Source organism: Mercenaria mercenaria, chromosome 2 (assembly GCF_021730395.1).
Source record: "Mercenaria mercenaria strain notata chromosome 2, MADL_Memer_1, whole genome shotgun sequence".
Classification (NCBI taxonomy): domain Eukaryota; kingdom Metazoa; phylum Mollusca; class Bivalvia; order Venerida; family Veneridae; genus Mercenaria; species Mercenaria mercenaria.
In genome coordinates, this window is record NC_069362.1 from 99,841,709 (window position 1) to 99,908,728 (window position 67,020).

Consider the following 67,020-nt stretch of genomic DNA (forward strand, 5'->3'; position numbering starts at 1 on the left):
ACGGCACACCGCTAAATTTCTACGACCTCATTTAAAATCTCCATTTGTTACCGAACTGTATTTTATATAGCTGAAAACGTTTTGTATGTTGGGTAAATTAAAATCCTTACACACGAAAGCTTTTCCAGATATACTGGCATGAGCCTTTCTCAATTTTATTTAACAGGTTTCGCTTCATTTCACTAAAGGGCCGCTTGACTGAAAAAAAAGACAGATAAAAACTTCTTCTCAACCGTTTGCTGGATGTCTACTTGGTGATAAACACCCTTGCACGTTTGTTCAAATTATTCAGCTTGTCAACTTTAAGGGGTCACGACAGCTTAAAGAAGAAACAAGAACATTTAAATTGTTCCTTCTTATAAGCAACTTGAAGGACGTCCAGCAAACTTAGTCAAAATCATCCTTGTATGAACATTTCTTAAATTTGTTAAAAGACTTGAATGTGTAGTGGCCACAGAGCTGAATTAAAACAAAAACTATAAATGACTTCGTATGAACCGCATAAAGAATATTGGACCTTTATGAAATATGTTGAATTGGTTCATCGTTTACTGCACTTAGGGGTCACCAGCAACTGAAACAGTAAATATTTTCTTTAAAATATTTAATTTAATGTTTTTCAAAAGTAACCTTCTATTCCTAAGTTATAACTTTGTCATCAGTCATCTGTTTAGAAAGTGGCTGTTACGGGATTTGTAGACATGCCCTTTGTCAAATTTTCGTCATCAGATTCCTCTTTGCATGAATCGTTTGAAATAACAGTGTCTTTTTCATTTATAGCAAAACTCACTAATCTCTCATACATTATCTATTATATTAACGCTATTATTGACAGGAAATGCCGAGTATATATATTTGCCTAGCAGTGATAGTTTTAATTGCTTGTGCAAAACAAGCTAGAAGTGCAGAAGTGAAATATTCTACTTGTGTGTTCAACATAGCGGACAAAATCGTGGATTAAGTCTGATAATAAATGTACACGAGGATGACATGAACCTATCTCCCCGCACAAGGTTATTCAGTTGTTAGTAACAAGTGTGATTATAATACTAATCAGGTGACTTTCCAGCTGAGGATTGTGTTGACCCTCTCGTCATTATTCAGATATAATACTGTCATGCCATTCTGATACTGCCTAGAAATTAAACTCTTTTCATTGTACTACATCCTTATGCCGCTAACGATTAATTTGAGCCGAGCCATGAGAAAACCAACATAGTGGCTTTGCGACCAGCATGGATCCAGACCAGCCTGTACATCCGCGCAGTCTGGTCAGGATCCATGCTGTTCGCTAACAGTGTCTCTAATACCAATAGGCTTTGAAAGCGAACAGCATGGATCCTGACCAGACTGCGCGGATGCGCAGGCTGGTCTGGATCCATGCTGGTCGCAAAGCCACTATGTTGGTTTTCTCATGGCACGGCTCATTTGTTCATACATGTAATTCGTTATTATACCTTTCACTTCACTGTGTTACATTTAAAAGTGTTTATTAGGCATGTATTTTATTTCAAAGTTCGCATGTAAAATGTATTATATAATTATTACAAATTACAATAATATAAGTTGTATGTAACTATTTACTTCAGATCCAAGTGCAGTTAGTATATTATGTATATCCAACAAACATCAATAAATATGGAGTTGGCCATTTTTGTTTCTGTTCTGTTCTTTTATTCATCACTTGTATCCCGGTTCTGTGTCGTAACCGTTAATATTCACCAATGTCACCTAATTAATTTGAAAATGTTTTCAACTCTGGTCAGTAGGTAGACATTTAACATGCTACTATGCGTTACATTAGAGTAATGGTTTATTTCAACGTGAAATTATAACAAAAACAAATTACAGAATGCAGTTTGTCCTTTCGTTTAATCTTAAAGTAAAAAAGTGCTACTCTAGCGGAGCGTCAATCATTTTGCTTGACGACGTAACGTATTTGCGTTCTAAACGTTGACGATAAACACTTGTATGTTGAAGTTTCATGTCGCATCCAGCTTTTCGTCATATTTAAACATTTAAATATCTACTTGTACTTCAGGAAAAGAGTAGATATAACTATTGCCTACTTTGAATATATTTTCTGATATATTCTTTTCCTTCAAAGCTAGAATGAACGCCTTGAAGCCAAACAAATATGGATTTACTTATGTTTAGAGTAAAACTATGGCTCAGGTTTTGTCAGCATTTGACCGTATTCAGATCTAACACTCACATAAAGACTTCTATCGTTTTTATAAGTATGTGTATTTTTTCAAATTTGAATAACGTGTGTATTATAGCTGGATATAGACGATTAATCGCTATCATTTTCAACTTTATCGTGAAACAAAGCGGCTGATATGAATGAACTAAAGTATAAAATATGAGAAATCGGTGCCGTTTGCACTTTTACGCAAAATTTAGAACCCGGATCCTTCGAAATGATCGCTCAGGGTCTGTTTTAAAACGGCATGATCAAAAAAATATTTAAAACATATACAATAATATGAATAAACGGGAATGGTAGTGATAACAATGAGCTTTCGCGTTTTGATAATCAGTTACTAAATTCATTTTTTATTTTAGTCATATTTGATGGTTTTTTGTTTCACACATAAAATAATACAAGCATATCTTTCTACCACAGAAAAAAAACAACATTTAGGTCGGGCTAAAAGTTATCTCAACTTCGGTATATACAGCCATTCCCACAATGTTAACTTTCATCTTTTTAATTGAACCATGTTAAACCATGTTTAATAAATATGTGGAATTAGATTTTAGAATAATTCCCGTTTTGAAAAGTTCAAATACAACTGACCCTTAGAAAACATTCTCTTGTCTAATCAAATCAAAAGTTACCCCCACCCCTCATATCGTAGCGAATGACACACTGATTGGAGCGTTCGTCCGTCAATCGAGCGGTCATAGGGTTGGTGTCTGGTATAGTCATTCTCTCTGTGACCATTTTTTGTCAATGAAACAGTTGTAATATATTGTTGGAAAAAAGCATAGTGCTTTGTAAAAAAAGTGTTGACGAAATAGGGCGTAACACCCCAAAATAAAAAATAATTTTTCACGGCTAAGTTGGTTGGAATATGCACAATCAAAAGGACAACTTTCCCACTTCACGGAACGCTATAGCTAGTCGGGTTCGAACTAACATCTTCGGATTCCGGGGAAAGTTGTATTTAACTATTTATGAATTAGCTGAAACGGAATGAAACCAATTAATAATGCAATGGGCCGTTTAATAATGAATGCAAATAACTCCAACAAACAGACAATGTGAACTTGGTTGAAAAACGCGGACAAAAGACGTAACGTTTTAACTGTGCTAAAGGTTGAGTCACGGACACTTACAGAATTAAATGGGTGGGGTACATATTGTTCGACATGAAAATTTGTGGAAAATGCACACATTTTTTAAATCTAATGACATGTGTACATTGTTAGGACCTTATTTATTTTGTGTTTATAATGAATTTTATCAATAATACAAATATTTATATACTTTATCACCTTAAAAAGAAGCTGTTCTTATGTGATGCGGAACAAGAACTCCATTGCCTTGCATAAATTCCAAACAATTTGATTCCCTTGCCAAGACATTCATTAACAGTGTCCTAGAGTTAAAAGTGTAAATCAGTTGAATTTTTACATATGAAACAGTTCTTTCAAGCATACTATAAATAAAATATTCAGCCATTTTTTGTTTTAGAAAAAGCAGTTTTTAGTGGAGGTATGGTGGGCAAGGAGGGTCATATTGAAAACTGTAAAATTATGTCCCTTTTCTATTTTTTTTAAATTCTTTATTCTAATATTTACTGAGTAACTGTCTAGGCTTGAAAAATATTGTTTGTTTTTCTACGAGGTACAGCAATTTGTAATTAGTTTGAGTTTTGTTTTAACTTCCTATTGCGTTTTTCATTTTACAACATAAACAAAATATTTAACTCAGGTTGATTCCATCTGGAATGAGTCTTGAGAGCGATTAATCAAAGTTGTAAGACCTTGTTTCAAGAATTAAGAAATTAGTATCAACTTAAAATGCAAGAATTTTTTTCAACGATGATTATCAAGCCAGCAAAATTGCAGAGGCTTATTGTACTCAATTTATCATTTTTTGAGTAAAAATATACACACTCAATTTAATACTGTTATAAACTTTTTTATTTATTTTTTCAAATGTATTTTGTGTAAATCATGATTTGTTTTATCTGTTTGAATGAAAATTGATCTACCATTCTAGTTGTTGAATGGTAGAATCAAGGAATTGCATTTTACGATTTTGAACATAATTGTCCAGTAAACCTGAGTACACCTCCCTCAAATTTATTATATTTTTACTGTGAATCTACCGATTTTTATCATTTCTCATTCTGCCATTTTGTTTCCAAGAAATTGCTCAATAATGTGCCGAAAACTGCATTTAAAAATAACAACCGGTAACGGAACTACATAAGCAGTAACATTATTTATTGAAAGCCCCTCATAAGTGATAGCATTAGAAGAAACAAGTTTTCTACAGGTCCTCAAGTTAAATTCTTTTGTGCGGAGCTGCAGCAGCTGTCATGTGAACGCGAGTCACGAGGGACCTGAAATATGTTTAACAATGTAAGAACAATCTTAATACTTGTCATATTTGAAAAATTATGATTGTTAAAATAGTTAAACCTTTCAATCAATATACCTTGCATGCCAAAAACGAGAGGAAATGTTTGTCTAGTCAAAGCCTTTCCATAAAGAAGTTAAATGAAATAATTCAATTACATAAATAAGTTCAAAGAACAACTGTCCTATCTTAGGATGATGAGAAACAGCTCACATATATGAAGTAGCAAGTTAAAATATAGGCTAAAATTTGTAAGTAAAAATAAATTGCATGTGATGTTATCACCGGACAGCAATATCAACTGTCTATAAGTTCCCAACAGAGAATATCAGCTTCTTTTGAAAATATATAATGTCAGGCAGACAAAAAAACTAGAAGATGTTTATGTCACAAAAACATATTACACTGCGCATACCAATAGCGGCGGACTCTGCGAAATCTGCTATATCGGCGGTCTCTTTGCGTCGGCACCGGCTATTCTTTGGGATAAACTATGTCCGGGTCGGTAAAGGAGGCGAAAAATCGAGCTGTCACCCATATTAATAGGAATGCTGCTCAAAGATAAGTAGAGCACGGAACATTAGAATGTCTTTTCTACATCTTGTAGTGTTTACTTTTAAATTATCAGCGATTTTGCCCGCAAACTCGATAAAATTAGTTGATGGTGTACTAACATGGAACACTAGCCCGACCTTTTCCACAGTCTTCAGCGAGTTCTTTCTTTGGTATCATACATATCAAGCGCACTATTTGTATTTATTTTTCAATATTCTTGCAAAAAATACTGACTAATATGCCGAAATGTAAATGGAACTACAGATGTATTCAAAACCTCTTACTTCCGGTTTTGTCGGGGCACCGGTGGTCTCTCTGCACACTAGTTTTTGATGCACAGGCAGGCTCATTGCATTACGTAACGGCAATCTTAGATTTTCGCGTAGACAATAAGCGCGGAGAGTAGCTTCCCTTACCAAAATGGCGAAAATTGTAAACAAAATTGTTTTGAAGTTGGAAAATTGTCTGTAACATTTTTTTGTTGTAAAGAAACCACGCCGGAGTTTTAGACTGCTAAGAAGACCATTCGTATTGCGAAGGCAAATGCACGTCATTGTATCCTGGTAAAATAATAATAGAAAACCGAAAAAGAAATAGGCCTAAAGGCTAAACTGGTCAGAAGTCTGAAAAATACATATACTGGCTGCACCTCCGATCAGCGGTCACCTGGCTTAAGCGGCTAAATTGTCTGCTTCCCTTGGCTGGCTGCTTAAGACAGGTTAGACTGTATTCAAAATCTCTTACTTTCTGTTTTGTCGGGGCACCGGTGGTCTCTCTGCACACCAGTTTTTGATGCACAGGCAGGCTCATTGCATTACACACAGGCTTTATGCTAATGACTATTTTGGGTGTCTTTTTATAACTGTTAACCTTTACGTCTTATTTCAAAACGTCAAAAACCAAGCTTAAAATGAATTGTTAATCCGGACACGATATTTCTATTTGTAGCTAATGCAGCTATTTTTGTGCGGAAAGCAAAACATGCCGTCGCTATGCACAACTAGGTTTGGTACTGATTACCCCTGTGAAGTTTCGTCAAAATCCAGCCAGCAGTTTGACCTGTGAAATCTGGACAAGCCGATGGACTGCGAAGGCAATAACAATATGTCTCTCACGCCTATGAGGAACATAATAAATGCAATTTAAAGCTATTCATGTACTTCATTCAGCAGTTCACTGACATTTCTTAAAATCTAGTAATTAAATAACAAAACTTCTTCATGACTATTTCATACTATTTCTTGTGTTGCTTAAGCTATCACTTATATATAATATCACAGTTACAGTAGATGATCTGCCTGTTGAAAATATGAAATAGATTTTAATTTTGAAATTTCAAATTTCAATTAGCAGACAATTTTATGTTAAATTTATATAATTATATAATAAACAGAGTACATATTGCCTATGCATACATTTGAGCTATATCAACATATGATTGCTTACACCAAGTGGATGCTAATGGCATGTGAAACTAATATAGATTTAGGAAGAAAATTTATACTGACTGCATGCAATCATACTATCAATATTGATGACTAATGACCAAACCGTTCTTTACTGGCTGACACCTATTTCAGTCAGAATAAGTTCTGTCGGATAATGACAACCAAAACAAAACAAAACGTGTCACCTTATGACAATGAATAATAATTTTATGAACTATGACCACTCATATTAAGAACATACCTGAAACAACATCTAGTACTGTACCCCTGTACCATTTTTTTTCTCTTTTATTCACATACTGTTCATAGGTGTATAATTTCTCTACCAACAAACTTCACTGTTTTTTCCGTCTGGCCCTGCCTTTACATTTGTCATCCTGTCAATTTATTTTTAATCTATTTTATTCAATTCACAACAGGCCATATTTCAAAAATATAAGAAAGAGCTTTTATATTTGAATATAGTCACAATGTACATTGTAACATTATTATACATTATTTTTTATTTCAGATTTTGATAGTCAACAACCTTTATGTAAGAAATGTACATTCTACATTACATAAACAATTTCAATAGTTTATATTCATAAACTTAAATGTTCATGACAAATTAAAACCATCTCATATTATGCATTGAATTAATCTCAGTTCTCAGATTTAAAGCACCTGCCTCATGAAAAATTCAATGGAAAAAAATGTAATTTTTGTCGTAATGGCAACATAGCTTTCTACGAGACATGTTCCAGTAAAAATGATGTAACTTAGGTACAATAATAATAATAATAATAAACAAACAAAACTTGAATGCATAATGCAAAATATACACAACAAATAACAAAGTGTTAATACCTTTGATACTTGAGGGTTGTTAGTTGTTTCAGGGGGGGTGTTTCTTATGCTAATCCTTAAATTGTCTGAACTGGTACTAAGTGTAATCTTATTGCTGGAGTTGCTCTGTAAATTGTATGTTGTGCGAGAAACTTTACTGCCAGCTGTAGATACTTGATGAACGTTGAACTACAATGCACATAATCAGGTTTTGTTATATAATATTCTTGCATGTAATTTGTAACTGGTACAATAACAATGATAAGACATAACTGCAATGTAAATCTGGTATACTAATAATAATAATAATAATATATAATGAAGAACATACAAACAAATGACACAAAGTGGTTATACCTTTGATATGTGAGGGTTGTTGGTTGTTTTATGGAGTTGTGTATGATCCTCATTCCTTAAATTGTCTGAACTGGTACTAAGTGTAGTTGCTCTGTAATTTGGCGTTTCTTTTAGGAACTTTACTCCCAGCTGTAGATACTTGAACATCAAACTACAATGCACATAAAAACAATGCCATATTCCAATGTGTTTCATTGGAAGTTCATGGCAGGAATACCATCACTAAAATCTCCCCTTCCTAAGGCGAGCCTCTTTTCTTCTGCCCCTGATCCTTGCCATTTTTTCTCTCAAGGTCCACCCCACCAGCAGCTTATATCATCTTCTAGTATAGAAAATGTTCCATCTCGCTTTGATGGTATATCCATTGTACTTAGCTGCTCATTTAGACCAGAAGCTCCACCATCGCTTGCCATGTTCACCAAACCGCACGAACATCTAAATCATACAATCCATTTTAAGTATTTGGCTTCTTGGTGATAGAAATTCCTTTAGGCAACCTTTACATTGAAATATAATCACACTGAATAACCCATTTTGACAATTTTCTGACTTTACAGTAATGCCACTATCAACTTTACACCCTAAATTACATGCAGCACAATACTGGCATGTATGCGCGGAATAATATTTTGGTGAATCGGTTTCATGCTTCCGGGTGCCGTAGTAAATTTGTAAAAATACACAGATTTGTTCGCATCTATGTTTATAGCTGGGAATGGATTATATATATATGTTATTGTTGAAGCAGGAGAATTTGAATTTTATGATATTAGCTTTCAGGTACTTTTAGATCACGCGTAACTTGCTTTCGCTTTCTTGTTTACATTTTTTATGAATGAAACAATGGCTTCCGTCGCAAAATGAAACGCATTGTGCTGAATTCAATTTGTTGTTTAAGAATAATAGCCATTTTTAAATCAAAAACTCTCCTATACTGTAGAATATGATTAGAATATAATAAGTATATTACTAATTGTTACAAATATTACCTGGCACGGTGCAAAGCACATTCTGTGGCCTTTTGTTTTATGACTTTTTTAGGTAATGAGCAGTAATATCTAAAAAGTAAGTCATACAAAATGAAGTTTATACTTGTATCATTAGAAAATCATAGTATTGTTTTGGAAAATTGGCTATAAATCGGGGAAGAACTCAGTCTCATAAATTAGACTTATTGTACAGTTGGCCGTGACGTGTCCTAAAACTTCCCAACTTTCATGGCATAGTAGCGTAAAAACAAACTTGATAGTCAAGGAGTTTTATAAAAAAAAAATCCATTCGAAGACATTTCAGGAACATTTTCAGAAAATTTTAAAAAATATCTATGAAAGAAAGAGAACGAGCAGTAAAATGTTTAAAAAGAAGTATTATTTTTTCATTACGCTTTTTTTTTGACAATAAAAACCGGACAGAAATCGTTAAATGACTTTCAAAATTAGAATACGCGTAAAATGACATTTATGTTGTAGTAAACATTTTTTGTGAGAACTTATTTGTCCCTTAAATACAAACAGTTCTTTGTAAAATTTTGATGCACGTGAAAATGGGGGTAGGGGAAAAGTTAAGTAAATATAGGAAAAACGATCCCCGATTATTTTTTTCGCTCATTTTACAGTTAAATAAATTTATGTGATAACTTTGTTTTTAAATAATCTATGGTTCAGTTTTTACACTCTACTTTGTCATTCCACTCGAAAACAACAATTTCGTAGAAAAGTTTTGGCATGATTTTTGCATAAAGAAAGCATTCCTTCGGCAAATAGTCGGAGTGCATATTTGAAACTTACGTCACCGTATAGGTGTCATACTTTTTTGAATTTAATGGACGCCCCGAAACTAAATAAATCGCCCTGAAAACGGCAACACCACAGCCAAATAGGGATGTGCTTAAACGTGATTTTTCGACGCCATTTACGTAAAACGTGCGCATTTGATCTTTTAAATAATTGTACATCGTATGAAGATCAGTTTTTTGTTATTATTTAATCATGTTATCAATCATGTTATTTGTTTTTGAAATTCCCGCTCATTACGCCTTCTTTACCTTAACTTATTATCTTGTGTTAAATGCATGATCATGAGTATACATGCATCTCATAGTCCAAAATCCCACAGTTATACGGAATACCTGGAAATGAATCGAACTGGCTGAGTTGACTGCGGACGGGAGCAGCACGGGTAAGTGATATTAATGTCTTTCTATTAGCACCTCAATAATATATTCACGACAACCTTAAAAAAATTGTGCGTAAAATGGAGCGCTGTACGCGTATCTTAAAATCCGGAGCTTCAAGACCTATATCATTTTTGTTACATCTAAACAACCGCGCTTTCCATTGTTTATATTAGCTCAAATTCTATCCTCCCGCAAACATAGTAGTCACGGTATAATTCCTGCTTGTCTATTTGGTGACTACTTAATGGCATACTTGGCCATGCATATGGCAGAGGGACACGGAAATTGTCTGGATCTCGCTGCTGATGATGGTGGATCAGTTGATATTGGGTTCAAGTCAGAAGTATCAAGTGTGGTTTTCACTTTATCATCAGTGTACAATCATCTGTTCGTGACAGACGTGCTGAAATATAATTTAAAAAGCAAAATCAAGTAGGTTTTTACAATCGCAGGAACGAAAAAATGCACTAACATTTTCGTTGAATGTTGATGAAATCTAGAACGCTTCTGTAAGAAAAGTAACAAAAGAAAAAAAACACTTCTTTTCTTTAATAATAGAATAATACTTGATGCGATATCATGAATATCCGAAATAGATAATATTTAGACGAGTGAAAGGCGTATGAATATTTGTCCGTATTTCCTCAGTCTGAAAAAAAAAACTCCGTAATACACATCATTTTCTAATATCTCCCACAAAACTTTCGCTTTTAGACTTGATCGACCTATATGATAAGAAGATATAATGTGCAAATATGATTTTACCGGAAAGATTACTGCTTATTGAAAAGGTTGGAAATTGACATTTGCACATCCTATCCGCCGTAAAAATGCATTTTGGTCTAATTTGTCAGGTCGTCATTAACAAATGAAGGCACGGATAAAATACATATGTTCATGCATGTAAACAGAAAGCTGGACTGCCTTTGATAGAACTTTTACATTTAATACAAAGTGAAGACAAACAGATTTATTTTTATCTTGTTGACAAATCCTCCGAAATTGCTGGTTTGAATCGAAGAAATTATTATTATTATTATTATTATTATTATACCAGATTTATATAGCGCCCTTTTCATGACCAATTTCACGTTCAAAGGCGCTTTACATAGTTCAAATGCAGCCACACAGGGCGCATAATTCATCCTCTACTAGTACAGACAGAGCGATCTGACCAGAGGGACAGAGTGAGACAAAGCCCCCACGACAGAGAGATCAGAAATCGTCGTCATGTCTTCCCATACTTTTGAACAGTATTTGCAAACGACACGAACAGCTTCGCCGCAGTGAACATCGTTCATCTCAATAATTAGAACTCTAAAGGCTCATCTGTTGAAAGGTATGTCGTAACTGATTTTTTGGAGATGTAATTTGTAAACCCTCTTGAGCATAGCTCTTTTTGACTGCCATTTATCGAAACTTACATTTTTTTTATTCCGATAGGCTATGACTGTATTTTTCTGAGATACGCTACAAAATATACGTTCACTCGTAAATATATAACTCCATATGTATATTCTTATACGTGAATGTCGCGTGAATATGTAGCTACACGCTTACATGCTTTACTGACAACGCTAATTACAAACCACAAAAATCTACTTTAGAGTTGACCTGTTTTCTGTCTTTAGCCAAAGTTTACCACAGGAACTGCGTTACAACGCGCTTTTATGCCGGTTCTCTGTACACTTTATTTTTGGTTTAAGTGACGTTGACAAGAAATACGGTTAAAATTATCTGTAATTAGTTGCTCCTGCATTTTAAAAGGTCATAATGAGTTTGCTTGTATCGCGCTACTGCAGTTTTAGGTACGAACAAAAGATATAATAATATATTGTTGAATCCTATTTTAAGTAATGTTTTGTGAACATATTAAAATTTAGAATGTTTGATTCACATAGTAGAAAGTATTATTCAATTCCTTTGTGGTATAGGTACAAGTTTGGGTGTAAGTGTTTCTATCATTAGCTTATCTATAACAAAATGATACTCAAAACGAATTATACTCAATGAAAAATAGTCTGTATGATATTCAGGAAAGTGCAGAAAAACATACCACTTTACACTTTTAAAAACAAGGATAAATATTTAACAGGGAATGCCATGTTCCAAAATCACAGCCTCTCCAAAACGGAACTCACAGCACGTAAATGTAAACACTATCAACACACACACGCACGCAAGCGCAAACGCACACACAAACACACAAACACACACACACACATACCCACACACATACACTAGCATACAAAGCAAACACACGAGGACAAAACAAACAAATAAAAAAACACAGTAGAGCAGTCAATGGTAAAAACACCACTTGAGAGCTTAAACCGGTTAATGGTGCGCACAAAACCTCACTCCTACCCCAACATGTCCTAAAAACACGGAACAGTGTAAATAAAAGTAATCCCCGCCAGGTAAATCTCTAACACAAACCATGGAAACAAAAAAGCATGGCATTCTCCTGTATAATTATATAAAAAGCAAAAATTTGAACCAAAATGGTATGTACTCAATGACTTCAAGAAGACAGAGCACCAAGAAAAACACCCTTAAGGGCCGGAAATCGAAAGAGTTCGGTCCTGGTGAGATTTAAAAACTGCTAATCGCATTCCTCTTCCTTTTCCGCAGGACAAGCAAAGAGAGTAGCGTATTGTCCAACTGTAAACGGGTTAAACACTAAACATGCGGTATGTCTTAAAACCGAATTAATTCAGAAAAATATACCTCATAAGATATAGCCTGAGGTACATTCTCATCCAAATTGGGGAAAATTGTAATATCAAAATTAAGATCATGTCTCTTGTCATAAAGTTTGGTATGTATAATATTGACATAAATAGAGAGAAACTTGTCTAACCCTTCCAATTATTTGTACTACATAACCTGAGTTACAATGCACTTTTATGCTGTTTCTCTGTACACTTTTTTTCTTGTTTAATGACTTTGCCAAGAAGAATTTCAGCAAATGACCTTGAAACAAGTATGTTAAAATACACTGTAATCAGTTGCACCTGATTTGGTGGGCCGGTGGTAACACGCTTGACTGCAAACCCCAGAGGCCCGTGGTTCGAAACTGGTATAATAATAATAAATAATAAAAATAAAAATTTTTTAAAAAATTTATAATTTTGCATGTGGCTCCCAAAATTTTTTTTGGGTATGAATGTAAAAAAATGTTTAATTTTTTTGTTAAACCCAATTTTTCCAGTTAATTTTTGTTGAACATAATCAATGTTGAAATTTGGGAACCGACCCTTAAAAAGTTTTTCCCCCCCCCCCCCTCGCGAAGCGAGGAAAAATCGGGAAGCGGAACCCCACTACGGTAACTTGGGAGGGTATCCAAACAACCCCTTTACTACCCAAATAAAAAAATAGGGGAAGTTCCGGTTTAGACCATGGGCGTGCGGACGACCCCGATAAATTTTCGGGATTTCCCGGCCCCTTCAAAAATGTTAAAAAAGCGCCGTCCGACTTTAGGCGAAACGAAAATATCCGCCAAAAAATGTCTGCGCCCCGAAAAAATATTTCAAAGTAAGCTTTTTAAATTTTTTTTGCGTCAGAAGTAAATCACCCGGGTTTTAAACGTTCTACACTGATTTTAATTTGGGGTGATAAAACTTGTTTATTCTTTACGAGTAGCTTTTTTAAAACGGGGGACATTTTGAACATTTTTATTTTTTAGGGGGAAGTGGTTTACACTTACACTGGCGCCGACATTTTAAAAAATTTGGGGAAACAAAAGCATTCAAACGGGGTTCTTCCCGGGGGGAATTTGAGAAAAATAGATTTCCCCCTTTGTGTCGCTTTTCAGATTGTATTTTTAAATTTCCCTTTTCCGGGTATTTTTAGTTTTTTTTGGGCCCTTCTCTTTTTTCTGCCTATATTAAATTTTTTAAAAATTTTGAAAATGCGGGATTTTACTTGCGGGCAGGGACTGTTAAGGGAATTTTTTTAAACTTTTATTTAGAAGTTTTTGGACGGCACCCCAGTCAGCGTGCAGGGTTTGGGGACCTGTTAAACTTTTTAAAGAAACGTGAGTATTGTTTTATAGTATTGTAAACAAACACCCCACCCAAAAAAAGCATAAAACCCATTTTTTAAATTTTTATTTTTTCCCATCAATTTAAAATTTGGGGGTTTTAAAGGTTTAAAATTATTTCTTAAGGGCTCCGGCATGAAATACAAAAAAAATTTAAAGTTGAGCTTATGTTTTCCCCGATAAGCGTGCTTCGGCCAAAATAATATGGGGAATCGGGGGGGTTTAAATAGAAAAAAATATAGTTTTTAAACGGGTTTGGAAACATTCCCGGGATGGGGCTTTCGAAATAAAAACAAACTTTTTTTGAAAAAATTGTAAAGTTTTTTCTTTAAAAAATTGGGTTCATCTGTTCATATGACCCCAAATTTAAAATAAAAAAAAATTTGGGTTTTGTTTTTAGTTTTGGTAGAATTATTTCCCCTTTTCAGATTTTTATGACCAAAATTTTTTTGGTGTCCAAAAAATTATGTGTTAATGCTTTACATAATGCATTGGCGTTTGTTTCGTTTTTTCCCACACTCTTTGGGACACCATCCCAATTTGTCAACAGTCGGGATAGCGTTGATAAGCGAAACTTGGCGAAAGAAGTTTTTCCCGGTCGACCCTTTCTTTGGAATATATGAAAATTCTTTTTTTACATGTCGTATGTACAACCACATTTTAAAATAAATTTGTTTTGTACCCCAAATTTTTTTAAAAGGGAAAGATATCTGATCCCTAACAATTTCGTAATTAAAAAAATTAAAACCCCTTATCTGGAGTTCTGGGGCATGCCGATTATTTTGGCCCGAATTATAAAAGGAAATTTGGGAATTAAAAACTTTTTCCATAAATGCAAGATTTTAAAGAGTTAGTTAAAAAACCGAAATCATGCAGAAGATGAAATTTACTTTAAAAAATTTCCACAGGAAAAAAATTTTTGGACCCCTAAATAAAAAAAAAGGCCCAATTTCATGGAATGCAATTTTAAGAAAAAAAATTTTTTCACACAATTTTAAATTTGCAAATACAAATAATAGTCAAAATTTTTTCCCGTTTTTTTGTTAATTTTTTTTGTTTTTTTCACGGGTGGGAAAATGTCCCAGCCGGGGCCCGGGGAATCAAACCCCGGGGGCCTCGGAAAAACCTTTTTCCGGTTTAAAACCGACTGAGCTCCCAGGCCGCTACAAAACTTTCCCCCCTTTTTTTAAATTTATTCAAGCCCTATACCGTGACATACTCCCCCATTATGAAATTCGTCCTCAAAATTTTCTAAGGGGATAGAGAAAAAGGGTTTAAACATGATTCGGAGTAATTTTCCCAGTCAGGGCCCCATTGGGGCGCCAAATGTCACGGGGTGAAAAAAATGTGCACCCCCCCCCCAAGCCCGGGGGGCCCTTCAAACCCCGGGGCGTGGAAATCCCCTTTTCCGATGCCTACCACTGAGCAAGGGCCCTGCCTGAAAACTTTATTTTTCCCTTTTACGGGGAAAAAGCCCGGGTCCCGGGAAACCCCAAAAAAAATCAAAATGAGCGTCGCACCCGCAAGGGGGTGTCTTGTTTAGGATTTTTCAAATTTTTCCCTTAAATTTGAAAGTCAAAATTTCCCAAGTAATTTAAATTTTTTCAACAAAAAATAAGCTAATGCTAAAATTTTTGCAGTACGGGGGCCCAAAAAATTTAAAAATTTGAGCCTCTGCAAATGCAAACTGAACCCACTGCATTATTTTTTGGGCCCGATCCCTTTTAAAATTCCTGTTCCCCTTTGGAAATCCCCATCGGTTTGCCCCAAAACAAAGGTTGAAGTTTTTGGGGGGGGGTTGAGCTAGACTTTTTTTTTTAGGGTTCCCAAAATTCAGTTTTTAAGTTGGGGTTTTTGGAAAATTTTCTATCGGGTTGCCACAGGGGTTTTTGGGGGGAAATTAAATTTTTGGTTACACTGCACACATATAGATACGTTTAAATTTAGGTTTATAAATCATGCCCTCAATCCCAATAAAAAATTGTAGAATTTTGCCCGGCTCCTGTGTTAACTAAACTGAGGAAGGCAGAAAAAAGATTCTTTAGCTGTTTTTACCAGTCTGTTTTTGCCTTTTTTTGATACCGAGCAAAGTAAAAGGTCATAGACCACCAAGTAAAAAAAGGTACCTGGTTTTTCACGGGGTTAATTTTAATTTTTGGGGCTTTTTTGGGCCCGGGGTCGTCGTGAAAGAAAAACCTTTCCAAATACTGTTTTTCTTTTTTCAAAACTGAAAATTTTTTCCCGAATTTATTTTCGTTTAAATTTTTCATTTTGAAAAAATTTTGCTTACTGTTTTTTTTCTTTTAAAAAAGTTTTATTTAACAAATTTCTCACGCATTCCCAAATTAAAATATAATTGGGGTCATTTTTTTGGCCTAAAAATTTGAAAAACTGCAAAAAGGATGTTCCCCCTTAGCCCTTTAAATTTTCAAAACAGTTTTTTGGGTCCGGGTTTCTTAATTTGCTCACTTTTTCACTATTTTCAGGAAATTTTGGGGTCTTTTTTTACAGAGTTTTGTTGTACGCTCCAAAGTGCTTGTTGACGACTGAAACCATTGCTTGCGAGAAAAGGGTATTTCTACTTTCTGTTTCTTTATTTCCCCCCCCCGTGAAATTTGGGGAGGAGGGTTTTAAAAAATGGGGTTGTCCGTCGGCAGCCATTTCCCCGAACTACTTGGTAGAATTTCTGAACTTGAAAAAAAGGAACCAAATACTGTGATGATCCCCCGTCAAGTTTTTTTTTTTTGATTGGCCCAATTTTCCCTCAGAGTTATTCCCCTTGTTTTAATGAAAAATGTCCGTCTGCACCCTTTTTTAGTAACTAGCGGGAAGGAATTTCATAAAAATTAAAAAATAGACATAAAACCAAGTACTGCGATGTTTCCCCTTTAATTTTTTTTTTCGATTGGTCAATTTCCCTCAGATTTATTGCCCTTGATTTTAATAAAAAATGCCCGTCTACAGCCATTTCTCAAAATTTTGCAGGAAATAAATTTCATTAAAAACTTGAAAAGCCCACAAAACCAAGATACTGCGATGATCCCCTTTTAAATTTTTTTTTTTCGAATGGTCTTTTTTCCTCAGAGTTATTGCCCTTGATTTAATAAAAAATGCCCGTCTGAGCATTTCTCAGTAATTAGCGGTAGAAATTTCTTAAAATTAAAAATAGACATGAACCAAGTTTACGGCGATAAATCCCCTTCAATTTTTTTTTTTTTGGGGGATTGGTCAATTTCCTCGGGGTTAGGCCCTTGATTTAATGAAAAATCCCAAAAAAATTTATCCATCCGCCATTTTTCGTTACTACAGGTAGAATTTTTTTCCAAACTTAATACTATGCCCAACATACTTTGATGTTGCCCGCCCTTTTTCCCTTTTTTTAGTAAATTTTTCCATTAGTTTTTTTGTTTTTAAAATTGGGTTTAAAAACCCAAACAGAGCTGTACTTAAAAAACCCAACCCAAATTTTGGAAAAATTTTCGTTAAACTTTTTTCATTTTTTTCCCCCATAAAACATTTTTATATTAAACTTTGATGTTGTGTACCTACACGGTCGCCCCCCTTTAAACCTTTGGGGTCACACACCCATCCCCCCCCCCCCCAATTTTTTTTTTCTTTTTTTTTTTTTAATTTTTCTATAAAATTTTTATAATAACATGAAAATGTTGTTTTCCTCACCCCCCACCCCCCCCCCAAAAAAAACATTTTTTTTCTGTTAATTTTTTTTGGACTAATAAAAATTTTTTTGCTTCTTGGAACATTCTTAACTTTTTGCTGGATATATTTTTTTGCCGTTCCCACGACTGACCCTTTGGGGGGGGGATACCAATTCTTGAATTTGTTGTTTTTATAGTTGCAGCTGGGGGGAAGCGGGTTTCAATTTTCAAAAAGCAAAATTAACTGTATAAAAAATTTAGTATTTGTGTGGACAGATTTTTGCGTTTGGCAGTGCATAGAATCAAATCCCAAAAGGAACATTAGGGGGGAAAAAAAAAATTTGCTGTTTCCTTTTCCGCCCTACCTTTAAATTTTTGGCCCCCCTTTAAGGGGAAGGGCCCCTTCCCCCTTTTGTCTTTGAAAAAATTTTTTTTTTTCATTTTTTTGGACAAAAAGTTGCAAAACGGATTTTTATGTTTTAAAATTTTTTGGACAGTGAGTGATGAACCCAATTTTTACTGAGGGCCCCGGCGGCAAAAACCCCCCTATTTGTATTCATTTTTTGACACAAAAAAAAAATTTTCCCAAAAATTTTCCCTAAAAATTTAATTTTTAAAAAAAACCAAAGTTTTTCCGCCTTCCCACCCAATTTTTTCCCCAGAAAGTTACCGGAAAAAAAAATTTTTCCCTTGAAAAATTAGGAAAGACTCCCTTTCATTTTCTTGGGTTTATAAGCATTTCTGGACAAAAACCCTAAAATTTTAAAACTGTATGCAAATTTAAAAAGTTATTAGCTTTGGGTCACCTGTCCCCAAAGGGTTTACAAATTTAGTTGATGTTTCCCTCTTGTGGGAAAAATTTTTTAAAAAAACTTCTTAGAACCCCTGGGCAGATTTACACCCAAAAAAACGAAGGGTTTGGGGTTTGGGCCCCCTTTTCCAAAAATTTCCCAAAGAATTTAAATTTCCCTATAGAACCACCAAAAAAAAAAAATTTTGAAAATGATTTCCCTTTTCAAAAATTGTTAGCCGGCAGGGCTTTTCTTTCCCATATGCAAGGGGCCCTTTTTGGCCACTTTCCCTTTTAAAAAATATGGATTTTTTTCCCCAAAACCCAAAAAGCCCGGTTTAAAATTTCAAAAAAAAAATTTTTGGTTTTTTTTTTTTTACATTTTAGTGTTTAAACCGGGGGAAGCGGGGGTTTTAGTATTGATTTTTTAGCTCACCCTTTACAAAAATGACAAAAGGGGGCTTTTTAGATAGCGGCGGGGGTCCGGCGTCCGTCCGGGGCGTCGGTAAAAATTTTATTGTGCCACTCTATGGGCCATTTTTTCTTTTGGGGTCTTTAGAAAAGGGGGTTTTGGGGTCCCCTTTTTTTCAAATTTAAAAATTTTTGATTTCTGTTTTAAAGGTTTACTCTTTAGAGCAGGGAGCTACAAATGGAAGGTCAACAAATCCAGTATACTTGAAAAACAAGAAAGAACCCAAAAAATTTTAAAAAGACAGAAAAAACAAAGGGAAACTTTTAAAAAAAAAAAACAAAATTTTAAGGAAGGAATTCAGGGTTTACTTTAAAAATAAATTTTTTTTTGGCATTTTGAGAACAGCAGTTTTTTGACTAAGCCTTTTTTCTTTAGGTTCATAATGAAATTTTTCACATTGGTTTTGTTATTGTCGAGCCCGGGTTGGGAAGGCGAAGAAGAGTTGTCCCAAAAGTCTAGAAAATTTTGGGTTTTATTTGCTTTCCTGCGGGGTCCCCTCCGGTTTTTTTTGTTCCGGACCCTAATTTTGGGCATGCTGGGGCAAAACTTTTATATATGGGATGAAATTTTACCTTTAGTGGAGGAGTTGGTTTATGCGCAAGCCCCCGGTTTTCCCATCTCAAAGGTCAAGATCAATTAAAGGCAAAGGTCAAATTTTTAAAAAAGACTTTTTTTCCCGGGGCATTTCTTTTTTCATGCAGGGGGGGATTTTGATGTAACTTGGGACAATTTTTCACCTTCATGAGATGGGGTGTCCCTGCCAAAAACCCGGTCCCTTTGTCTAAGGTCAAGGTCACATTAGAGGTCAAAAAATTAAAAAAGACAACTTTGGTTTGGGATTTTCTTTTGGGATGGAGGGGGTTTGATGTAATTGGCACCCAAAGTTCACCACCCTTAGAAGAGTTCATGCGAAAAAAAACCCCGGTTTTTTTGTTAAGGTAAGGTCACACTTAAAAAGGGCCCAAAAAAAACAGAAAACAACTTTGTCTGGAGCATTTCTTCTTTTTTGGGATGGGGGGGACTTTTTATGTAAAATTGGCACAAATGTTCACCACCATGAGGGGCAGGTGTCATGGGGGAACCCCGGTCCCCGGTTTTTAAGGGCAAAGGTCAAACTTTAAAGGGCAAAAATCGGGTAAAAAGAAAGACTTTTCCCGGAGCAATTTTTTTTTTGAGCATAGAGGGATTTTGATGTAAATTTGGGGAAAAATTGTTTTACTCCTGCGACGGGTGTCTGCGTAAGATCCAGAAATTTTTCCCCTTTTTTTTACTAAAATTGTTTCTTTGTAACTTTTTTATTACTGGTCGTAAAGGGAAAAAAAGAAGACCAAATTTTTGGGTACAAAAATGGGTTTTTACAAACCAATTTTCATGGTATTTTGACCTACTCCCGCGGGCAAATTTTTTTTTTTTTTTTTACGTTTCCCTTTTTTTGTTACTGTAAATTTAAATTTTTATTGTAACTTTTTTTCAGTCTCTTTTTTTTGGGATAAAGGTTTCCTCAGTGAGACAAAAGTTTTCATGGCCCCTCCCAGCCTTTTTACGCCCGACGGGGTTGACATAGTGCCCCTGGGGGTTTTGTTTTTCATAGTTTTCATGAATTTTTTTAAAAAGGGAAGGTTTTTTTATAGGGGCCCCCCTGGAGTTTAAAATTGTCGGGCTTTTTAGTCAGTAGGGTTTTTATGGCTTCCCAAAGATAAAAATCATAAAAGCTTTAACCCAAATTTTAAAAAAATTTTTTTGGGACTTTTGTTACAGGTCAAGTTCGACTTTGGGGGCGTAGGTCAAAAGGGGGGTTCTTGGGAAAAGCTTTTGGGCCCGGGGGTTTAGCTTTTTTAAACAGGTGTAACAGTTAAAATTAAAAGGTTGTTTGATTTTGGGGGGAAAAGATTCAAAGGGCATGGGCACAGGGGACCCGGGCAGTTGAAACCCTTTTAAAGGGTTAATTGAGACCTTAGCCTAATGATAAGTTTGGTTCCAGGGGGGCACATAAAGAAAATTTTAAAGGGCAAATTTTTTCTTTAGGTCAGTGGTCAAAGGGACTTTTGGCAAAACTGTGAAATTTTTTTTCAATTATAACTTGGGAAAGCTTTAGCCCCCAGGAGCATGAAAATTGTTAGGGGGGTTGTTTTTACCAAACAGGTGAACCCCCCAATTTATGTTGAGGTCAGTAGGTCACAGGGGCAAAGGGACACTGAACCCCGGGCTTTAAAAAAGGGGGCACGGGGGGGGCCCCCTGGGGGCTTCCTCCACCATTTAAAAATGTAAAGTCGCCATATACCTTTCCCGTTCGGTGGGATGGGTTTAAATTCAACAAAAAAGATAACGGGTTTTTTAAAAGTTTTTTGGCAATAACTGCAGGATGCTTGGGATGAGAAACCCCCCAAAAATTTTGTTTCAGGTTGGTTTTTGACCCGCTTTTCCTTATTTAATTTTTTGAGTTCCAAAGGTCAGGATGACCCGGGGCATTTAAAAAATTTTCCTTTCAACAACTTATGAACATTGGGCGGAAGGGGGCAATTTGGGGAAACTTTTGGAGAAGGGAAATTTTGGGGCATTAGGGATGGTCAAGAAAAAGTGCTTTTAAAATTTTTTCCTTTGTTCAGTGATAAGGCCATATTGTTGAGGTATAATTCGTCACTCCTTTGACACTCTTGCGTTTAGCTCACCTGAGCACAAAATGTAAGGGAGCTTTTGTGATCGGCCCCGTGCCGTCCTCGTCAACAATTGACGTTTTAAACTCTAAAAGGTAAAATTTTTTACCTAATTTTTTATGAAACTGGGGAAGAAAAATTTCCCCCAAAAAATCTTGGCCCCATTTGATTTTGATTATCTTGGATCAAAAAATAGGGCACCAAGTCAAATCGAAGGAAAAAAAAATTATTAAACCGAGAGGTCACAATTTTTGGGCTTTATTTTTTCATAAAAATTGGTCAAATGTTTTTAAACTTGATGATCTCAAAGGGCCCAAGGGCTGAAACTGGGGGAGGAGGGTTTTAAAAAAAGGGCCCCTAGGTCAAACAAAAAGGGAAAAACTTTTGTTTTAACCCCACCCCTTTGGAAACCCAAATTTAAGGAAAATATCTTAATGAAAAATTGGTCAAAAGTTTTAAACTTAAGGGTCCTTTGATCAATTTAAATCTGGGTCTGGGGGGGGTCAAAAAATTGGGCACCAGGTTTTAAAACAAGGGAAAAGCCCTTGGGGTTTAAAACTTAGAGGTTTACAAAAATTTGAACCCCTTTTTAATTTAAATTTGGTCAAAAGGGTTAAACCTCAAAAAAAATTTTTGGAAACGTTTGATATTGGGGTTTTCTTGGGGCAAAAAATAGGGCACCCGGTCAAATCAAAGGGAAAAAATTTTTTAAAACTGTTTTGTGGCCACTTTTTTTACCATATCTTAAAAGAAAATTTTTCAGAAATTTTAAATCTTGATGATCTATAGGCCCAAATTTAAAACTTGTTCGGGGGGATTTTAAAAAATTTGGTCACTAGGTTTTAAATCAAAAAGGAAAAAGCTTGGGTTTAAAACTCCGAGGCCCCCTTTTATTGGGCTGGGATCTTCTTTGGAATTAATAAAATGTTAATCTTGATGATCTTTTAGTCAAATTTGAATCTGGGTCTTTTTTGGGGGCAAAAACTAGGGCACCAAGTCAAATCAAAGGAAAAGCCAGTTAAATTTTAGAGGCACATTTATGATTAATCTTAATGTAACTTGGTAGAAAGGGTTTATCTTGAGACTTTTACGTCAATATTCAGGGGGAGCGATACAGGGCCATCCAAAGGGGCCCCCCTTTTTTTATTTGTTCTTGTTGTAAAAGGGAAAATTGGGCATTTTAAAAATACAGATTCCCCGCAAGTCACATTTTCTTATTTTGCAAAACTTTTTCAAAGCCCGACAAAAGCATCCAGTAAATGTTTTTAAAAGTTGTTTTTTTTACGTTTTAGCTTTTAAATTTTTTGTATGGATAAAAAAGTTTTTGTGATCTGTGATGTTATAAACGTGTATTCAGTTAAAAATTAAAAATTTTGAACGTTTATTAATAAATTTAAAGGGAAATTTCAAGGCTTTGTGATGGTATATTAAAAAACAAAATTTTGGATTTTTTTTCCGAGTAATTTCAGAATTACAATTAACACAAATAGAAAAAGCCAAGCCTGCACAAGAAGGCTAATATGTCTCCCTAGACTGAGCTCTTAACCTGCCGTGGTGCAAATAGAATGTTAATGTGTGTCTGTCTGTTAAGTCTTGTTAACAGTGAGTTGCAATCTAGTAACTTTTCAGTTTGTATGATTTTTAGCTCATCTGAGCACAGTGTGAGCTGTTGTGATCACCTTAAGTCTGTCATTGTGCTTCTCAACAATTTGCCTGTTATTAAACACCCTAGTAGACAGGTTTTTTAAATGGTAAAGGGATGAGTTGAAGTCTGATCGATTCCCGATTGAGGCAGTGCCTTATTTCATATTATCTGATATACATAGTAGAAAGTATTGTTCAATCTATTGCTTTTGATCACCTTCCTTTATGACCCTAACTGTACACGTTCATGTGCACTTCATTTTGTTTTCTAGCCATATAATTATGCATTATCATGCTCACACTTTATTTGAAGACCTGCTTTATCTGCTATTCTAAACATAAAATTAAAAGCCTTGACTTTATAATGCAGACAATATGTATATCACTACGGATACTGGTTATATAAAACAGTTATCAGAATATTTAAAGCTTGATAAATCACAGTTAACTTTTTATGCTATATGTATTTAATTATTTTGTAGTTCTAGTAAAAGTTTGGGTATAAGATTCAGTGTCATCGGCTTATCCGTAACAAAATAATTTTCAATGCGAATTATAGTAAATGAAAAATATAGTTATCCTGTATCATATTCAGTAAAGTGCAGAAAATATATATCACCTCACACTTATAAAACTTGTCTAACCCTTCCTGTCAATAAACCGACTTTAATGATAATTTGTAACATTATTATTATTATTGTTATTATACCAGATTTATATAGCGCCCTTTTCATAATAAACACGTTCAAAGGGGCTTTACATATAGCAGACGCAGCCACACAGGGCTCGAAATTCATCCTCTACTAGTACAGACACAGAGCGATCTGACCAGAGGGACAGAGTGAGATAAAGCCCCCAGAACAGACAGAGAGAACGTTTTAGATACAGACGTGTCCGGCTAACTTAGCCTAGCTCTTTGCGAATAGACAGTCTGGTTCTTTAACGTGCCCGATGTATAGCACCGATACACGCGAAGCCGTCTTTCCTGGGAAGAACCAGTACAGGCCTCTGGTTAGGTGGAAGACACTCAAGACATCTCAGAATCTCAGAAATTTCCAGTGCCAGGACCGGGATCTGATATCTGACGCAAGAGTTTAAGAATTACGAAAATCGGACTCGAATGTAAACGACTGAAACTGATAATACGCATGATTATTTAGCAGTACAAAACATTAAACTGCAAATAGAAGTATGCACATTTTTAGTGCTACACCTAGCTTCCACATTCTGTTCTTGTTAACGTTCCAAAACAAAACTATTCCATGCTTCATTTTTGTTTTCAGAACGAACATTTAATCAGTGCATCTTTATTTTAGTGAGAAAATGTGGATTGGAATATGTGAACATATATAAATGCTAGACGTAAGCATTGTGAGATAATACAATAAGGAAACAGTTACGGCTTTATCATGGTTATCAGGATTTTGTACAATTATTTCATTCCTATAGAGAAATAATTGTTTTATGAACCTTCTAGCCAATTATGCTATGATTCTTTAGGGTTGTTGACTTCCTATCACATACCTCTAATCGCTGTTTGTTCGAGCTCATCATTTGAGAAAGCCACCGAACTTGCCTGGTTAATGTAACATTTACGGGGTCAACGTTGTCTCATTTAAATAATATAGGAAGGGTTTAAAGGTAAGATCTAAACTAGGAATATGTTCTTGGCGGGTCAAAAGTAAGTTTATATATCCACCAATTTTACCGACAATTTAGGTCAAAATTACAAATTGGCACTTATGGATAGAAGTCCGTTGTACTTTCACCGTAGCGCCAGTTCACATACGATTAACGCGTAAAGTAGTTTCTGATAACTCTGAACTTTGATAGGTGTTTTCATAAGGTAATAACTGTATACTTGGCTTTATCATTTTCTTTTTAAACCAACAATAGATGGAGTTATTTGCTTAATTAGGGTTAAACGATATAAGTTCTCTATTACACTTTGAATAAAGATATATTTTGATCAGAGTGGTATATGAAAATGTTAACTATTTTTCTTAAGTAAACGAAATGTTGACCAGACGTGTTAAACGCAAACTCATTGGTTCAACAATAAAAAATTATTTCACTAGAGTTTCATATCATTTAGAAGTAGTGTTATAATTGTTGGCTTCATTTTTATAGTTTTTGCACGTTTTGGTATATATTAAAAGACATTTTAATTGTTCATGTCTGACATATTTAATTACTTTATACTAATTATTTTTGTTGATATAGCTATAAGCTTATTGCCCACACTTTCGAGTCCACTCCCTGGAAAAAAACAGTACCGGTGTCATATGAAAAGTCATTGTCGTTACCCAAGTGGGGCTCGAACCGACGACCCCCGGGTTGAGCTGCCGGCACCTTAACCACTAGACCACCGCTGACATATTTTTTTTTGTCAATTTACACCACAAAATGGTGTTCTTCTTAATCAAACATCAGTATTTCACTGCAGTCCTTCAAGAATTATATTCTGATATTTTCGAGGACTTTCTTTTGGAAACCGTCATGAAACGGTTTTTTATTTAATGTTGATGTGAAATACGACATGCTTCTGTTTAACCCTCACTTTTGATTATTATTTTCCAGAGGTAACAGAGGACTGGTGTTCTCTTTCTGTTTTTTGAAGAACTTCCTCGAACACGGTATGGTATTTGCGTTTGGAGTTTTCTTCGTTGAGCTTCTAGACAAATTCCAGAAAGATCGTGCAACGACTGTAACTGTGCAAGCACTTCTTGTTGGAATATTTTTAAGCTTTGGTAAATAGTGGATCTCACATAAGTGTCTTTTCACTTTGAATCAATCGAACGGGTTTAATAGAATAATATATCAAAAGGATCTTTCTTCAGAAAGAAACCGTTGTAAGTTGTCGAAAGATCAAAATTTCCTCTTTCTTTTTAAAAACATTAAGGTAGTTCTGCACGTTTGGATCGAAATTTTTTCTACAATGTAGAATTTGATTAAACTATCTCAGTTACCACTTGTGGAAATGAATTAAAACTTCACACACTTATTCACTGTGATAAACTGACTTACATTGCACAGGTTCTATAACTCTACTTTGCTTTTTTACAAAATTGTGACCCTTTTTCGCTTAGAAAGTTTTGGTTAAGGTTTTATATGTTAACCGGTATTTCAGTATCCACCAATGGGAATGGATTAAAATTTCACACACTTTTTCGCTGTGATAATCTGACATGCATGGCACAGGTTCCATAACTCTACTTTGCACTTTTATAAAATTATGCCCCTTTTCCGACTTTGCAATTTCTGGTTAAGTGTTTGTATGTAAGTTGGTATCTTAGTACATACTGAGTGGAATTGATTTTAACTTAATTGTCCATTGTCATAAGCTGGTATGCATTGTACAGGATCCTTAATCCTGTTTTGTTATTTGACAAAATTATGTCCCTTTTCATACTTTAATATTCATTGAATTGACAAGGCTGTTGAATAGTCGAGCGTTGTTGTCCTCCGACAGCTCTTGTTTCTATTGAAAAGTTATTTTAAATAGTTATGCCGTATTTTGAAAACCATTGAACCTGAACAATTATCTTCTCAGGAGCTAAAGGGTAATAACTGTGAAAATCGTGCACCTTTAATAGTTAAACAATTTGGAATATGCTCATTTTATACTCTTTCTTGAGAAAAACATCTTAAGCATGATTTGCATGTATGCTTTTTATTTTTATGTTTTGTTTTGATAAGCGTTAATCTATTAAAGTCTTTAATCCAAACATAGTGGCCTTTTTTATCTTCATTAATCAATAGCATTTCACATTGTCTTAAGGTTTGAAATATACAATAGAAAACATGTTATAACATTCATATTACCAAATATATTAAATAAAATATCATCCTGAATGTCTGTTTTAGGTATTTGATTTAATGTTACAGGAAATTGGATCCCAGCATAGTCAAGTCTTTCAATGTATTTTTTATGATTTGAAACTCTTTTGGTCTAGAAATGTGTAAGCTTAAAGTAGGCACAGGAAATAAAGATCAATATAATTGCACATTTACTAATCCTACCTGTCCTATATTACAAAAGTGATTCTATTGTGACATTTTGATACAATCAAAACTGTATTATATGAACTATAAAATACTTACTGGTATAACCGCCTCGGTAGCCTAGTGGTAGAGCGTCCGCTTCGACTGCGGAAGGTCTTGGGTTCGATCCCCCGCCGCGTCATAGCAAAGACGTAAAATATGGTACTAATAGCTTCCTCGCTTGGCGCTCAACATTAAGAGGGTAGTGCTAGAACTGGTGGGTTGACAGGGTGGGGTGATATTCCAGTTAGGCAGCACTATGACGTTGAGCATTGTGCTCACTGTTACAAGTAGGCACCGTCGTTTATATGACTGAAAAATTGTTGAAAAAGACGTTAAGCCCGAACACACACACACCTACTGGTATATCATTTGATTATCGGCTTGTTAAAAGTTATATTTTACCACATGTTAGCTGAGAAACTCATATGCAACAGGTTTTAAAGTGTAAATCAAACACATATGAATAAATCCTGAATGTTTGGCTGTGCAAAAATGTATAATATTGTGTTTTAAACCGTTCACATTCTCCAGCTCAATGATGTTATTGCATGGGAAACTAATAGATATGTCTGCTTATAAGTACTGCTTGCTTAATGTAAGTGTTGCAATTTCTTGCGGATCACCTTTTTAAATTGAATAATAAAACTTCAGATATTGATCTTAACAAAACTATCTGTAAAATCATGTTGCTTAGAAATGAATGTCTAGACTTTATTAATGTATTTATATCTTTGAAAAATTTAGGGGCTATCTCTACTAAATGATACCATCTAAAACATCCGTTTTCATCGTTCTATATATTTAAGTGCAATGTAATTTTGTTGTAATTATAGAGTTAACCATCTCTGTATATTATACTTAATTAAAGAAAAACATTTTTTTTAAAAAACTCAAGCTTTGCTATCCTTATCACTATCATCGTATCCATTCAGCTTAAATCCTTCATATGCATTTCGAGAGGCATTGAAAAGTTTTTCCTTCTGTATTTTTAAAAAGTCTGTAAAAACTGTCTTCAATAACTTTACTGTCTTCGTTCTTTATACGTTCAATTTTAGAGATGGTTGTTTGATTTTGTGATGATGAAATTTTAAGATAGTTTTCTTATCTTCAGCTTTCAGTTTGTTAAGAAAAAATCGTAATTATGGATGGAACCGCTCCAACCAAAGGAACAAATATAGGAATAGCAGGAAAGAGTGCTAAAGCAGCTGAGCAACCCATAATACCTGATTTGTAATGGTGTATTTACTCTTCCATAAAACTTATAACGTTTACTTTAAGCAGCTGCAAGTTTAGTTTAAGTGAATAATTCATTGATCTGGCGTTTCTTTTCCATTACTGTTTATTATTTTTTCAATCATTTATATCATATATTTTAAAAATTTTGTAAAGTATTTGGGGTTACCAAACGAAACCAAGCTTTCTTCTTATAGTCTCGTTTAAAAACTTTATCAATTCTAAAACCTTCTTGCTAAGTAGTAAAATGTCTTTCTTCATAAAATGCGTCTTCAATTAATTTGTTACTTAAATGTTTAGTGTGTCCTTGGGTTTGTGTTGCGAATTCCATTAATCACAAATATTTGCTTTGTCCTGTTTCGTGTGTAAACGTTAGCAAAATGCCTCTTGATTTGCTCAATGAACTTGGTGTCCAATTTTATACTTTGGCTTATTCTTTAATATTTTTAACCTACCGTAAAAATTAAAATAAACAATACCTTTATTGGTTCTTTACTGGCTTCTGTCGGTGTCGTTTTATACTAGAATGTTTTGAGTTATTATATGTATTTAGTAATTTACCATTTCTTCTAAATCTATTTAAAAGTAAAAAAGTACGAGTATAAGTGCTATTTGCTATAACGTATTTCCATATTATTCTTTTCAGACTCCAGTTAAATCTTTCTATAAAAGTTTAGGAATGTTTTAGAGGCGACTTGCTCCGGAATGTAGTCCCTTAATTCTTCCTTTTGAAACTATTCTATTAAATGCTTCTTAAAAAGATTTGCAGTCCAATTACTTCCATTTATTCTAATGAACAGTCTAAATAAGAATGAACGTGAAACGACCATACAGAAAATAGAAAATTCCACATTCAAAGAAATGCGGCCGACTATACAGCACTCCAAATGGAAGCGGATGCACATATGATTTTACAAGGAAACAGAGGCTGCGCACAAGAATGAATGCAATATCAAAAACAGCCACACACATACAAGAAAAAAAGGCATTTTAATCTGTCATCATTTTTCTTGAGTTGCTCAAAGTTTTCAAATAATCTCCCATAAGATTTCTTAGATACTTCCAAATATATTGAACTTTTATTTTCTTTTGGTTTAATGCGATAAGACGCCATTTGGTAACTTCAAAATGAAAACATCATATTACTTTGTTGATTAAAAGCTGTGTGTGATAATGTGATAAGTATTACAAAATTAATTAGTTTGTTCCAGCAAGTGCTTTATTCATCTTAACGACGCCATGTTTCATCGTTTCAGGTGTTGTCAGCGGAGCTCTCATCACTAAACTAGGGCTCCCTTGGGTTACACTTCTATCTTGTATACTCGTTCCAGTTGGTTTCTGTGTATCTTCCTTTGCTACCAGAAAAGAGCATCTTTACATAAGCATCGGTATTGTATCAGGTATGGTATGACTGAAGCTTAACCTTGAGAAGACACTTATATATGGCCTTATATATATAACATAGACGTTTTACCAAGAGGGAGCATCTGTTAATACGCATTCGCATTCAATTCTTTTATCAACAGTTACTCTTTATTTAGTAATAAGCCGGAAGGAACTTGCTAAAGTATACAGTGGTCAAACAAGACAATTTGAATTCAAAATATATTTTGAAAAATATATAAGATAACGATGTTTTAAAAAAAAAAGATAAAAAAGATTATCATTTAAGCAGTGTTGGCAAAAAGCCGGTCAATATGAGTATTGTCCGGGCCGGCGGTCAATACTGGTTCAAACCGGACAACAGCGGTCTATATTGGTCGATTCAATATTATGGTCATTCTTTGGTGGTCAATACTGGTTTATTTAACACTTTTACATAATGTACATTCACAGATAAGCACAGGCCGTAATAGTAATGCAAAATAATAAAGCAATTTGAATAACATTAAATTATGTTCATTAACCTTTAGCATGCTAGATAAATTGTCGTCTGCTGGAAATGTCGTCTGCTAAAATTGTAAAGTTCATTCAATTTGCTCCAAAATTGGAAGAAATATTGTCAGAGTAGCAAACAGCTTGGAACCTGATCAGACGCCAATTTAATCGGCGTCTGATCTGGTTCCAAGCTGTTTGCAAAGGCTGTTAAATTCGCCTGCAGCAGGCTAAGGGTTAAAATGTAAAGTGGTCAAAACTGGTCGATTCAATTTTGGTCCTCAAGTGGCAATGTGTCCTGGTCAGGCTCAATATCGGACAATATACTTAGACTGGTCAGCGGCCAATACTAGTTTAATCAATGTTTTTATCTTCTTACAGTAGCCTTTATTTAAAATTAATTAAAGATTTTATTACTTTAGTTTACACTAATTGAAATGGACAGTACTATGCAATATCCCTGATCAATATACATAGCGGTTGAAACTGGTCAGTTGAATGCATTGATTTCATAACTAATTTTTCAAAATAAAGTTACAATTTTCAAGCATCTCAATGATACAGTGTGATTATTGATTATGACTAGATAGACAGGCCTGCAGCATATAATATATTGTATATTGTAAGACATGGTGTCGATGAGGCAATGTGACAACTGATATCAAAACAGAATTTAACCTTTTCCTTTAAAGGGACAAGCTGCTCGCAGCACGTTTTCATTAAATAATTTATACCAGTGAAAATAATTAGATTTATCACTTGTGAATCAAACACTTACTAATACAGTTTATGAAATATTAAGTTCAGTTAAATTAGCCGTTTCCACTTATTGTGACATTTAAGTAGAATAATAATATATCTTTGTAATCTAATCTAACAGAAAATTTTTAATTATGACCAGTATCAACTAGTATTGACCAATCAACCACTTATAACGACTTTGGGAGTATTGGTTTGGTTGCATTAACTAAATAATAATGCCTGCAAGCCCCAAGTGCTCTTTTGATTTTCAAATCAGCACACAATGGTTAATGATAATAAAGAGATAAGTAATATATTTACCAGGACAGGAAAGGCTTTAATCAACCGAGTCTGTTATTTTGTTGCTTGGTTGTGTTCCATGCCAAAAAAGATATTTTACTAAATTTCATCAACTACCAAATGACAACTGTAAAAATGTCTCAGATACTTGGAGTCGGTATTGTTATATTATCTGGTCCCTTTGGTTCATGAAAACATTAATTGTTCACATGTTTGACGTCGCGTGAGTGTAATAAAGCCATTAAATAAACATGATAATACACTAGTGTAATAAAGCTTTGACGTCGACGTCATTTATACTATAGGCGACGTCGGTCAAATTGTCTTGCTTATATAGTAAAAGAAAGTCGATTTTTTAATGTTTCGACAAGAAAGGCTGTGATAAAAAGAATATTACATTTGTGACTTTCCACATATAATTTATTAAACTTGCTGAATAAAATTGATAAAATGCTCGGCAGAGCCTCGCATTTTATTATTTTATTCAACTCGTTTAATAAATTCAATCTGGAAAGACACTCATATAATATCATCTATATATACTATGATAAAATTCATCCTAAGTTTATGTTAGGGTGCTTGAGAGGTGTTGTTGCACTTTCATTACCTCTCATAGGCATACTCAGCCAAACCGTGTCTGCTATTGAGTTGCTAAGTTTCAACCTACGCTTCCAAAGAATATTTGAGCCGTGCCATGAGAAAATCAACATAGTGGCTTTGCGACCAGCATGGACCCAGATCAGCCTGCGCATCCGCGCAGTCTAGTCAGGATCCATGCTGTTCGCTTTCAAAGTCTGTACGAATTACAGATACTGTTAGCGAACAGCATGGATCCTGGCCAGACTGCGCGGATGCGCAGGCTGGTCTGGATCCATGCTGGTCGCAAAGCCGCTATGTTGGTTTTCTCATGGCACGGCTCATTTTCATAAAATTTATTTCTTTTATTTCTAAATAGTAATATTAAATCTAATTTCAGGAGTTGGAATTTCAATGGGATTTATCAGTGTTGTTGTGATAGTTGGTAGAATTTTTACAGGCAAGAAGAAAGTTCTGTTTTTAGCTGTTCTGAGTGCTTCCAGTCCGTTAGCTGGATTGGTCTACCCGTATTTTCTAGACTGGTTGATGACATTGTTTTATCTTAGTGAGACGTTTCTTATCCTCGGAGCTATATACAGTAACTCGTCCCCATTGTTCATATTATGTTGGATGAATCGGAGCACAATTACAGATGTTGCATTGTCTTCGAGAGTTTCTACCGATAATACAAATACAGAAAATGAGACACCAGTCCCCACAACAAGACATAAAGGAAATTTTATCATAAACGGTATTCAAACATTGAGAGAAATGGTGAACACAACCTACCTTTTGTTACTTTTTGCCACCGCCATTTCAGCTGCTGGCATAAATGGATACTTGGAGGTGATTCTTGATATTTGTAGATGGAAAGGCTTCAGTAAATCTCGGGGACTGTTTGCAATTGTCATTTTCAACATCGCTAACACTGTATCAAGACTTGTACCGGTTGTGCTTAAACAAAAGCGTGGATTCAATTCTTTTATCTACCCGATTATTTCCACTATATCTGGTTGTGTCGGGTAATTACTTCTTTATAAAGGACAGAGTTATGTTTTGTATGTGATTGGAACTTGTCTGTCTGGCTTTGCAATTGGCAGAGTCGTTTAGGCACAATTGATTCTTGTGTTAAAAGTATTACGCTCAGAATTTATTCCAGTAGGATCAGGACTAGTTTTTACAATTATAGGTGTGATGTATACAGGCCCGACATTTGATAAGTTAAAGTTACGTTTATCATAAAAGCATAAAATTTGTGTTTTGAAGCTGTAGAATTTTAGTCAACAATGCTTAAAAGATATGGGACGGTGTGGTCGTTTCGTTTCCTTTAGATATATGTGTTTGCTATCACAATGATAATGTTGTTCGTCATTTAGGTTGATTATTCTGAAATATATAATATAACCTTATTGGCAACTGTATTTATCGAAATCCTGCTTTACCCGACAAAATAATATAGTCTCGATATAGTCACTATATGCTTTATTTAAGGTATTAGGCCCCTAATAGTAATGTTTAAAAAATGGCATTTGCTTGGTATATTCTTACACTTGACCGTGCTTCGCACTTTGTTGCAAATTTTTAAAAACTTTTACCGTGCCGTTTTTTATAAATTTTGTGTAAATTATGGTATTTCCTCAAGCTCAAGTAGAGACAAATTTCAAAGTGGCGGCCTTTATCCAAAACGTTTGCAGAGAATTCATTATACCATTATTTTTTATGAAATAATCATCAAACTATTGGTAAACAATTATAAAACTAAAAACTAAAAGTGTCAGTATCATTTTTTCTAGGGTGCCTCAAGTAAACAGATTTAACGAGACAGAATTCTATATCCAACATTGAAAAAATAAGGTCGAATTCTGCCGGTCTGTTTTGAATTTTGCTCACTTCATTCAAAAACAACTGTGGGGCAGAAGTAAAACCTACCTACATTTCTTCCACAATATGTAATCTAAAGAATGAAGGCAAAATAGAGAACTTTTACCGCACGTAACTCAGTATTTTTTAAAGATATCTAACTCTACCCCTTCTATTTCAGAGGTAAATTCACTTTGAACAGCAAGAAATCGCTTATCAAATGAATATTTTCCGTTTTTGTACAATAAATCAATAACAAGTCTTGAAAGAAGTAAAAACTTACTAGAAAAAAAGAAAAATAAGGAAAAAAAATTTTGGTCTCAGTGGGGCTTGAACCTACGCCCCCCTGAAAATTGCAGTCAAAGTAGGTTTATGGTAGAAATTGAATACTCTTCAAAAAGGAGATACTCTATTATGGGCCTAATACCTTAAGAATAACATTTTTATCGGAACCCGGCTTACCTGTTATCATTATTAAATTAGTTGTTTTCAGTGTTATTAGCAGCACGATTTTAACGTACCAGTTACATGTCGCATGCATTTCTTATATCGATTTAAAAACAAAAACTGTACTGAAAAAAAAAAGTTATCAGAATGTAAGCAATATAGAAAATTGAACTTCCTATTTTGAATGCACTTGTCATCAATAACCATTGAAAAAACTAGAAACCTGATTTAAACGAGAACCTACTGTAACAATCGCCTACTTTATAAGTGTCAGCACGTTTATGTGTATCAACAGTGTTATCCATAGCAGTATTGTCCGTAAGTTTTGACCTGGCACTCATGAATATTCCGTTTATTTCCGTAAATTAATTATCGGTGTCCGAACATGAATAGCGATATAACTATAAGATATATAAAATTCCTTGATATCGTAATGTCACATGTGCTATTAGCTGTGCGGACAAAGCGTTTAGCTGCCAATCTCAGGGTTGTGGGTTCGAGTCCTATGTCTGATCGGATTTTATTATATGTTTTATGCAAACTAACCACTTATCATATCAAACGTGTCGTGATTTTTATGGTCCTTTCACTGAATGTTATCATATTTTACCGTTGTAGAAAAAGTGGAAATAACAAGAGCTGTCAGTTGACAGCGCGCTCGACTATTCTCAGTGCTTGATAGTATAATATAAGCTATGAGTAAAACTTTAACATTACAATAAGCATATTCTAAGTCGAAAAGCGGCCATAATTCAGTCAAAATGCTTGATATAGTTGCCTCCTCCTTTTTACAGACTGGGGTCATGATGGTAAACAAGTATGCAAAATATGAAAGCAATATCTCAATGGACTTTGAAAATATTTGGGGTGGTACGCAAACTTTAACATTTGTGTGACGCTAACGCTCACGCCAACGTCGGGGCGAGTAGGATAGCTCCACTATTCTTCGAATAGTCGAGCTAAAAACAGTTTTAGAAGCATCTTTATTATATACAAAAAATACAAAGTACTTGTCACCAGCGTTTTCAGAAAATAAATACTACAAGGGAAACAATTAAAATTCATAAAAATATGATGTTTAAAATAATCAACAATAAAACTGGCATCAATTGCATTACATAACATAAAAAGAATGATTTAATGTGATTTCGAACCCGTGGTAACATGCTTGGAAGTCAGACATCTTACCACTCCGCCATTGTGTCATCGGTTAGCTGTATCTGTTACTTTAATAATATAGATATTTTCAGAATACAAATATTGCGTAAGTTAACGAAAACATCCGAAAATATTGGCGAAGATTATTGAGTGCCAGGTCAATACTTACGGACAATACATGCTGGATGTCTGCATGGATGGACACAGTGTGAATGTGTTCTGCTACTGAAAAATTGGAAGTTCTTTTAACAATCAAAAGCTGCTTCTTGACATTTGATTATGAATGTAGCTCTTCTATCCATCTTTGTGAAGTTAAATACATCTGATGGAGATCTATAACAATAAAAGATCTTCGAAGTAAATATCTGAAGATAAATGTATCACAGTGAAAGATGGGCAGTGAATATCTTTAATAATTAACTTGGGGATAATTAGCACACCAGGGGTCCCCATTAGATCGTGAAGATGTGTGCAATGCAGTTGAAAAAATTTTCCCTGTGTGAAAGTAGAATAGCAGTAATATTTTATATAAAATAATAAATAATAAATAATCACAGGTGCAATGACACTTGACAATGTGATTTATTGAAAAATATTATGTGCCAATATCTTTTATATTCAGTTATTACGAAAACAAAAGGTAAAAATGATTTTATCGTAAATTTGCAGTCACTGATATTGGAATATAAAATAATGGGATGTAACCTGAATATTAAGTTTTTGTAACACGTACTCTTTTCATGCCTTATTTCATAACATTAAAATGCGCACTATAAGGTTTATAAGCTGTGACAATGTTCGTTACAAAATTCTGCAAGCAGTAAAATAAAATTATAGATGTTTGAATCAAACATTTCTTCATATCCAGTCAATTTTAGGGCTTATTGGCGAAATTGCCTCCCTTGAAAACAGTTTATCGAGTGTATCGATCGGCCGTTATCGGTAAATTTACGCGGAAAATATTCAATACATCAAATGACATCAAAACATTATCTGAAATATTTATAAAGTTATTGAAGTAATCTATAATATTTGCACTTGCTTTCAATAAAATTTTTATCAATATAATCAAGGGACAATACTCTTCAAAACACGGTCTCATTTCTGGACATGGAAAAATCAAGTTAAAATGTGTGCGCATCTCGAACAAATGAGCCGCGCCACGGGAAAACCAACATATTGGCTTTGCGACCAGCATGGAACCAGACCAGCCTGCGCATCCGCGCAGTCTGGTCAGGATCCATGCTGTTCGCTAACGGTTTCTCTAATTGCAATAGGTATTGATAGCGAACAGCATGGATCCTGACCAGACTGCGCGGATGCGCAGGCTGGTCTGGATCCACGCTGGTAGCAAAGCCGCTATGTTGGTTTTCTCATGGCGCGGCTCAAATGATTTTTCAAAGTTACCATTTTTGTCAAAAAGGATGATAATCAAATTGTTAAATTGTAAACTTTCCTCTTTTCATTTTCTGATAGATTTGTAAGACTGACTGCCTTCCCAATAAAAATTAACCCTGTTTATCGGAACCATACTATTAAAGTCTTTAGCCCCCAACGGAAGAGAAAAATCATCGACCCACTGGCAATATCAAGGCCTTTAAAGGGATGCTAAATCAAATACATGTACAGATGGTATCATGTTACCGTGTAAACAACATGACATTCTAGTGTGGCTGTACCATAAAGTTAGGCACTATGCTAACTGCTACAAGTAGGCACCGTCCTAAACACTGCTGAATTCTTTTTTGGAATGACACCACACACAAATACATTTAAATATTTAAATTCCTGTACATTTCAGGTAGCCTGAGAGACAATTTCGGTACTTATGGTAGCGTTGTTCTTACAGTCAGTGTCATGGAGGCGATTGCAGCGATTTTCTTTGTCCTTGCTTTAGTTTACAGACGAGTTGATAATGTTAAAAAGCAATCAGAGAAAACAACAGAAGATTCTCCAGAAGTCATTGTCACTCATTTATAGTAACACATTTTCATTTATTCATTAATATTTTGGGTGAATCAGACCACATTAAATGATGCTGTATTGTCTTTGGAAAACCTTTTCTAAGATAAGACAAACAAAGAAAATGAAGCATTCACTAGCCCAATAACACGCGAACAAAACGCTTGGACAGAGTTCGTTTATATTTCCTTGTCATTCAGAAGCATGTTGTTCATTCAACCTTCATGTGTCAATTTACATTACATGATGTACAAACTCAGGCAATCTGAGGTATCTATGCTGATATGCCCGTCGGTCTTGCAGTTTTAAGTAGAATAAAACTATTGACATAAATTACTGCGGATTATGTCAAATGGAAATATAGTTATGGATCAGTGGCTTTTCATACCTCCTCTTGTCGTGGACAGACAACTCGTATTATAGAGATATTTTTCAAACTATCATATTTCGTTCATTTCTAAGTAATATGTATGCAGGATATTTTGAACTTATGTGTTTTGTTTATTGTCATGCTCATCCATACACAATGGCTATTGTTTCTGTATATTGATTTAAAGAAAAAAGCGTTTACTTTCGTAAAAGCAACATTGGAGCAAGAATATTAAGGACGACCCTTTCCCAGTGTGGACATACCACGTGGTTTGTGACGTCATTTTCGGGTATTACGGCAAGAAAATTAATAAACAAATCCGTCGATTCAGAACTTAAAAACACTGTAAGTACTTCATTTTCTCACCGATTTAATTAATTCTTGTACGAGGCTCAAGCAAAAATAGTGGGCTATGAACGTAAGGCAATGATTTTCTGAAATTCTAAGCAGTTTTTGCAAAGGTCCGTTCCAACCCTGAAATACTGCAAATTCTTGGAGGGTAATACGGCAAGAAAACCTTGCGTTTTACAAAAAATTGCAGGATTGATTTGCTTTACATTGTTGTGCCTTTCACCGCTGTTTATTTCGGTCCCAAAAAGACCAGCGAACGACTTTACTGGAAATGAAATGATAGGTTTCTCATTGAAAACATATGTCTTGGGAAAATGCTAATACGGCAAGAATGATATGACGGCAAGCAGATTCATTTTTATTATATACCTATGTAAATTCTGTAAAAAACTGGCTTGTATTTCACAAGTAAATATGAACAGACAGACAAAAATTCCGTATCGTACCTTTTAAACTCCGTATTGTACCTTCCGTTTTGTATGCTGCCGGACTATTTTCATAAATATGCATGACCCGACACATTTCTATAAATAGCGCACATAAAAACTTCACTAAATTCCATTTAATATCGATAAACATTGAAGATTTCGTTCAAAAACAAAACAAGAATCAAAATGGTAAAGGTATATAATAAAAGGGTCATTATAACAGTAGCTAGATCTGGGACTTTGTATTCGGCTCTCGTGGATTTTGCAAGGTCGGATCACACTCGGCGCTTGCGCGCCTCGTGAGATCCCATCTGGCAAAATCCACTCGAGCCGAATACAGAGTCCCAGATCAATCTACTGTTATAATAACCCTATTATACACCTATTGTCCCTAACAGCAGTTGAGATTTGGTTCTCTAAAACTACTTACTTCCGTCAGCAGGTAAGTAAATAGGGCCTACCTACTTAGTGCATGGTATGCTAAACTAATTTGAACCGTTTATAAACAGTAAAGCCCTGTTTCATTTTTGAAGTGTTGACAAAACATTTTCTTTATTAGAAAGAATAATTCAGGGGTCTGTTTTCAAAGTTATTGTTACCTTTTCATGCACTTTCCGTCCATAGGAAGGATGGGGGCTTTGCTGTACAAACAGTTGTACATGTTTTATGTCAGCGACAGAGGACTTTCATAGTCGTCTCGGGATTACTTTTTAAAGTCTGTTTAACACAACTTGAAAATACTTTTTACTTATAGTGTTGGCAAGTTAAGTGATTGTATAGGCATAGTCTTACATTCCAATTTACGACCACGAACATGATTCTGAAACGATATTTTGAACGATTGTAATATTGTTCATAAAAGATACTTATTGTTTGTAAAAAAAATAATTTTACTACGACAACATACTTATAGGGGTCTGAAGAATGCATGTATTACTGTACAATTTATGCAAAATCTTAAGAATATTCACATTTACAATGTTACGTTTATCAAGCAGGATAAACCTTTTCTTTTCATACGTTTACTTATATGCTCCCTTTCTAGGGCATAAAGTTTCACCACTTTATGGTTTATGACTGGATACATGATTCTTAATTAAGTTTCATGATAAGTCGAAGTTATCTTCAGTAATGATTCTGCGATCCTTACCATAACTTGGATCGTAACTTGGTAAACAACAGTTTCATTACATGACCTGTATTTGGAAGATATTACACCGACCCTTGATTCCGTCTGTGTCAACTATGTTTTATTAACCAACAGGAGCAGATCAATATCATACTTAAATATGCTCTTTGTCTTATCATTAACGCTTTATTCAAAGCAATAGTTCTTTGTCTCACGTTCAGTGTGGTTTTTATGAGATACAAACTTGTTTTACTCAAAATCGAATTTATCACATTCTTCTAGTCGTTGTTTTACGCTATGGAAGTGTCCAATTTTAGAAAATATTCTAACACATTACTGTGATATACGTTTTTGATATTTTTTTTATTTTTAAAGGCGCATCTGCATTTTACACTCTAGTATGACATACAGGAAATACTGCATACATATGCATAGTTCTGTTATTTACAATTATATGGTTTACATTGTTTAAACTGCGATTAATGGACGATACGGCAGATGCAAAGTCGAAATGGAAAAGCTTTACTCTTACAATAATATATCATATACGTTCATCATAGTTTCCCCATCGTCAGTAAAACTTTTTGTTTACATAAAAGATAATTTTGAAACACAAATTTATCACAAAAGGATGCTGCACAGTCTTCATTTATGAGTTTCAATGTGCGTGATATATCGTTACGTATATGGAAACTACAAACCTGGCTTGGTGGCCTTTTGTTGATTTTGCATTTGTTGTATTGCCATTGCTTTGTTGGGTCTGATAAAATGAATATTTCCAATTTTACATTTTTACATTTGACGTTCATTTCGTATGAACAGCAAAAGGAAAGGCGCGAAAGTTACATCATCGCTGCTTAGTGATAACCTACCGGTGTTTTTACGACGTCCGCGTATAGGCAGGAAGAACGTTCCTCAGACGACATCGCAGTTGTTCCGTCTGGTGAACAGAATCGCCGGGAAGTTGATTTTAATGCTCAATACTACAAATCATATGCAATTCATAATATTATATAGTTTACAAATGGAAAGAAAATATAATGTAATTATAAGAAATTAAACTTGCCGATCCTATTAAACTTGCCGATCCATTCCTATTGCCGATCCTATTAAATTGCCGATTCTATTCTGTCGTTCATTTCGCATGAACACCGAAAAAATCATTTCATTTCTTAATTAAATATTACTGTTATGTTTTACATTTCAAAATCTTTAACCAATTTTTAAAAGTGTTTAATTATCTGCTTACACTATCATAATTTAATGTGTTATTTTTTATAGTAAAAAACCTTATTGATAACTTCTGTATGTATCAATGAGGTAACAAACTTTACATTTGAACTCGCTTGTTGGTTTCTGTGTCTGAACTCTGACGTCTTAGATCGTTTCCCAAGTTTAAGTTTAGTCTTTGTTGGCGTCATTACTCTTAAAAAGTTAAAATACGTCGTCCGAGTATTCGTCTTCAACATCAGGTTTTTCGTATCAATATGTTTGTAGATCTATCACTGTAATCTCGAAATCTCAAAGACTTATCCTATATGAAGTTTCGATACATTATCAGGTATTGATCAGAGGCCCAATTCTCACTAATGCTTGATAAGGAAAGATATAATGTGAACATTTAGGATATATTTTTCAATTATTAATATATTTTGTTCACTTTTTTGGCAATTTAGTTGTTAGCATTCGTGGATGCAACAGTATAGGTACAAAGGGACTCATCTTTAAGATACCTCTTGAGATTATAATTAAAGTAAAAATTTGGAAACTTCTGAAAGCCCGAAATTATTAGATAACAAGTAATGACACAGAAAAAATAGATCTACTAAACGATCTTTAAGAAGCATTGAAAAAACCCGTTCTTTCATATCACATCATACCGAAATAAATCTTAAAAGCTAAAGAAATCTGTTAACAGGTATTTTTCAAGAGGAAATGAATCTCAAACACAATAATCTTCGTAAAGGAACAATAAGTGTATTCATGAATCTGCTTGCCGTCATATCATTCTTGCCGTATTAGCATTTTCGGAAGACACATTTTTTTCACGGATACCTACCATTTCATTTTAAGAAAAGTGGTTCGCGAGTCTTCTTGGAACCGAAATAACCAGCGGTGAAAGGCACAACAATGTAAAAGAAAGCAATCCTGCATTATTTTGTAAAACACAGGATTTTCTTGCCGTAATACCCTCCAAGAATTTTCAGTATTTCAGGGTTGGAACGGACCTTTGCAAAAACTGCTTAGAATTTCAGAAAATCATTGCCTTACGTTTAAAGCCCACTATTTTTGCTTGAGCCTCGTAAAAGAATTATTAAAATCGGCGAAAAAATGAAATACTTACAGTGTTTTTAAGTTCTGAATCGACGGATTTGTTTATTAATTTTCTTGCCGTAATACCCGAAAATGACGTCACAAACCACGTGGTATGTACACACTGTTTCCGCGATAACGCACGCATGTAAGGACGTTTTGAATAAACATCCGGAATTGTATTTTTATTGGAGGTTGATTAATATTTTATTACAATTAAGTTAGGGCGCGTCTTTTTTTTTTTTTTTTTTTGGCTGTTCTGTTTATATGTTGAAAAGATCGGTATTCTGAAATTTATTTTTACTTTCTGATACTTGTGGAAGCAAACCATTTACTTTTGTAGCAAGCTACTGTAATAAAAATGTAAACGTAACGATTGATTGCTATTTTTGTGTGTTAAGACATGTAAATACTACTTTGGGACTACATTAGGTCTTCTTGCAGATCATCTAAAATCGGTAGATGGAGTGAGTGAGTGAGTGAGTGAGTGAGTTGAATTTTACGACGAATCGACACAAAAAGGTCATATATTGCCGAAAAGTTATATTGAAAACGTAAATTGTAAAGCAAAATGTATAATGTTAAAAATATCAGTTGTAAGCATAATAATATTACAGAAAATGTGAATAAAATGTATAATGTTCAGATTTTGTGATAAATGCCTATCTGCTTTAAAAAAGATAAAATACTGCTGATTGAAACTTTCTGAAACAACTTTTTCAAAGATTTAACGTTATAGTATGTACTGCACTGTGGAGCAAAGTCCACACAGTCAATTAAAACATGTTTAATAGTAAGCGGTGTTTGACATTGTGCACATTCAGGTTGATTTTCTTTGTCCAGAAGATAAGAATGAGTCAAACGGGTATGACCTATTCGGCAACGAGAAAGAACAACTTTCTCCCTGCGAACAGATATAAAGTAGGTTTTACCGAACGAAGCATTGTTCCATGACGATTGTCACCTAGATAAAATGTATTGATTTATATTTGGTTTAAAACCAGTATATGGTAATTTCATATTAGATTGTTGTAATGGAAGGGGTTTCTTTGCTGCAGCATCAGTCAGCATCCTCGTTTCCATAAATACCAATACAACTTTTAATACGCCTGTCTCTAGAACGGGACGTATTATGTGAAAACACGTGGCGGGCGGGCGGTCGGCGTCCAAAGCATGTCCCCTCTCTAATTCGAACAATTTTCATCCGATCTTCACCAAACTTGCTGACAATGTATGTGGGCATAATATCTCGGCCAAGTTCGATAACCACCCAATCGCCCCAGGCATTCTTGGTTTATGGCCCTTGAATTACTCGAAAAACTGCGAATTTAGCCTTGTCCGCTCTCTAAGTCAAACAGTTTTCATCCGATCTTCACCAAACTTACTGACAATGTGTATGAGCATAATATCTTGGCCAAGTTTGATAACCACCTAAATCGCCCAAGGTACTCTTGGATTATGACCCTTGAATTACTCGAAAAACTGTGAATTTAGCCTTGTCCGCTCTCTTCATCCGATCTTCACCAAACTTGCTGACAATGTGTGTGGGCATAATATCTCGGCCAAGTTCGATAACTACTCAAATCGCCCCAGGCACTCTTGGATTATAGCCCTTGATTTACTCGAAAAACTGCGAATTTAGCCTTGACCGCTCTCTAAGTCGAACAGTTTTCATCCGATCTTCACCAAACTTGCTGACAATGTGTGTTGGCATAATACTTCGGCCAAGTTTGATAACCACCTAAATCGCCCCAGGCACTCTTGGATTATGGCTCTCTTTGGGTTAACAAGGCATACAACATCAACATTATTAGCTTTATGATACGTAACTGAATATTTAGACGGGCGTATTTTGTGACAGTCTGGCACTCTTGCTGAAAGATAGTGCATGAAGCCTGAGAATAATATTTTGAATGAAAGGAATATCCATATTTCGATTTGAGAATTGGCTGTATAACAGAAAGTGAGTCGTAAAAGATAATAAAATTGTCTTCACTATATTTTGATACAAAAGTTAGGGCTAAATCAATAGCTTTAGTCTCGGCTGAAAACATTGTTATTTGAAAAACGTAATTTTGATCGATGAAGGTGGCTGACGGCAGTACAGCCAACCTTTAAATCATCTTTCGAACCGTCTGTGTAAATTGGGAAAAATTCCTTATAAGTTGACTGGATTTCATTAAATTTGAACTTCAATATTTCAGGATTCGTTTCAGATTTATTATAGGCAGTTTTCATTTTAAAAAGAACTGTAGGGGAAGCAAGGATCCATGGTGGTGTATACAGAATTGAGTTTTCTTTTATTTTATCGAATTCAAAGTAAGTTTCATTCATAGGGGAATATGCGAAATCCAAGCGGTATGATTTGTTTTTGTTCATTTCTATATGAATCGAAGTACATGGGTTTAAAATGATTTTATGAGCAGGATGAGATTTGTCTGCAGCCATCCTCAAAGCATACTGCAAAGAGTTTTTCTCGGCATGTGTAAAGAGAAGCGTCGTTTGCATCAACATACAAGCTTTAAAGGCGATGTTCTAAATGCACCAAGAGCAATAACGAAGACCTTGATTATGAATGGTATCTAACATTTGTAAATAAGATTTTCTTGCTGAACCGTAACCCAGGTTGGATCTTATCAAGCATTTGGCTTTCAGACATTTCATATGAGGTATAAAAAAGCTTTTCATAAAAGATAAAACCAAGAAATTTTACTTCGTCAACAACAGGTATTTTTGTACCACTGAGGAAAAGCGCAGTGTCACAGTGTTGTTTGACAAGAGTGGACACTGGGTTTTCGATTTGGAAAATTTAAAACCATATTTCATGGCCCAAGTTTGAATTTTATTCAAACATTGCTGTAACTGCCGTTCAATTGAACGCATATTTTTTTAACGATAACATATAAAACATCGTCGACATATAATGAAGAATCTGTCCCTGGTAACAAACATTTCACAGAACTTTGTGGAATGCCCTGTTCTTGCTCAAAAAGAGTCAAAAAGGGTAAAACCAAACACGTACTTCAAACTTGCGATCAGATAAAAATGTGATATAACTGAAAACGACCTTTTAAAGCGAAGTCGTCAAAGTAATTCATAATACCTTTATCAACCTATTTTTGAAAGTTCTTTGAAATCTGTAAACAATTGACACCGCACACATTAAAGACAATTCGCAGTTATTGGTCATATGGTGACTTTCTAACTTGTGGTGGAAGTCCAGATGCCAGACGGATGGCTTCCTTATATAACATAATTATTCTATACAAATAAAATGTTGTACTTAAACCTGGGGTGGGAGAGTTGAGTGGGGGAGTTGAGTACTGGAGTGCAGTTGAGTCTTGAGTGAAGTGGTGGAGTTAAGATTCTGAGCGAAGTCTAAATGAAATCACCGAATTTTCAAAAGTAGAAATATACATGATCAGGAAGACAGCAAATAGTCTTTTCCCTAGAATTAAACAAAATCAACTTGGTAAAATGTTTTTAGGGAGAAACAGAATTTTTACTAAATGCTGTGTGGATAAATAAAAGCAAAGACATGTACAAATAATCAAAGGTACATAAAAAGGGTATGGCGGCTCTAAATACAGAATATCAAAAGTGCTATAAGACCCTCTCCCAACCCCGTAGAGAGTAATGCGTCCTTAGATGATAATCGGGTGAATTGCTGACTCGGAGATTTACTGTTATTCTAATAAGTCAAAACGATGCTTTACCACCCCAGAGTTCAAGAAGTAACAAATCTGTTCCTTTTCCTCATAGTTACACATGTATTTGGTAAAATCATTCATCCTGTAAGTCTGTGTTAATATTTCTTTGAACGTAAGTTATTTGGTTTTTGGTGGGTTTTTTTTTCGCTCCAAAACTCGGTTCCAAACTTCCGCTAAAAGACTAAAAGAAGTGTATATCCCTGCATAGAATTTTACAACCAAGGTTTTGAGCCCACAGCCATGAGAGGCAGAGGAATATTAAAGTCAGCGACTAACCACTCGGCCATGGGGTCCCACCTATGCTTATAGTAATGTTCACATAAAAACATACTCCACTTCATCACTAGAGATAAGCTATTACCCCATATATTGCCTGGTTTGTTTTATTTATACCGATCATCCCAACTTTACTGTTGGGGGGTGGGGACATCACACGGTCTTTCCAAATACTAAAGACGCGTGTAAAGTCTTCAGGAAGCATGTTTGATTGATTCCGTACAAACGAAGCGGACATATCTTCAATATGCCTAACTACTCTATAAAGGAACCAGCGTGGGAGCCACCTGGTCTAGTCGCGTAATGGCTGTCAGATATTTGAACACTAATTTTTCACCTGGCATGGCAACATAGGTCTAAATTGAAGCTAGTTTCTGTTTAAATTTCATTGTGGGTGTATTTTTGACATTTTGGTAGGAAAAATGGGAGAGCAGGTTGTATTTGGTGAAGTCAAGCTCAATTTTAGTACGAGTAGTACTTCCAGATCACAGCAGTGTGATTTTGATGTCAGTTTACAGTAAGCAAATGTGACCATAGAAATCTCTTAGAAAATACATGACCCCTACTTTTCTCTTCATTTTATATTAGTTGTATCATAACTCTTTAAAATGAGGTAAGGATTTGTTCTCTGAAATGGGTCTAGCTATGTTTGGCAGCTCTTTAAAAAAGGTCAGTTTTATATAGAATATATAGGGAAAACTATTTAGCATATTGTGATCAATAGACTGTAATATCATATAATAAGCAAAAACAGTCTTAACTTCAAAACTTTACTTTCGTTTGTATAATGTATTACATATATGTATATAAATAAATAACTATTAATAAATAAAGGCAGTCTTCAAACTTATATCAGTCATAACATTATCATAAACTATCATAATCATAATCTCTCTGTACAGTCTCTAGAAGAAAACGTCTGAAGCACTGCGAATGTCTGTTTGAAACGCCACGAAATAGTCCATCTATCCTGAAACAGAAATTCTAAATATAATAATGCTCTTTTTCTGTGCTCAGCAACATAATCCTTATAGCTAAAAAGCTGTTTTCGCGCCGGTTCTTTTCTCTAGGGGCCAAATAAAAAAGATTATAAGAATGTTTTCACTGGTTGAAGGTGCGATGGTGCGGAGCTACCACCGGAGTATTTAATGACCCCAGTTATGAATGAAGATAGTGTACAGTTTCAAATGTATTTGGTATAAATGATAGAGATAGAGATAATGTGTATCAAAACATTAACTAAGTATAAAAGGGCCATAATTCATGGAAACTTTCTACAAGAGTAATGCACCATTTGTCATGTGATGTGGCTACTAATGTGGAATAACTATTTTAAGTCTGAATCAAATTTATTTAGCAATAACCGAAATAGAGCAAAAGTGCATCAAAACACTAGCCTTAAATTCTAAGCAAAGAGAACGCATAAGTCATAACATATTGCTGCCAGAGTTATGGACATTGTGTCATATGATATGAGTGATGATGCGAAACAACCATTTTAAGTCTGAATTTAGTAAAAACAAAGATAAGGTAAAAAAACATCAAAACTAAACTGAAAAGCTAAGGGTACATGGGACATTAATTCATGAAATATACACAAGAGTTACAGACATTTTGTCATTTGATAATGATAATGATGATGATGGAAATGATGATGATGTTCATATGACGTGGGCGGTGAAATGGAACAATTATCTTAAGTTTGAATCAAATTCATTTGGTTATGACAGAGATAGAGTGAAAGTGCATCAAAACTTTAACATGAAATTTTAAGTAAAAAGGGGCATAATTCATGAAGAATTGGTGTCGGAGTTATGTACCTTGTGTCGCATGATGTAGGTGGTGACATAGAACAAATATTCTAAGTTTGAATTAAAGCCATTTACTTATAACTGAGATAGAATGAAAGAGCACCAAAACTTAAACCCGAAATTTTAAGTCAAAATGGGGGATAGTTCATGAAATATTGGTTCGAGAGTTATGGCCCTTGTGCCATATGATCTAGATGTTGATGGTGAATAATATTTTAAGTTTGAAGCAGCTCCATCAAGTAAGTACAGGGATAATGGGAAGTGCACCAAAACTTTAACCAAGGTTTGGACGCGGAACGGACGCCGACGCCGACGCCGGGTCGAGTAGGATAACTCCCCATATACTTCGTAAAGTCGAGCTAAAAAGTATCATTTGGTGCATTAGATCTTAACGTTAATCTTAACTTAAGTTAAGCATACAGAGTGCTGTCAAATTTCATTTTTACAAAAATAAAAAACACATTTAATTACCTTCAAGGTATCCTTGCAAAATCAAGTCTATGGAGAGCCTCTTCCAGCACAGCCCATTCAGTGTCCGCTGTAAAGCAAAAATATGAAATAGTTCAAGGGTATCTAAAGGTAGTTGGGTATACAAATTGAAATCGCCGGCAGCCAAGCTTGTCATTTTGAAGCTCCATAACTTCTCGTAAGGAAGAGTCCGAGAACATGCTGAATGAGAAATGCTTAACCCTTACCCTGCTTAATTTCTATAATGGACTGGTCTTTCAATTTGGGCAATACCATTTATCATTTGAAGGGGTGTTCACTGAAAATTTACTGACTGAATAGCGAACAGTGCAGACCATGATCAGACTGCACGGATGTGCAGGCTGATCTTGGTCTGCACTGGTCGGAAAGGCAGAATGACTTGCCGCTAGCCGGCTAAAGCTTGAAACTTGAAAGTCAAAAAGAGGGATAACTTAACGAACAAGAGCTGTCGGAGGACAGCAACGCTCGACTATTCAACAGCCTTGTCAACTGAATGAATACAAAAGTTGAAAAAGGGACATAATTTTGTAAAATGCAAAGTAGAGGTATTGAACCTCTGTACTGCAGGTCATATCATGACAGTGAACAAGTGTGTGAAGTTTCAATCCTTTCCAATTTGTGGATACTGAGATACCAGCTTACATACAAAAACTTAACCAAAAACTGCTAAGTCGAAAAAGGGGCATAATTTTGAAAAAAAAGAGAGTAGAGTTATGGGACCTGCTTAGTGCATGTCAGATCATGACAGTGAAGAAGTATGTGAAGTTTCAATCCATTCCCATTAGTAAGTACTGAGATACCAGCTTACATACAAAACCTTAACCAAAAATTTCTAAGTCGAAAAAGGGGCATAATTTTGTAAAAAAGCAAAATAGAGTTATGGAACCTGTGCAATGTAGATCAGTTCATCACAGTGAATAAGTGTGTGAAGTTTCAATCCATTCCCACAAGTGGTTACTGAGTTACCAGCTTACATACAAAACCTTAACCAAAATCGGGACGCGGACGCCGACGCCGACGCCGACGCCGACGCATGGGCGAGTCCAATAGCTCACTATTCTATGAATAGTCGAGCTAAAAAGCAATTCAGAGTTACGGAACATGCGCATTGTGTATTAAGTTTCAATCCTTTCCCGCTTAGCAGTAGTTACTTAGAGACCAGCTTACATGTAAACCGTTCGGCAAAACATGCTTTGGAGTCAACAGAGGGACAGGACTTTGTTTTTAAAGAAGCTACACAAAATAACTGTATTCTTTTGTATTTCCATGATGGTAATTATACATGATTTGCATGAAAACAAGAGCTAGCCGTAAGACAGCCAATGCTCGACTATTCGAATTATTGTCCCAGAAGCAGGAAAATATTACCCTAAATGTTAAATTATCTATAGAGTTTAAATCCAGTATCTGCATTAGTTTTGGAGATAGTAACTTGCATGCAAAACTTTAACCAGAAGTTTTTAAGTCCAAAATGGGGCATAATTTGCTCAAAATACATGTCAGAGTTATGGGACTTGGCCCAGTGAGGTTGGTAATTGACCTAGAAAAAGAAAAAACAAGTTTCAAAGCTATATGCCTTTAAATGATAGGCATATGTACTTGCATGCAAAACTTTAACCAAGGTGTGACGCCGACGCCAGGGTGAGTAGAATAGCTAGACTATTCTTCGAATAGTCGAGCTAAAATGGGAAATAGGCATCTCGTTACAAATTGACAGTGACATATATAAGGTTAAGGCAATGTGTTTAATGTCTAAATATATTATTAAATTAATATAGCAGTATGAACTTTTCTTAAAAGATTAAGTTGAGTTAGACCATACTTAGAATAATAACCATCTTTAAAACTTTTAAAACTATACTGAAAAGAAAATGACTGAATAAGTTTGCAGATGAAGTTGTGTAAACTTGAGATACAATTGATACAAACTTTCATGCTCTCTATACATATGTTTTATTCGACCATAACTCTAGCATTCCTTAATGAAATCCAAACGAAAGCCAAATATGCAGATCTACACATACTGAATAAGATTCCTTGAAGTCCCATGACTGTAGGTCAAACACATTTTGAGATATGCAAGACATACGTTTAGTATGTATATTTTTACTACGCCAAGAGCCATAAGTCTGGTCTTACTGAAATCCCAAACAAACTCTAAGCGCAAACCTTGATTTGATGAATAACAATCCTATAGATATTTAATGTCCGATAACTTTATGCCAAATATACTGCTTGATATACTTGTAATCTATGTGCAATATAAATGTTGGACGGACGGACAGACGGGGCTAAATCTAAGTGCCCAATCATCATCCCTAAATGGCCAAATTGGAAGCTAGTAGTAGACTATAAATTCTTTGATTCAAAATATACAAACGTTGATTAGGAAAGACAAACTTACTAAACACATTTCCAGTCATCGCTTTAAATTCAGTTATGTCCATTGAATACAGGAAGTACTCGTATTCGGAAAATTCTTGGACAATGCCGTCAATGACCAACTTAATCCCGGCACACACATCATCTAACGGTGCGTTATTTTCGAAGTCTGGCTGGTACCCTGGGATAGCCGTGTGGATGTATTTGGAAAGGAAAGCAGTTACCTTCAAACAAATGTTCTCGGTCTCCATCAAAGCAAATCTGGAAGATAGTGGATATTAGATTGTTTTAAAGAAAGATCAAAATACCTTTCGCCGTGACACCATCACATACAATAGTTTCACTAGTGGCATATACGGAAAACCTGGTGTTCCTGAGTGAAAAATGTTTGATCTTGCAATCAAAAATTATTTCTTGACTTTTCCACGGTTTTAACTCAATATTACACATTCCACGAATCCAGGAGTTAAAAAATGTATCCCTCGCTGTGTAATAAACATTTGAAAATTATAATTTTATTTATTTATTGTTAGGTTTAACGTTGCGCCAACACAATTATAGGTCATATGGCGACTTTCTAGTTTTGATTGTGGATGAAGACCCTAGGTGCCCCTCCGTGCATTATTTCATCACGAGCGGGCACCTTGGTAGCACCACCAACCTTCCGTAAGCCAGCTGGATGGCTTCCTCACATGAAGAATTCAACACCCCGAGTGAAGCTCGAACCCACATCGATGAGGGACGAGTGATTTGAAGTCCGACCTTAACCACTCGGCCACGGGGGCCCCCGTGAAAATTATAAAGTAAGAATAATGACACAACACTGTATGACACAAATGCTCATTAGTATTATAAAGCCCAAAAAGGGACTAACTCAAGAAAAAAATTATCGGACAATATGCACATATCAACTTTATGTTGATGATGCAAAGTTCAATTTGAACTGGATGGAAACTGTAAAGTGAATTGAGCGCACAAGGTACAGATACAGTTTAATATAACAAATTCCATAAAAGGGGTATAACTCAAAAATAATACTTGAACCTGGACCTCCCATAAAATGCATATATCCACTACATGTTGATAATGTATAACAAGTTTCATTTCATTTTGATCGTGACACGAGTTGATGCACAAGGTAGAAATGAAGTTGTGCTATTATAAAGCCAAAACAGCAGAACATAGATGGAAAAAAATGTATAGTGTGCGTATGTCAACTTCATGATGATGGTGATGCATACCAAGTCTCATTTGAGTAAGATGAAAACTGAATGAGTTGAGTGCGTAAGCTAGTGTGACGGACGGACAGTTCAAACAATAACCCTCCTGCTAGGATCTACAAAAATATTAACAAAGTATTCAATAGGGTTGACCCGTATTCCTGGATTTACGAAATTTGTTTTCGGTATGTAATTCACTTCTACACAAGGATCTGAGGTGAAGAACATTAAACATGTATACGCATGCTCTTTCGTACAGCCAGGTTTGACAGAGGACCAGTCTTGCATCCTTTCATTTATCGTTTGTATTCACGACTTAAAGAAAGTTAATAGAAATAAACGATGGCATGTTTGAAAATTATGAACAAAGTTTAATGGACAGTTTCCTCAAAAGTCTTGTTTCACTATAATGAGGTATGATGTTGGGATAAAACAGGCAGAGGTGCATAACGAAATACTAAGTGTATTTATTACATTCAGCTCACAGTATCAAACACGTATGATTCACAAAGACTAAACTTCATTTTTAATTCAGCACAACAGGAATACGATAAATTCGTCTTAATTTTTGTTAGATACTCACACATCCTTGAATCTCTGCATTTCCGTTTTGTGATATTCTACAACCTCGGAGGAAGAGGGACACCGGACTCCAGACAAAGCGCTTTCTATACGCATTTTCAATGCCATTCCATTAGCTAGGAAGTGATTGCCGTCTTGGATAGAGCGGAAATATCTCTGCAGTTCATGATAAATGGAGTGACTTGCATAGGCTAAATCTGAAAATGAACAGGAAATACGGGCGTAAGATCTTTTAAGTATAATAACCGAAATTCTGGTTTTTACTGACGCACAGTGTCAAAGGTTGCAGAACCCTATCACGAAGTTCGGACCCTGTTGGTAGTGGGTTTGTCAGTCACTGTGATGGTCGAGTCCGTAAAGTCATTTTATCGCCAAGTAAAGGAGTTATCGTAGAGATTTCAACTATATTACTATAATTATCAATTTAAAAGCACTGCTGTAACTTCCATATGCCCCTTTCATTAACAGCAAATTTACAAAATTGAGTTTAGAAATAATCATGTTCTATATCACGACTCAAGATGCGCAACACAATGTAGGAACGGATAAATATTTACTATTTGAATCGATATTTTAGCAAGTAAACTTTCAGTAAAGACAAATTCCTTCTACATGTATTCTATGTCACATCTTCTACATGCCTAATACAACAAATAACTATTATTTATACATTACAGATAACAAGAATATTTAAATAGATGAAAGCTGCATAGATTCTATCTATTCAGAATTACTTACAAATGGGAAGTACAGTAAATTGGCACAATTCTAGAGGGACGCGCCTTCAACGTTCCGCTGAATATCAGTAGGCAAATAGTGTCACCTTACCTTTTAATCCATATTTCCACAAGAACTCCATTGTCTCGTTGAAAATACTTCCGTGAAACTCGAGTACGCTCATTGTAGCAACGTCGCCCGCCAATGGTTCTAGTGCTGGGTCAACCAGTGGCGCCATGTTTTTGAAAAAAGTGTAAAGTGCTTCGTCATCGTTCGCCACGAACTCTTGCTTCTTAGCTAACAGCAATTCTGAAATCGCATCAAAAGATCAATCGTAAAGGTTTTATTGGAGAAAAGTTTCAGATCTTCAGCATCTGTGTAAAAGTTATATTGGAAACTAGTTTCAGGACTCAAGCATCCGTGTAAAAGTTATATTGGAAACGGGTTTCAGCATCTGTGTAAAAGTTATATTGGAAACGAGTTTCAGATCTCCAGCATCGATCTCTAGTATCTGTGTAAAATTTATATTGGAAACGAGTTTCAGATCTCCAGCATCCGTGTAAAAGTTATATTGGAAACGAGTTTCAGCATCTGTATAAAAGTTATATTGGAAACGAGTTTCAGATCTCCAGCATCGATCTCCAGCATCTGTGTAAAAGTTATATTGGAAACGAGTTTCAGATCTCCAGCATCGATCTCTAGCATCTGTGTAAAAGTTATATTGGAAACGAGTTTCAGATCCCCAGCATCTGTGTAAAAGTTATATTAGAAACGAGTTTCAGATCTCCAGCATCCGTTTGGTTGATTTATTTTGAAATTGGTCAATATCAAGGTCGCATTCTGCGACAGGTTGCAACACTCGTTTTAAACCAGGTAACACCTAATTTTAACATAAGCAGCACAAAAACTGAAATTTTACCAGAAAATTGAAATTACGTATAACATTAGTCTCCACTTGAAAAGCGATCAAGAAAAATCACCATACGTGTGTTATAGTCATATGATTGATTAACCAAGTGTCTATCTCCATAATATACTCCAACTTGTGTAGCAAATATAAAAACGTAGACTGAGATCTTTAGCAAACAGTTAGCATAAATTCAAAGTAAAAATAAAAGAATTCAACATAACACATCCTCAAATTGTTTAAGACTTACTGATGAATCCCATATCAAGGATGGTGGCAGGGCATTTCATTCTTTCCTTCAACACTGGTTTGATCAGCATTCTGGTAACCAGTAGTGCGACACTGTCTGGGTCTTGAACCCATTGCAACAGCCCGAACACTTTTCCCAGGTCCTTTAGTTCACAATCGGGAATTTCAAAATTATCTGAAATTGAACACGGTACTTAATACAGTTATGTTTTGGATGAAATCTCAGAGTAATGCACGTGCATGAAAATAGCTATCAATACAAAACAGTGCAGAAGTAAAAATGATTTTCGTACGAAATGTTCTAAACACTACGAAGCGATATTATATGGAAATCTTATATTAAATGCACTTAACCTGACCTAAAATATTGGCGACAATTGTTTAACCCTTGCGACTTGTGGTATGGTTTCTGGCGCACATAAGGTGTAAACTGAGGATACCTTCACAGATTTTGAACAATTCCATTTCAGGCAACTTACTGAGTAATATGCTTTACATGTTTCACAGAAAAGAGAACATTTGTGCCTTTTTTTAAAACAGCTAATATGAAATGACCTACATTAATTACACCTTCAAAGGAACGCATTTAACTTTTATAGTTAAAACATTTAAACACGAAGTAAAGAGGAAACTCTGGAAAAAAATAGAATGAAAGGTTACTGAAGATGTTGCCACTCTTTATACATATTGATTAGGCGGGAAGTGATGCTGCCTTTGCGACCAATGCAGACCAAGATCAGCCGGCTGATCAGGGTCTGCACTGTTCGCTATTCAGCCAGTAAATTTTCAGTGAACACCCCTTCGAATAATAAATGGCATTGCCCAAACTGAATGATGGACATGTCCATTTTAGAAATTTAGCAGGCTAAAGGTTGATATCAATCTCAGCAGACAAATCACGACCTTATCATGGTGACACATCACTTATTGTTTAAGAACCTTAACACAAAACATACACATCTACTTATTTATTGTTTGTAAACATTTTTTATAATTAATTAACAGAAAGCAGTCCTTTGAACAAACAATGAAGATTGTTTGACAGGATGTGTTGTAATCTTTTAAGAAATGGATGCTACTTTTTGTGAATTATACGGGCATAAACCACATTGGAACTTCTTACAAATCCACGAATCGTGCTGGCGATGATTTGCAAGAAATTATATGAGTATTCTAGCATAAAACTGCTTTTCTTGTCACTTTTTGGGGATGTTTTAAACGTAGAGTAAACGTTCGTTCTCGCGCTTGTACTCAAGTACTGTTAAAACATTTATATATGCGCGTTCCGTGGCAAAGCGTAAACGTATTACGGTCTTAAAATGTATAATATAAAAGAAAATGACGTCAATGTGATAAAACAACGCAGATATTCTCGTGCATTTCATGGAAATCTAATGTCGCTGAGGAACAAAATATTCATTTATTAGTTTTTACACGTTTTATGCTAGAATACCGTTAGCGCATGTCCGTTTCGTGTTGTAACATCTTCAGAATCACTCGGGATGGTCCTTGCCGGAATCGGGCACCAACCAGTCCTTCCTAACTCTGCAGATGAATTAACACAGAAAAAAAACATGCGTTATCCCTACATAAACGCTCAAAAACAAGATTCATTTCTAATATTTACATTTTTACAGAGGCTTGTTAAAAAAATAAATGGTTTGCTTTCCACTGGTATCAGAAAGTCAAAATAAATGTCAGGATATCGGTCTTTGAATAGAAATGTCCACAGTCAATTGTAACTCGCCTTCCAATAAAAATACAGTTCCTGTCATTTTTATTTAAAATATCGTTAAATTCAGTGAAAAATTATAGCTGTGTCGATTCAATTTTGATCGTTACCGTCAGAAAAAAAAATTAGGTACATTTTTATGTTCTGTTTGGTGTCCATTTTCGTACGACGCCATTTTGTTCATTTTTGTGAAGGACGTCATATTGTGCGGAATATTGCCAAATCTCGCTGAAAGAACCATCCTTTATATCATTGCATCAATGTTGTTTATACGAAAATAAACGCCTTTTTTCTTTCCATATAAATAATGAATGTAAATATTTGAAAATAAGGGGATTAAAATGTCAATACCTAATAACGTCAACAAATTATACTGTAACATGCGTATACCTTTTATATCCTCAATCGCCATTTTGAGACCCATTCCAGATTCGCAGTGTTTCCGGATCATATCGATGAGATAATGACTTCCTGGAAATAAAAAAGCCTCCTGAAAGCCCGTGAACTCGTCTACAACCGTGTCATGCGTGTATGCTCTTGGAGTCGAAGTGGGTAAGTTCAAAGTAAAGCCTTGTCTTTTGGCTGCGGCGGTAAACTTGTGTCTTTTGGCTGCTGTAGTATAACCATGTCTTTTGGCTTCGGCAGTAAACTCATGTCTCTTAGCGGCGTCGGTAACTTCATGTCTTTTGGCTTCGGAGGTAAGTTCATGTCTTTTGACTCCGGCGGTAACTTCATGTCTTTTGCCTGCTGTAATTTCGTGTCTCCTGTATTCTTCTGCCTCTTGTGCTCTCAACATATCAATTAATTGACGCACCTTCAAGTGGTTTCCTATGAAAGAAAAAATTAAATATTATATACCTCTATCTCTACAGACACGGCATATCAATTAAAAACACAAATAAGCCGTGCCATGAGAAAACCAACATAGTGGCTTTGCGACCAGCAAAGATCCAGACCAGCCTGTGCATCCGCGCAGTCTGGTCAGGAACCATGCTGTTCGCTAACAGTTTCTCTAATTCCAATAGGCTCTGAAAGCGAATAGCATGGATCCTGACCAGACTGCGCGGATGCGCAGGCTGGTCTGGATCCATGCTGGTCGCAAAGCCACTATGTTGGTTTTCCCATGGCGCGGCTCAAATTATGTTGTTTTAAGCTTCAAAATTACGAAAATGTACATTATGATTAAACACTGATGTATGTAATGTATAGCTCTGTTAGTTTACCTAAACAGCTGATCAGTGTTCCTGGATTATGTTCTAGTGCAACCTTAGTCTCCGCACATATCCTACAACTTCGCCAAATTAATCATAGCTGGGGAACCAATTAGCTTATTGTCGTTTTAAGAACATCTCCCTACTATAGTCGACCTCATTAATTGTACGTCTACTTGTATATATACATAAACTCCATTTGCTTATATAAGGAGGCATGTAATAATTGACAGTGAAATTTGAATGAGTGAGCATTTTTCTACATAAAAAGTTGCATACATATCTAAAGAACAACACATTGACATATCAGTCTGCCTACCCGTTTGAAGGGACACTATCTGACAAAATTTGAAAGTTTATTACGTATTTCTTTACATTTATCTGGGAATAATAAAAATATTCACATACCTTTGCATACCACAGCTAAAAGCAATAGAACAAACAAAGTCTTCATGTTGCCCACTTGTCAACGAGATCTGTAATAATCCTCTGTGAAGGGATCTTTCAATATGAAGCAAGTCTGTTCTACTTTCCTTATATATAATTTGCAAAACTGAGGCCCTGATACCGAAATTTATTTTTCATGAAGGGCAAAATTCAATTTTCATTGAGTAGCCGAACACACGGAAAATAAACAAAAAACTATCTTGTCAGTTATGTAAGTGTTCACCTGATAGACATATATATTGTTAAAATGTTCAATTTTAATCTGATTTCAAGATATTAAGTATTATTCTTAATCCTTAGGTTGCATGTTTTTTTTTTTCAGTCATGCCATAGTATACAGCGCATAAATATTGCTAGGGAGTCCAGACGTTTGATCATTAAGTTTTCCGTAACTTCAAATTCGAACAAAGTAAAGTTAAAGATCTTACGGACGAAATAAGAAATGCAAAGTGCCTTGACAAGGAAAAGTTCAAGCTGAAACCACGAGTACTTTGCGAAAGGACTCATCCATTCGAAACCACAGTGGTTCCACGTATTAGGTTGGCAGATTTTACTAACATAGTCTGATATACAGCATTTCGAGGGCTCAACGCGAAACTAGTCTATCTGCTTTTATTTCTATATATATTTAGACTAGTTTCGCGTTGAGCCCTCGATTTGTGATAGTACTCTGATATCAAAATTTCATTGTCTTATGGAAAAAGCAGTTGTAATAGTACTCTGATATCAAAATTTCATTGTCTTATGGAAAAAGCATTTGTGATAGTACTCTGATATTAAAATTTTAGTGTGTTGTGGAAATAGCTTTTGTGATAGGACTCTGATATTAAAAATTCATTGTCTTATGGAAACAGCATTTGTGATAAGACTGATATTAAAATTTCATTGTCTTATGGAAACAGCATTTGCGATAGGACTCTGGTATAAAACTTTCTTTGTCTTATGAATGTCATTGTCTTATGGAAATAGCATTTGTAATAGTACTCTGATATCAATATTTCATTGTCTTATGGAAAGAACATTTGTGATAGTACTCTGATATCAAAATTTCATTTTCTTTTGGAAATATTAAAGAAAGTACTTTTACTTTGCGGTTGACAATACTAAAACATATTGTTTGATTTTGATAGTCGCTCGCATTTGGAAGACGGGCCTCGAGATATTATCCATCATATTGTAGTAGTTCTATTTTTTTTCGTGCAAAGCAGGGAAAATCGTGAACTAGAAATATATCTCATTGTAGTAGTTCTGATTTTTCGTGCGAAGCAAGGAAAAATGTGAACTAAAAATACAGCCAATATTGTTCTAAAGGTATTTGCCCAGGATGTTCATAAATTGTACATAGGAACTGATAGTGAAATAATCAGTATAATAATTAAAGAGAACATTAATTTTCCGAATACTCTTTATAAAAAACAAGTTTTTTCTCATTTAACCTTATTATTTATCGTGATACAATTACTTGTGTCTAAAGACGCTTTGTTTTCGTGTCGTTTATTTCTTCATGGTTTACTATTTAAAGGGAGAGTCTCGCCATTTCAAAACACAGCTTTCTGATATCGGAAATTTAGAATGAAGAAGCAAGTTTCTCAAACAATGGTGGCCATTTTGGGTATGATGGAATCATAGATCTTTCTTTATGTGCGTATCAATAAATTACTAACAACTAACTTCGTCATCTTTATTCATATTTATTCAGCTGGTCAGTACTAAAAGATATATTAGGTAAATATTAATATGTGAAAATGTAAACAATTATTTCATGGTATAAATAGACAGAAAATGTGAGTTAAAATAGTATACACTAAATTCATGTATAGGTTAGCACAGTATAAAACAAGACGTTTTTTAACAAATGACTTATACGTGACATCTCATTCTGTCCCTCTGGTCAGACCGCTCCGAGTCTGTACTAGTAGAGGATGAATTTCGCGCCCTGTGTGGCTGCGTTTGCTATATGTAAAGCGCCTTTGACCGTGTTTATCATGAAAAGGGCGCTATATAAATCTGGTATAATAATAATAATAATATTTTAATTGTGAATGTAACTCTACAAAAACAGTTTATATATTTAGCCAAGTTAAAGTCGTTTGATAAGGATTTCTTTCATTTTAGGAAACAATCCCACTAGCTTAATTAGAACGGTCTGTTAATCTATCCAGGTGTCTGCATGTGCCTGAAATAGTATGCCAGGAAGGCTAAAATGTCGACATATGCCATAGCCTAAACCCCCAACAAACTAAAATTACTACCACAATGCACCCTAGCAACACAATGGATCAGATAGAAGTGTCCTCTCGCTAAAGATGGCTGCTAAATAGAGGTCATTTTGTACAGGATGAGTGGATAAAAGGACTTGAAAATATGGCTGCTTGAGACGAGGAATTGCTTAACAAATGTGCCGTCTTGCTCCGTGTTGTCTGTATACAATATATATGTATATTATGATTTATGGTCCTTTAGATCATGCTATTTGCGCTTACGAAAACAACTGTTAAATTTAGTGAACGTTCAGTTTTACAAATATTCAGGTAATACTAATATAATTAAGAAAAATAGAATACACCTTTATATTGCGACGTATCATTAATTCTTGTACTCACGTAAAATTCGTGCAAACAGCTGAACGATTATTTATATTGGTAGTATTATATTAATTATGTCATAGATACAACACTGAAGTGATAGCCCCACAGTATGACTCAAACTGCTGGGATCCGGTGTGCAAAACATTATTCGAAAATACCTGGAAACGACTGATATTTTAGCACTGACTTTAGGATATCATTCTTGTAGCATGTTGCTAAATAATGAATAACAATTGGTGATATTTCATTATACGTGATATTCGTTCGGCTGCAGGAGTTCCTGGACGTTTTCCTTTACATGACAATGATGCTTAGTTTGACCTGGTAAAAACAGTATAGAAAATATTCTGTTTTCAATGTTTCTGCTTGAGATCACTATATACTCGACAAAGAATTCTTATTTGTTCAGATCATGTCCCTTGGTTCAAACTTGGCTCTAACATAGGAACTTACTAGTTCTCTTTTTGAAAATCTTATCCAAAGGTATAAGTTCTTGACCTGTAAAATGTTTTACTATAAAATATGTTTCGGAACAATTTCTTTACATACTATGTATGATCTAGTAACATTTATTATTGTCTGTGTAGGAAATAGTATCGGCATAAAGTCACATTGATTTATCTTAAATACGCAAAAATTGTCTGAACTTTATCAAACTTACATTACATCTAGACCTATTCTGTTTTGGCACGGTTATTTGGAACCGTTACACGAGCAACTGGATGCAGATTTTAAAAAATCAATGCCAGTCTCAGAGAACTTTGATAAGAAAGGGTCATTCTATATTAATAGATAGCATGAGGGGAGTTAGTCTATTGCCAAAGAAAGCAACTTGACACTATCCTGGGAGTCTTACAGCTGATGGTAAACTTTTGTAGGTAACTGCTATGTACATGTGTGTTTTTGTTGTTGTTGTTGTTGTTTTTTGCTGTACAGGAATAAGCTAACGTCACATTTTGCAAAATGCTCATACTGCATACACTAGATTACGTGAGATCAAAGTGGCCCTAGGTCACACACCTGTCCTTGACTATTTAACCTTAAACCTATGACACTTAATCATGAATGCTAATATCTGTTTAGCATACAAAACATAGAACAGGTTAAGTGCCCAAGTTTGGACAAATTTGAGGGAGGGCCTTAAATGATGCAATAGACCAAGACTGATGAAGATCCAACGAACTGTGCATCAGCATAAATTGTTTAAATTTATTTATTTATTTGGGTTTTACGGCGCACCAACACAGTATAGGTAATATGGCGCCAAACAGGACTACAAATTTTGGTTTCACATCTCATTTACATCGAAATAAAAACATGAGGTATGGAATCAAAAAATGTTTTCTATTTATGACTCTAGATGCAACTATAAAGGGAGCCAATGCCCACATTTGAATAAATTTGAGAGAGTATCTTACAATGATTCTTCAGACCAAGTTTGATAAAGGTCCATCAGGTGATTCATAAAAAGATGTTGCTTTAATGTATTTCTATCTTTAGCTCCAGCAGCCCCTAAAAGGGCCAAATGCCCCAATTTGGACAAATTTGAAAGAGGATCTTACAACGATTCTACAGACCAAATTTGAAGAAAATCCATCAAGTGGCTCATGAAGTCATTCATAGGTATTTCTACTTTTAGCTCTAGTCCCTGAAAGGGGCCACAATAGCCCTCATTGGAACAAAACCGAGGACTTAACAATGATGCTACAGACCAAGGTTGACATGAAGATTCATTAAGCTGTCCATGAGAAGTTCTTAAAGGGTTTTCTATCTTTAGTTTTGTGGTCATAAAAGGGGCCAAATGCCCCTATTTAAACAAATTTGAGAGGGGACCTTGCCTGTTTGTTACAGAACAAGCTTGGTCTAAATTTGACCAATAGTTTCAGAGCAAATGTTTAAGTAACAAGACCAACTATTCGAAGAATTGAATGAAGTATGGGAGAGATTTTCAGACAAATGAAATGTGACCAGTTCTAGATTTTAGATATACTTTTATTATGAAAATCATTAAAATAACATTAAGTCATTATTTCCTTACCTTTCTACAGTTCATTACTTATCTAGATATAATTATAGCTTAACATATGTGCATTTGATTTGGTCTACTACTTCAAAAGATATTCCAGACAGAATTTGATATGGTAATAATTTAATTAGTAAGTGTTAATTAGTATCAGAAAGTAATAAGCCACTGGAGTAGACAAGTACTGGTCAGGTTTTAATGTATGCATGTGTGATATGATTGGTTGAAGTATGAGGTATGTTAGATGTGATTGGTTGAAGTATGAAGTGGGCGTGAATGAAAATGTTGCAGAGTTTGGAGGGAAAGTTGAAAGAAGAAGTTAGTGAGAATTTGGATTTGTTTTAGGCACCACAGTTAAAATTAGTCAGAATTGATATTTTAATATTTTAGGCAAGAAATACTTTGGAAACTTTAGAGAATGATACTATATACTATGAAGTGTTATGAATTGGATTTATTGAAGAGAGAAATTATTTAAAATGGAATAAAAGAATATTAGAACTCTACCACTTGTTAGTAGCTAATTTCCAGAGAAAAATGGACCCCGGTAATAGAAACAAGCAAATTCGATGAATTGGTATCCCCCGCCGAAAGGATCTGTGTGAGTAATGGCAAAGAAATATATCCGGCAAAAACTTAAGGATGTCACTATAAAGAAGCAAATAATTTCATTTAATTTAGTCAAAATCAATTTAACAGAAAAAGAATGTTTTAAGTGTACATAATTAATGTATGTTATGTTGATCCTGATTAATGAAATTATTTTGAATGGAATTATGTTTACTGTAATAAGCTTAGCATTTAGAATTACATGGAGTTATTTGAAATGTGAGCTTGAAGTGTAACTAGAACAAAATAATTGTCTTCGAGTAGTTTGGCACCAAGTGTTGCTATTTAACATGAACATTTGAACTTTAAAGAACAGATGTCCTTAAGAGAGCACAATCAAATGATATCATGAACATGGCTATTGCGGGGTGGTTGTGGATGTTGAAAGTTTGAACATTTTTTTAAAAAAAGGAATGGATTTTTTTTTTTTTTTGATTGGGGGTGGGGGGGAGAGGGTGCGGGGTTGACCGGATGAGGGTACAAAACTTCACATGTTGATTATAAATATTGATGGAAAATTAACAAGAGCTGTCGGAGGACAGCAACGCACGACTATTCAACAGCCTTGTCGAAAAAGGGGCATAATATAGTAAAAAAGCAAAATAGGGTTATGCAACCTGCATAGTGGTTATCAGCTCATGACAGTGGACAAGTGTGTGAAGTTTCAATCCATTCCCATTAGTGGGTACTGAGATACCAGCTTACATATAAGAATTTAACCCAAAACTCCTAAGTTGAAAAAGGGGCATAATTTTGTAAAATGCGAAGTTGAGTTATTGACCCTTTGCACTGCATGTCATATCATGACAGTGAACAAGTGTGTGAAGTTTCAATCCTTTCCCATTAGTGGATACTGAGATACCAGCTTACATGCAAAAACTTAACCAAAATTTTCTGTGTTGAAAAAGGGGCATAATTTTGTAAAAAAGCAAAATAAAGTTAGGGGACCTGCTTTGTGCAAGTCAGATCATGACAGTGAACAAGTGTGTGAAGTTTCAATCCATTCCAATTAGTGAGTATTGAGATACCAGCTTACATACAAAACATTAACCAAAAAATTCTAAGTCGAAAAAGGGGCATAATTTTGTAAAAAAAAGCAAAATAGAGTTATAGAACCTGTGCAATGTAAGTCAGTTTATCACAGTAAATAAGTGTGTGAAGTTTCAATCCATTCCCACAAGTGGTATACTGAGATACCAGCTTACATACAAAAGCTTAACCAAAAATTTCTAAGTCAAAAAAGGGGCATAATTTTGTAAAAAAGCAAAATAGAGTTATGGAACCTGTGCAATGTAAGTCAGTCAATGACAGTGAATAAGTGTGTGAAGTTTCAATCCATTCCCACAAGTGGTTGCTGAGATACCAGCTTACATACAAAAACTCAACCAAATCGGGACGCGGACGCGGACGCATGGGTGAGTCCAATAGCTCTACTATTCTATGAATAGAGCTAAAAATTAAATCAAAGGCCTGAAGGGCCTGAGTCGGCTAATGATTGATGTACTGACAGTATAGTCTACCAGTTTCAGTTTGTTTTTAGTTTTTTTTTCTGAAAATTTCATAACACAGCTTGATATTTACCCAAAATATTATATCCGGATACGATTACACTTTTCTCCAGTTTCAACAATATATTTTACAAATTGTGATGATACGAAGACATTTAGCAGCAATTGGCAGTATCTGACATTGAAGTTTACGGTTAAATTACCTCTTATTTAAATCTTTTCATAAAAAAGTTGTTTCGTTTCGTGAAAGCAGCCAAACATAGACGATCTACTTTCGATTTCAAAAACTACAAGAAAATACAATTTAATGTTTCGCCGATTTGTTTATTTCTCGAAAAATAAGAATTAAAATCATTTTTAATATCAGTAGTAACTAAACAAACCAGTAAGAGCTTCTTCTTCCGATAATTTATCCGTTTACTGACTGCAAAATTCAACCCACGCAAAGTTTATAGAAATCATACGATGCGTGTTTACGTTCAATGTGGGAGAATTAAGGCTGATCGGCTATGTTACCTAACGCATCCAGACGATTCAGATTTTGTTTTTAAAAAAGCATTGTGTGCATTTCTGTAATTTTATATACGTTTTTATACGCTTAGAAATTATTAGACATGCGTATTTGCATTATTTCTATACGTAATTTACGCTAATACGCATCTTATCTGGAGCCCTGTGGAACTATTTTTTGTCTTTCGCTGGATGTTACCCAAGCTTTGTAAGCCTGCGCAATTCTTAAAATGCACATTTATGCTTAATGAGTTACATTCGAGTATTGCACAATTACAAGTCATAAATATGACAGATTACATCGTATATTGGTCATAAGCAAAGGGAATTGACACAACTTAACTTCATTCATGCAGTGAACTGTTTGAAGTTTGAGAAATCTAATGGAACTACATCCCTTCACGTGTTATTCGGTCCATTTAGAGAATCGCTGAACAGCAAGGACTCGTCAAAAGGCTTTCAGCCTTTAGCCGACTCAAAAAAAAAATGGGAGGGGGGTGGGGTGGGGAATGCATGATCGGGGGTGGTGAGCATGACTGGGTGGAGTAGCAAGGTGGGGGAACGGTACAACTTTGCATAATGATAAATATTCATGGCAGGTTTTAAAAAATCTAAAATAAGGAATGAATTTTTTTTGAGGGGGGGGGGGGGGGTGACCAAGGCAAGGGAGTGACCAGGTGTGGGTACACAACTTCACATGTTTATAATAAATGTTCATGGAAAAGAATGAAAGAAATTTTATGAAATTCTACCCAATGGTAAGTTTGTTATGTACAAATACGTAGATTTTTGAACAATTAAAAGGCAATAACTTTGAAGTCACTAAAGAAATCCGTACAAAATTGTGTGTGCACAACCACATTCTCGTGATCTAAATTCTATTGAAGTTTCATAGTTCTAGGTCAAATATATCACAAGTTATGAAGCAGAAATTACCATATTTATAGTGCCCTATATAGTTAACACTAGAAACTTCTAAGGGCAATAAACCTGGTGTTACTTGGGCAATCTGGCTGAAACTTGACGGGCCTCATAACCTCATAGTGGTGAACATTTATATGAAGTTTTATTTAAATATTCCCAACCACTTCCTAGATATGGCTCCGGACGGACGGATGGATAGACGGACGGACGTAAAGACGGACGGAAGGATGGACAATGCCAAAACTATATCCCTCCGACTTTTGTCGGGGGATAACAAGAGCTTGTTGAACACGAAATGCCCCCATTGATGCATTCAGTAATTGCACAAGGAACAGAAATTATTTGGTCACTGTACACAAAAGTTCTACTGCTCTGGGTCAATGTGACCTTGACCTTTGACCTCAAAATCAATAGGGGTCATATGCTGGTCATGATCAACCTCCCTATTAAGTTTTGTGATCCTAGGCCAAAGCGTTCTCAAGTTATTGTCCGGAAATGGTTTAACTGTTCCGGGTCAATGTGACCTTGACCTTTAACCTACTGATCTCAAAATCAATAAGGGTCATCTGCTGGTCATGACCATTCTCCCTATCAACTTTCATGATCCTAGGCCTAAGTGTTCTTAAGTTATCATCTGGAAACCATTTCACTGTTCCGGGTCACTGTGACATTGACCTTTGACCTACTGAACTCAAAATCAATACGGGTCATCTGCTGGTCATGATTAACCTCCCTGTCAACTTTCATGATCCTAGGCCTAAACGTTCTTGAGTTATCATCAGGAAATAGTTTAACTGTCCCTGGTCACTGTGACCTTGACAATCCATAGGGGTCATCTGATTGTTATGACCAATCTCCCTATCAACTTTTATGATCCTAGGCCCAAGTGTTCTTGAGTTACCATTCGAAAACCGTTTAAATGTTCCGGGTCACCGTGACCTTGACCTTTGACCTACTGACCTCAAAATCAATAGGGATCATCTGCTGGTCATGACCAACCTCCCTATCAACTTTCATGATCCTAGGCCCAAGCGTTCTTGAGTTATCATCCTGAAACCGTTTAACTGTTCCAAGTCACTGTGACCTTGACCTTTGACCTATTGATCTCAAAAT

At 35.1% G+C, this 67,020-nt stretch overlaps 2 protein-coding genes across 3 annotated transcripts; one reads left to right on the plus strand and one right to left on the minus strand.

Annotated features, from left to right (window-relative positions):
* Positions 1–9,902: 9,902 nt before the first annotated feature.
* Positions 9,903–34,280, plus strand: LOC128555299 (monocarboxylate transporter 2-like). Of its 2 annotated transcripts, none has more exons than XM_053537362.1 (4): positions 9,903–9,963; positions 25,803–25,972; positions 29,759–29,902; positions 32,395–34,280. In XM_053537362.1, exons 2-4 carry the CDS (start codon positions 25,861–25,863, stop codon positions 33,018–33,020), a joined length of 882 nt encoding a protein of 293 aa, XP_053393337.1. In that variant the 5' UTR covers positions 9,903–9,963; positions 25,803–25,860; the 3' UTR covers positions 33,021–34,280. The 2 variants fall into 2 exon arrangements, with proteins under 2 accessions (XP_053393337.1, XP_053393336.1); XM_053537361.1 differs by lacking the exon at positions 9,903–9,963 and adding an exon at positions 10,940–11,300.
* A 12,474-nt stretch (positions 34,281–46,754) lies between these two features.
* Positions 46,755–57,862, minus strand: LOC123562928 (uncharacterized). The gene is made up of 8 exons (XM_045355510.2): positions 57,707–57,862; positions 56,478–56,915; positions 54,357–54,530; positions 53,311–53,508; positions 52,484–52,679; positions 50,703–50,941; positions 48,281–48,347; positions 46,755–46,968 (listed from the first exon to the last, which is right to left on the minus strand). The coding sequence occupies exons 1-7, from the start codon at positions 57,750–57,752 to the stop codon at positions 48,283–48,285; spliced, it is 1,356 nt and encodes a 451-aa protein (XP_045211445.2). The 5' UTR covers positions 57,753–57,862; the 3' UTR covers positions 46,755–46,968; positions 48,281–48,282.
* Between the last annotated feature and the right edge of the window lie 9,158 nt (positions 57,863–67,020).

What these genes read in the sequence shown, in the direction of transcription:
- LOC128555299 (XM_053537362.1), top strand. Translation starts at nt 25,861, where the DNA reads ATGGTATTTGCGTTTGGAGTTTTCTTCGTTGAGCTTCTAGACAAATTC. An exon ending in TGGAATATTTTTAAGCTTTG is followed by an intron (nt 25,973 to 29,758) that starts GTAAATAGTGGA and finishes TCATCGTTTCAG; the next exon opens with GTGTTGTCAGCGGAGCTCTC. An exon ending in AAGCATCGGTATTGTATCAG is followed by an intron (nt 29,903 to 32,394) that starts GTATGGTATGAC and finishes ATCTAATTTCAG; the next exon opens with GAGTTGGAATTTCAATGGGA.
- LOC123562928 (XM_045355510.2), bottom strand. Translation starts at nt 57,752, where the DNA reads ATGAAGACTTTGTTTGTTCTATTGCTTTTAGCTGTGGTATGCAAAG. An exon ending in TTTAGCTGTGGTATGCAAAG is followed by an intron (nt 56,916 to 57,706) that starts GTATGTGAATAT and finishes TTTCTTTCATAG; the next exon opens with GAAACCACTTGAAGGTGCGT. An exon ending in GTGGAAATATGGATTAAAAG is followed by an intron (nt 52,680 to 53,310) that starts GTAAGGTGACAC and finishes GTTCATTTTCAG; the next exon opens with ATTTAGCCTATGCAAGTCAC.